This window comes from Ahaetulla prasina, chromosome 7, assembly GCF_028640845.1.
Source record: "Ahaetulla prasina isolate Xishuangbanna chromosome 7, ASM2864084v1, whole genome shotgun sequence".
Taxonomy (NCBI): domain Eukaryota; kingdom Metazoa; phylum Chordata; class Lepidosauria; order Squamata; family Colubridae; genus Ahaetulla; species Ahaetulla prasina.
In genome coordinates this window covers 27478920-27537864 of record NC_080545.1, presented here as the reverse complement: position 1 = coordinate 27537864, position 58945 = coordinate 27478920, and the positions used below count along the sequence as shown (strand labels likewise).

Sequence of the window (58945 nt, the reverse complement as noted above, 5' to 3'; positions counted from 1 at the left end):
TGGGGTCTCCCAGCGTGAGTGGTCAGTGGGCTCCAGAACCCCGTGGCTGATAAGTTGTCCAACTCAGCATCCAACTTGGGGCGGAGGGCAAAAGGAACCCTGTGGGGCTTCAGCCTAATAGGTACAACCTGAGGGTCCAGATTTAGAGATATAGGGGAGCCAACATATTTGCCCAGGGAGTCGCTGAATACATCAGCAAATTCCTGATACAGATATCCCATCCTCGTCGCCAGTGTTCTGTTCGTGACAGAAGGGGGTAATGACTGAGGCGACCAGAGGCTTCAGAACACTGACAATTTATTAAGGAACTTGTGTGCTAACTATAACAACTCACAGAACAATAATCAGCAACATAACACAGCTGACAGCTCTTTATACCGGCTGTCAGAACAGTCCAACCAATGGGAACTCTGGAAACTCCAGCTCTGTGAGCCAGCCAATCAGGAGCGCTGCAGTCCGTGTTGTCAGGGTTGCCAGCCGAACTCAACATTTATCATGGATCTTTTTATAAAACCAGAGCAGCTACACATTTCAGAGTGAAGTTCTCTTTTCTGTACAAGAACCAGCACAATGAGCTCCAACACCAGATGGATCCAGCAGCAGTCCCCGTAGACACTGTGTTAAAAGTCCTTTTCAGATAGTTCTAGGAAAACTGTCAAACCATATGTTGGCTTCCAAAGGAAGTAGGAGTTAAAGAAGATTATTCTAGAAAATCAAGACAGCTTTATACAGTATGTTATTACTGCATATTGCAAGCTACAGTCCAAGAAATTAGGGTAACTCAGTTTTTGTGTGTTTTACAGCTTTTTTGTGTGTTTTTGTTTGTTTTCTCAGTTTTTGTGTGTTTCACTGGAGAAGAGCCTAATGCTGGGAAAGATTGAGGGCAAAAGAAGAAGGGGACGACAGAGAACGAGGTGGCTGGATGGAGTCACTGAAGCAGTAGGCATGAGTTTAAATGGACTCCAGAGGATGGTAGAGGACAGGAAGGCCTGGAGGAATGTTGTCCATGGGGTCGTGATGGGTCGGACACGACCACAACTAACAACAGCAACAGCTACAGGAGTCATTCTATGTGGAATTAAAACAGCCCTAAATTGCATGCAAAGTGAAACATATTAATTAGAAAATGTCTTCAAGAATATTGGCCAGGAGCCAAGCCATCTTAAATGATGTTTTATGGTTTCCTTTTATTAGTTTTAAGTAACTTGCCACTTCTGTTATAGTAAACACTTGGTAGAAAATGGCACATTAAAGTCATATAATCACTTGCGTGGATGATTCACATCCAGCTGATGCATACAACTTAATTTGAAGGAGGTATTGTGATTATTAGGAATTTCTTTGTTTCTCTGGCCCATAAACTGCTCTAGAAATTTAATGTGTTCTTTAAAAAGTAATACTTCATGAAAGAATGTAGTGTATCTGGATTCAAGTTAGCTGAAAGGATAATGTTATCAATAGGTTGAGGTTTTATTTTACCATTGGACCTCTCTCCCCATTAGCTTTAGTGCCGGTTACTATTCAGGCCTGCTAATCAGCGTGTAGTAGACTAATTTTGTTATGGGAGAGCTTTAACTAATTTGACTTTTCTGATGCCTCTGGGTTGTATCCTAGGTTAACCTTAATTCCTACAGCCAAAAATTCAAAAAGTAAGCAGGCGTAGAAAGTATTTCTATCATCATACCCATAGATGCTATAGTATGTATATAATATTCCTACTCCTATAGACATATCTATTCACTAGGTGTTGAATAAGTAAAAGCACAATTCTAAGATTCTGTTACTATATATATAATAGTATAACTTTTTGGGAGTTACTTTCTTGGCCTGGTAGCCATAGCACGACTGACATAAATCTTCTAAATCTAATTGCCCCTCCCTCTATTTCTGTGAACCAAGAAGGTGCTTTCTGAGTCATTTCCTCCTCCACTCAAATTTTATTTATTTATTTATTTATTTATTTATTTATTTATTTATTTATTTATTTATTTATTTATTTATTTATTTATTTATTTATTTATTTTGTAAGACACAACAATATATATAAGTTTAAGCATGAAATAACCACACAAATTGAATACAACCAAAAGGAACATTAGGACAGGAATGGTAGGCACGCTGGTGCTCTTATGCACGCCCCTTATAGACCTCTTAGGAATGGGGTGAGGTCAACAGTAGACAGTCTTTGGTTAAAGTTTTGGGGATTTTGGGATGAGACCACTGAGTCAGGTAGTGCATTCCAGGCATTAACAACTTTGTTACTGAAGTCATATTTTCTAGAATCAAGATTGGAGCGGTTCACTTTAAGTTTAAATCTCTTGTCTGCTTGTGTATTGTTGTGGTTGAAGCTGAAGTAGTCTTCGACAGGAAGGACATTGTAGCAGATAATTTTATGGGTTATGCTTAGGTCATGCTGAGGGCCCTGGGCCAGTGGTGGGTTTTAATTTTTTTTAATACCGGTTCTGTGGGCGTGGCTTGGTGGGCGTGGCGGGGAAGGGTACTGTAAAATCTCCATTTCCTACCGATCAGCTGGGACTCGGAAAGCAGAGAATAGATGGGGGTGGGGCCAGTCAGAATTTTTACTACTGGTTTTCCGAACTACTCAAAATTTCCACTACCGGTTCTCCAGAACTGGTCAGAACCTTCTGAAGCCCACCTCTGCTTTGGGCCCAAGTCAAGCTTTTTAGCTCGTTGCTTTCATAGCCAATCTATCTGGCTTATCTCCATCAGTCATCTTATTGTATAGAGATGGCCAGAATTAATAGAGCTTTGAGGACCTTCTGCATATTGGACCAAGATGTTAGAGGACCCTGGTAAACTGTTAAAGGGAGTCTTTATTATATTCAGCCCCAGGTATATATTCAGAATAGAATAGAATAGAATAGAATTTTTTATTGGCCAAGTGTGATTGGACACACAATTTGACTTGGTGCATATGCTCTCAGTGTACATAAAAGAAAAGATATGTTCATCAAGAATCATAAGGTGCAACATTTGTTGATACTTATAGGGTGCAATAAGCAATCAGGAAATATCAATATAAATCGTAAGGATACAAGCAACAAAGTTACAGTCATACAGTCATAAGTGGAAGGAGATGGGTGATGGGAACGATGAGAAGATTAATAATAATGCAGACTTAGTAACTAGATTGACAGTGTTGAGGGAATTATTTGTTTAGCAGAGTGATGGCGTTTGGGAAAAAACTGTTCTTGTTTCTAGTTGTTCTTGTGTGGAGTGCTCTGTAGCATCGTTTTGAGGGTAGGAGTTAAAACAGTTTATGTTGCGGATGTGAGCTTATTCAGGATTAGTCCAGGATTCAGCTTATAAATGATTTGTTATATTTGTCAATTTTTCTTCAAGCTTTATTCTTTATTTGTAGAAAATTCCAAACTATAAATACAGCACAAAAATACAGAATAATAATAGAAAACAAAACAAGACATACCTTTCCCCAGCAAAAAGCAACCAATTTTAGCAATTTACAATACTAAAGGATTAGGGTTAAAACTAGAGATATAACAAAAAAGTTAAGCTTATAGATAGCTACTATTTATAAAAAATACCACACATATATTTGTACCTCAGTACTCATGTTAATTGGTTCCAGGATGCCAAAAACAATGAGTACTAAACACATTTTTCCAATAAGAAATAATGTAAATAAACTTAATGCAATATATAAAAAGATAGGGTTGTATATCATTACTTTACAATGTATTATTTAATACTTAGATTAAATAAAATAAAAACTTTGCCTATATTGATGAGAAAAAAGGCACAAAAAAACACAAAATGACCACAGAAGCTAAAGACAGCAAGGGAATGTGCACAGGGCAAGAGCTACCACATGACCAATGTGTGACACTTTGTTTCGGTTGGTAAAGATAGCAAAGTCATGAGGCAACTGACATTGACAAGTTCTAACTTGCACATCAAGTACTAAACAAACGATGAATACCAGGAGAGCATTTTTTTTGTCAAAATGCATTGACTATCACAGGGGTCTCCAAGCTTGGCAACTTTAAGTCTGGTGGACTTCAACTTCCAGAAGTCCACCAGACTTAAAGTTGCCAAGCTTGGAGACCCCTGGACTATCAAATTTAATGAGTTTCAGAGCAGATGAGTACTAAGATATGACTGTAATATTACACTGAGATCAAATAAAAAGAATATATATATTCTTTTCTCCCGCATAAAATTGGAAGTGTCTTGTCGACGAAGTCTCATTCGTCATCTTCAGGCTAGTGTTATCAGCTTCGTAGAAGCACAAAGCTGATAACACCATCCTGAAGATGACAAATGAGACTTCGTTGAAACATCGCCAAGACACTTCCAATTTTACGCGGGAGAAAACCCGAATAACCAAAGACCTACATACAAACACCCGCGAAAACCTCAGAAAACACACACACACACACACACACATATATATATGAAACATATGACACTTTTTTTTCAGAAATAAAAATATTCTGAGAACCAATTCTACTTCAGATTCATTTCACCATTGCCCTTTTACCTAGTAGAACTAGCAACCAACTCATTATTGGAGATCAAATCAGAGCTGAGTCCACATTACTTCTAGGTCAACCCACTTCCTGTAGAGCAAAACTAAAGAATAGGCTTGCATTCTACCACAAATACGTCCTTGATTTCATATGGTATATTTCTAATAGTCTATAATTTCCTTTATTTCTAATAGTCATATTCAATTGTTTCAAGGTAATCCAAGTGTTTCACTGATTTAGAATGAGTTTACTGTTGAGTTAAAGAGGGAGAGAGAAAATCCAAAGGAAATTGATCAAGTTGGAAATGTCTTGACTGTCTTCTGGCTCTGCTGACACTAGAAAGCCTCAGACAATTACAAACATACCTTACACATGTACAAACAAAAAGCCCTCCCTTTACAATTTACAGACGGGTTGATAATTTACTTTGCTTGATTATATAGTTCAGGCATTCTGTTTTTACAGTTAATGTATTTCAGTCACTCCACGGCAACCTTGTTACTTTACTGAAATGTGAGGTCATTGTAACACCGGGCCTGTCTTAATTTTGCAAATGTGGTGATTGGACTGTGTTTAAGTGGCATGTCATGACTGGGTTTCTTTCAAGGAATTTTACAGTAGATAAAATAATAAAACAGTAGGGCCTTCATGTTACAGAAGGAATCTCAAGAAAACTAAAAGTTGGGCTAATACTTGGAGAGAAATCTATATTCCATTGTAAGTAAAACTATATGACTTCAGTAAGGATCTTCGTTACTCAGTTTAAGTCTTCTTAATCACATTGGCTAAAGTGAAAAACCTGGATATAAATTTAATTTTCCCCCCACTTTGGGCAGTGTTAAGGAAGTATCCACATACCAATAGCCTCCTGCTTTTGCAAGCCATGTTTGGAGGAACTGGGCTCCCTCTAGATGCTTAATAACTAAAAATAGTGAAAGAAATTTTGATATGAGGCAGAATATTCCACAACTTCCTGTCCCTGAGACAAAACCTATAGTAATGTAACAAGTAATTGCTGGTCTTACTTGACGTATCAAATATGCTGTCTTGAGTGATGTCTTCAATCCGTTTAATGATAGAGCCAGCCCTAAGTGTAATGGTATTTCAACACAATATAAGGTATGGAATACAACTGCATGGTCTATATAAATTCATCTGTGTGAGTGCATGAATTTATTTATTTATTTATTTATTATTTATTTGTCAAATACAACAACATATGTAAGTATAAGCATGAAATAACCATACGAATTGGATACAATTAAAGGGAACATTAGGACAGGAACGGTAGGCATGCTGGTGCTCTTATGCACCCCTCTATCACATTGGTCCACATATTGGTCCACATATTGGTCCTCTATCACACATTTGCCTGCCTGTTTCTTATTGCAAATTTCAGCTACGGTTAGTTTTGTGTATTTTTATCTCCCTCAATCCAGATATATGGAGTGTTTTAACTTGGTACTTTTGGTTTCCACTTAATGGGACAGATCAGTTTGAAAACGGAGTGGAGAATGATATATATATAAAAAGGATTTAATCTGACCTTCTATAGAACACTTACTTCTAGTCCTGTGATACTAATCAACCAAGGGCATAAGTTATTACCACTCATTCTATAAGAGAAATGTCCTATAAGAAATTTTGCAGAGTGATTTAAAATGGATAAAAAGAAATGTGTTTTTGTAGATGAAAAAATAGACTTTTAAATGGATTTATATACTAATGATGAACTTCTTATTGCCAGGTATATAAAGTGTTATTAAAATGAATCAGGATGATGAATGTATTAAAGACTATACGATTAAATGGACAAAATGTAATATTATGCTTAATCAACAGGAAAATATATAAGGGAATAAAATATAAAGGAATATCAAATAAGTGTTGGAAAAGTAAGCAGTGTGAAGGTACTTTTTACTCTCTCTAATGGACATCTAAAAATGCCAACAATTATTGGGACCAGATTTGTTATTAGATTCAGAAGATACCATAAATGGATGTATAGATGAAACCAAAAGTTTTACTTTTAAGTATAATGTGTAAGCAGATTAAAAGAAAACAAGGGACTTCTTGCATGAGAAAAATAAAAATGAAAATTTGATTTTAGATCTGTTATGAAATATTGCCTGTTTATTTTAGTTTTAGTTTATGTTAGTTTTGTGTGTGTGTGTGTGTGTGTGTGTGTTTACATATATGGTATATATGTTTAGATTTAAATTTAGAGTGAGAGGTTATTTTATTATGTATTGATTACTTAGTTTGTATACTTTTTATATAATGCTTTTGTGTTTTTTTAACTTAGAGTAAAAGGTTATTTAAATATTTTATTATATATTTGCATTTCTATAGAAGAATGTTTGAAAATTCTTTTTCATTTTTTCTTGTAGCTTCTAAACTTTTTTCTCTTTTTGAGCCCTGTGCCTCATATTTTTTCCTTTTCTGTTATTTTTTATTTTATTATTTTAACTTAATAAAGCTGTTTTAAATAAACAAATAATGCAGAATGTTCTGTCTATATCTTTTGTTTCCTTGATTTTAATTCTTTTAATTTAGTATATTGTCTAAAATTTTCTATCATTTTTGTACATCCATATCAGATCCAGCAAAAATTAACCATCTAATAGTTCAGTAATGGGTTTCAGTGGTTGCCAGTACAAAAGAGAGATCTATTGAAGGCTGGAAGGCTGAAGGATGGAAAGGATCCGCTTCCATAGCACCACCAATAGATGGGAGACTAGGAACTTGGTCATTAACTTGGTCACATAAATGTTTTTGATTATGGTAAGACAAACTGAAAGCTGTTTATTGAATCTGATGAAGAAAAATGGTTATTACTATAGTCATAAAATTTAATCAGTTGGTAGGGAAGGTTCTCCAATCTTTAATTAATCTTGAAGGATCAGAATAGAAAAAAAGACCCAACTTCATGATTACTGACTGGCAAAAAGAGTCACTTGAGAGAGAGATGGGGCATATCAATTTAATACCTAACCTTCAGCTATGGAAGCTGAATAGATTTTTGCCTGTGTATATTGTCCTGATCTTTTGAAGGAAATACAGGATATATATGTATATAATAAATAAACATCCTGTGAATTAAAAAAATGTAATTAAATACTAAGCATAGAGGAAGTGATTATCCCTGCTGGGAATGTTAGCTTAACTCCTGTCCTCCAGTTACTGCACCTTTTACTGTATTTCAATTAACATTAGGGGGAAAAAAATACTGTATCTTTAGGGTTTGGGCGATTTTTGTCAATATCACAACTGACAAAGGCAGTAGCCTTTGAGGTGGCCTCAAAATAGGAAAGTCATCAGTCACGGCAGTACAATGTTCAAATCTTACCCCTTTTCTATATCTACTAGTGTAATCACAGGTGGGTTTCAGCAGGTTCTAACCAGTTCTGGAGAACCAGTAGTAGAAATTTTGAGTAGTTCAGAGAATTCTGACTGGCCCCGCCCCCGTCTATTCTTTGCCTCCCAAGTCCCAGCTGGAAATGGAAATTTTACAGTAACCTTCCCCTGGAGTGGGGATGTCGTGTCCCACTCCTCCGCTGACGGCCGGGTCAGGGAAATCCGAATCAGGCGTGCCTCTGCAGCTCTGCCAAAGTCCTAGCAAAGTCCTCAGGGCAGGCAGGAGACCAGAAAGTGACTTCAGCAAGATAAGGTAGACTTTGCCTGACTCAGAGAATGCCAGAAAGCAGGTCCTTTATATAGGCCATGGGGTGTGGCTCCATGACTCAGCACTTATCCAAGCCTGCCCCTCCCTTCCTTCTGTTGCCTCCATCTATCAAGTCTTCTGACGCGAGGGTCACTCCAGTCTGCAGCTGTTGGCAATTGACCTCCCTCAGGCTCACATGCTGTGGAGGAGGGGGAGGGGTCTAGTTGCTCCGTTTGCCTGGGCATGGAGCCAGAGCTGGGGGCTGGAGATACTTCCTCCTCTTCAGCCTGTCTGGGCATGGAGCCAGGGCTGGGGCCAGGAGGCATACTAGGACATTCCTCCGTGTTCGGAAGCAGATAAGAAGGCCCCGGATGTGGTGAGATCGGACGAGACACAACAGGGGAGAGAATGGGGATTTTGCAGTATCCTTCCCCTGCCACGCCCACCAAGCCACGCCCGCCAAACCATGCAATGCCCACCAAGCCACACCCACACAACTGGTAGTAAAAAAATTTGAAACCCACCACTGAGTGTAATTCATAAATTCATAGGCATGGGTATTTGGCTGTACTGTTGTGATCACTGATTTCTCTGTTTTGACGTTTTCCCCTCCTTGGATACCACTGAATTAAGGAAGACTTAAGTTTTGTCTTGCGCACCCCGGTTCATAATTTTTGAAAACCAGCAGTGTGAATATCCATTACATCATTATGGGTAGTCCTCGGCTTACAACAGTTTGTTTCGTGACCATTTGAACACAGTGACTTATGACCCTTTTTCACCCTTACAACCATGGTAACATTCTCATAGTCACATGACCGAAATTTGGATGCTTGGCAGCTGACTGATATTTATGACAGTTGCAGTGTCCCAGGGTCATGTGATCACCTTTTGAGACCTTCTGACAAACAAAGTCAATGGGGAAATCAGATACACTTAACAACCATGTTAGTAACTTAACAACTGCAATGATTCACTTAACAACCATGGTAAGAAAGGTTGTAAAATGGGGCAACATTTGCTTAACAACTGTCTCGCTTAGGGACAGAAATTTTGTGCTCAATTGTGGCTGTAAGTTGAGGACTACCTGTAATGTAACATGCAGTTTGAACTTCAGAGCCTGTGCTATTGCGCTGAGATTTTTTGCTGTGGAAGCTGCACTTGGCAAAGCTCCTGCTAATGCTTCATAATAAAAGGTTTGAAAGCAATTTCTCCTCCAGTGGAACTAAAGAGCAGTGGCATCCACAGGAGGGGGAAACATTGCAGGTGGATTAGTTTAGGTGTATATGTAAACTTTTTAAAGAGAACTTAAAAAACTAACATGGAATAAAGAAAACATAGAAATGGAGATAAAGAGGCAAAAAAAAAACAAAGTGCAGAAAAAAAGGATAAAAAGAAACAGAAACCTTTCTGATTCCCTTTGCAGAAAATACAAGTATTACTTTACTTTACCTCTTACTTTACTTTATAAGAAAACTTCACTTTTTCTATTATCCATTTTTTTCCTAATCATAAAGAAGTATCATATAATAAGCCATAAATGTACTTTTCCCAATTTCATGCTAAAACTCAGTAAGAGTTATCCAGGTATCCATTCTTCCTATTCTTTAAATATTAATATAATTTTATTTAAATGATCTGATTTTCCATCTACCACTCAAGAAAAAGGGAAATAAATAATAATTTGTTAATACTATTTCGGTTCACAAAAAGAAGAGTTCTAGTCTTAATTAATTGCCAACTACAGTTCCCGGCCCTTCATTTTAAACGAGGATAGAAGCTATACAGAATAAGTTCCACGGTTTGGCTCCCCCCCCTGTTGTGCCTCGTCCGCTTTCCCCACAGCCGGGCCCGTCTTATCTGCTTCCGAACGCTGAGGAATGTCCTAGCATGCCTCCCGGCCCCAGCCCTGGCTCCATGTCCAGTCAGGCCGAGGAAGAAGAAGTGCCTCCAGCCCCCAGCCCTGGCTCCATGCCCAGGCAAACGGAGCAACTAGACCTCTCCCCCTCCCCCACAGCATGTGAGCCTGAGGAAGGTCAATTACCAACAGCTGCAGACTGGAGTGACCCTCGCTTCAGGAGAATTGATAGGTGGCGTCAACAGAAGGAAGGGAGGGGCAGGCCTGGATAAGTGCTGAGTCATGGAGCCACACCCCATGGCCTACATAAAGGATCTGCTTTCTGGCTTTCTCTGAGTCAGGCAAAGTCTACCTTATCTTGCTGAAGTCACTTTCTGGTCTCCTGCCTGCCTTGAGAACTTTGCTAGGACTTTGGCAGAGCTGCAGAGGCACGCCTGATTCAGATTTCCCTGACCGGGCCGTCAGCGGAGGAGTGGGACACGACACCCCCTTGCTTTCTCTAGCCTACCTGTCATGGCTCAGTGGAGCTAGCAGTAGGCAGAGGTGCGGCTAGAGGTTGCTCAAAGAGGTGGAATCAGGCTGTTGTCCGGTGGAATCCCACACACACACTTCCTTCTTCCCTAACAGAAGGTCCTGTGCTCTGGCAAAACTCCCATGCTCTCCAGACTGTTGGTCTTTCTGAGGTTAGGAAATGCACAGAGGAAGCAAGATCCACCTGTGATTGGGAGAAGGGCCCTCTTACTCATACACATGCAGGCATACACATATTTCCCATGCTTTCCCATGCTTTAAAATTAAAATTTAGAGGTACTCACCTTCTTTCCAAGCAGCCTTTGGGCTCAACACTCAAAACCCCTTTAAAACCTAGTTCCAAATGGCCAAGGTCCAAGAAAACTTACCCACAGACTCAATGGGTCTGCTGCTAGCAAGGGAGGCTTACCTATTGGTTAGGTTAGCTTGGAGTCCCATTTGTGGGGACCAAATTGTTGGAAGAAATCTCCATCTGGGTTCAGTTCCAAGTGGGGAAAAAGACACTGGAAACATAGAGACTGCTTGGAAAGATGGTTTAATGGTGGTCAGGATCACATGGCTTGAATTCCTGAACAGAAAGGGGACGAGGTGCTGAGCGCGCCCTGGCTTTATGCTTTCTCTGAGCTTTGAACTTCCTGGGGCACAGGAAGAGTATCCTGATTGGTTTTCAGACTCCCAGGGAGTGGGGGTCTTAGCTAGCCTTGCTGGCTGATGTAATCTTTCCAGGTGCCATGTGGTGAGTTTCTGTTGCTAGATGGGTCCTATTGTGTTGCAGATGATGGTCCCATTGACAAAGGTGGGAAGAATGAGTTTCTGTCTCTGACCCATTGACAAAGGTGGCGGAGGCACAAAGCTGCAGGGAGCTGCTTTGTCCTTAAAACACGTTTCTCCATTTCTAATCCAGAGAAATATAATATTCTGCCTTTTTAATATTTTCTAAAATATTTCATTCTTCTAGGAGGGGGGTGGGGGCTAACTTCCTACAGTACACTAATTCTTTTTCTTTTCTTCTTTTAGGACAAGTTCAGGCAAGAGATGAGAAAGTTTTGTGGAGTTTCCTTGTATTTCCTATTTGTGGCTGAGCCAAAGTGCTTCAGCAGTAATCTTCTGTTTTGACTCTTCTTTGGCACTAGAACTTGTTTACCTGCTTGTAAGTTTGGATGAGGGGAGAAAGTATAAATAAGCATGGTTTAAAGCATCAAACTGGAACTAGATCCCAAAATATGAACAACTGTTAGCTGCAGTATTTGCTTTGCTACCTGAGTTAATTCGGGGCTGCAAAAAGAGAGGGAAAAAGAGACAGAAAGAAAAAGAAGAAAGCAAAAAATAGAAGTGGAAGCATAGTGAGTAGAAAAATATAAAATCAAATTAACTTGATACCTGGTGACATCAAGGAAATATCTATATTATTATTCTGATTCTATGGAGTAAAGAAATAACGATCAGTAGAAAATCATTATGCTTCACAATATGTATTCTATGCCACAGCACAGAAGAATGTACCATATTTTTTGGACTGTAAGACACACCGGAGTATAAGACACACCAAGATTTTCCAAGAGGAAAACAAGAAAAAAAATAGTTTTTCCCCTTCCCACCCCCAGGAGCACTCTGCAGGCTGCCCAAACCCTCTGCGCGTCCCATTTTGACTTCAGTAAGGATCTTTGTTACTCAATTTAAGTCTTTTTAATCATATTGGATAAAATAAAGAAAAACTGAATATAAATTTAATATTTTATTTTCATTTTCAAATGTTTGGGCAGTGTTAAGGAAATAGCCACATACTAATAACCTCCTGCTTTTGTGAGCCATGTTTTGGATGAACTGGGCTTCCTCCAGATGTGTGGGAGTCATCTGTCAGAATTCTCATTGATAGTCAAATCTGGTGGCATCTAAGTTTAAAAATGGACCATTGATTAGATTCACTATGGAGGTAACACATCCACAAGACTCAACTAACTAACCTTTAGCTATGGAAGCTGAATAGATTTTTGCCTGTACATATTGTCCTGATCTTTTGAAGGAAATACAGGATATATATTAAATAAACATCCTGTGAATTAAAAAAATGTAATTAAATACTAAGCATAGAGGAAGTGATTATCCCTGCAGGGAATGTTAGCTGAACTCCTGTCCTCCAGTTACCGCACCTTTTACTGTATTTCGATTAACATTAGGGGAAAAATTACTGTATCTTCAGGGTTTGGGTGATTTTTGTCAATATCACAACTGACAAAGGCAGTAGCATCTATGGGAGGTGGCCTCAAAATAGGAAAGTCAGCAGTTATAGCAGTACAATATTCAAATTCTACCCATTTTCTATATCTACTTGGGTGCCACTGAATTAAGGAAGACTTAAGTTTTCTCTTGTGCATCCCAGTTCATACTTTTTGAAAACCAGCAGTGTAAATATCCATTACATCATTACAGATAGTCCTCGACTTACAACAGTTTGTGTAATGATGTTTAGAAATTCAGGTTTAGGTTTCTACATTCAGCTTTTCAGAATACCCAGAACAAGCATGTCAGTGAAGACTCTACCACCACCATTCTTACAATAAAAGAAGAAATATTAATATAATTTTATTTACATGATTTGATTTTCCATCTACCACTCAGGAAAAAGGAAAATAAATAATAACTTGTTAAATACTATTTCTGTTCACAATAGGAAGAGTTCTAATCTTAATTAGTTGCCAACTACAGTTCCCAGCCCTTAATTTTTAACTGGGATAGAAGCTCTACAGGATAAAGTACACTAATTCTTTTTCTTTTATTTTTTTCACGGCAAGTTCAGGCAAGACATGAGAAAGTTTTGTGGAGTTTCCTTGTGCTTCCTATTTGTGGCTGAGCCAAAGTGCTTCAGCAGTAATCTTCTGTTTTGACTGTTCTTTGGCACTTGAAATTGTTTTATGTATGATGGTCCTGAAAGCTGCCAAGATTAACCTAAAGAGACTGAGGCTTCAACTCCTCTGTGTAAGCAAATGAAGTATACAAATATCAGATACAGTAAAATTAAAAACTGGTTGCAGCAGCATATTTTGATTTGATGTAACAGCAAATCACGTGTCGAATGAAGCACTTAGGGTGAATCAATTAGGTAATGGAAGCAGTACTACAAAGACAATGCTATATTTGAGAGAACGAAGAAGTGTCATGAGCATTATTCTATGGAGTTACTTTAGAATTTTATCTAATATTAGATAAAGTATTTAGATTCCCTGAAGAAATCCATCAAAATATAACCAGCCCTTTTCTCTGGCTTTTCCAACTACTCAAAGGTCAGCCAGATCTTCTGTCCTGTGTGCCTCTGTTTGATCAGGGTGTGGAATTCTATGTTCTGTTTATATTCATCCATGTTCTCTGGTAGGAAGGAGAGATTTAGAACAAGCATCCATTGAGTGATGCTTGCTGTCCTGGGTTTCAGGCAGTGAACATTTCCAGAACTTGATGGAAATACTTGAAAATGAATCAACAAGAATGTGCGCCCTGCCCCTAAACTACTTGCCTCATTAAATTCTGGGCCAGGGGATTTGAACAAATTGCACAAATTATGCAAATTAATCACATTTGCTTATACGGCATGTTTGCTTATTTGCTTAATTTTATGTTGGTTTCAGAAAGGCAGAAAAGCTATGATTATTAGAGAAATTTTAAACATGTTCATTTCTGTACCCAATAAAAGTTACCCTGAGGTAAGATGGGCAGTCTATACATTTATAATACTAAAATAAAATAAAATAAAATGTTTCTTCCTTTTTCTGTAATATTGCAGAGAATAATGCACATGAAGAGTAAACTCTTGCTCTATCATGAGAAACAGTATTATGTATTCAACAGGCCAGAAATACTTGTCAGAAATTCTGAATGGGTTATGAATTCAATCTTTAAAGTAGATTCAAGAAAATTTGACCAAATGTAAGAGGACACAGGGATGCGGTGGCTCAGGGGCTAAGATGCTGAGCTTGTTGATCGAAAGGTCGGCAGTTCAGCGGTTCGAATCCCTAGTGATGCCACGTAATGGAGTGAGCTCCTGTTACTTGTTCCAGCTTCTGCCAACCTAGCAGTTCGAAAGCATGTAAAAAATGCAAGTAGAAAAAATAGGGACCACCTGATGGCATGGGCAGTCTATACATTTATAATACTAAAATAAAATAAAATAAAATGTTTCTTCCTTTTTCTGTAATATTGCAGAGAGGGACTCCTCAGGGTGCCATCTATCATGAGAAACAGTATTATGTATTCAACAGGCCAGAAATACTTGTCAGAAATTCTGAATGGGTTATGAATTCAATCTTTAAAGTAGATTCAAGAAAATTTGACCAAATGTAAGAGGACACAGGGGGTAGTGTTTTAATGTGTTTTAATGGGTTTTAATGGGTTTTTAGTTCCAAATTTTAATTCTGGCCAATTTTAATAAGTTTTTTAATTGTATTTTTTAATCTGTATTTATAGTATTGTATTTTTATTTGGCTGTGAACCGCCCTGAGTCCTTCGGGAGAAGGGCGGTATACAAATGTAAATAATAAATAAATAAAATAAATAAATAAGGTAATAGCGTTCCGTGCACCTTTGGCATTGAGTCATGCTGGCCACATGCCCACAGAGACGTCTTTGGAAAGAACTAGCTCTTCGGTTTTGAAACGGAGATGAGTACCGCTCCCTAGACACAGGAACGACTAGCACGTATGTGCGAGGGGAACCTTTACCTTTAAGAGGACACACCAAGCTAAATATGAATATTTATAGATAAATTCTCAACTCCCTGTTTATAATACAATAATGACATACTATATCTCAACTCACTATGAAGACTAAAAAGCAATGGATAAAGTGCTACTGTCAGATTAGGGTTGACTTTCCAATTAGTACTGAAGAGGTTGTAGAAAAAATGCTTTTAAAGGGTTCTAACGAACCCTTTAAAGGGGGTGGTGAGGGGCAGGGATTTTTGCTACTGGTTCTCCGAACCACCCGCCACCATAGCTACAGGATCAGGTGATCTGGTCCGAACTGGGAGCATTTCACCTCTGGCTGGAATCCTCTATGAGACAAGCTAGTCCTTAACTACACAAAGCTTTCCCAAATAGCTCAAAATGTAGCCATCTTGACAATGCAATCTAGGAGTCAGAGATCAATGGTGGATGGAACGCCTACTACTGATGGGTGATGGTTGTGATAACATAGCAAGGGGTTCAGGTCCTTAGGAAGTACATAAGATTTAAGCTGAAATAGGTTTGAGCTCTTACATTTTCTATAATATTATAGCTCAAACCTAGCTCTTACATTTTCTATAATATTATTATATATTTTTTTAAAATATAGGAAGAACATTATACTTTTCCTATTTTTCATAGCAGACAAAAATCTTGAAGCACATTAATGAGCAAAGAAATGTACTGTTTATAACTTCTTTCAAAAATATAGATGCTACTTTTATTTTCATCATCTACTAAATGGTACTACTTTCTCAATTTAAAATACAGTGATTTGTCAGAAAAATATTTAATTTTTTTTTGAAATTTGGCTACTCTGGAAGTCTGTTGAAGAACAATAAACTATTATCATCCCATTTAACTCTCCAGAGACAGTAACAAATGGATATAAATGGGCTTTACTTCTGCAATAATGCAGTAAAATATATTACATCACCTGTTTGCTGGTATATTTTGTCTTTTTCCATTTTTATTATATTGTGGTGAGTCTTAATATATTCTATTATACTCTTTTTATTTGTTTCCTCAAGAGGAATAATTTCCACCAAATATATACTAATGCCTGGCAATTGTATTTTGAGCTTCTGTTGACTTACTTTGAAATGATTAAAAATTTAGAAATTTGTATAAATCTATATGTAAACTTTAAAAAAGTTCCAAGATAAAGCGGGATAGATTTGATGGCTGATGCAGTGATTCATGTGCAAAACCAAAATGAATTACTATATAGGGGTATGCATGGGGATGATTTAAATTGAAGTCTATGTACTTAAAATCAGCGTCAAATCCCTATAAAGTTTATTTTTATTGGTAAATGGCCAAAATAAAGTTTCTGTCCATCTGCTTATGATGTTTCAGTGTTGCAGTTCTCGGGTCGGCGATGTTCCTTTTATTTTGGATGTTATCATTCAAGGAAGACATAAAAGGTTCATTTGCAATACACTTGCACACAAATTGAAAACTGTAGTTTAGTGATTATGGCACCAAGTTAGAAATTGGGAGACCAAAGCCATCTGGGTGATTTTGGGCCAGTCTCTCTCAGGTCAACTCATCTCAAGAGTTGTGGGTAAAATAGGAGTAGGAGTAGGAAACAGCATTTAGACTTATATACCGTACACAGTGCTTTAGAGCCCACTTTAAAAGTTTTACAGAGTCAGCATATTGCTCCCAACAATCTGGGTCCTCATTTCACCAACCTTGGAAGAATGAAAGGCTGAGTGAACCTTGAACTGGTGAGATTCAAACTTCTAACGTATCCTTATGTACTACTGTAGAGGGATGCGGTGGCTCAGTGGCTAAGATGCTGAGCTTGTTGATCGAAAGGTCGGCAGTTCAGCAGTTCAAATCCCTAGTGCCATGTAACGGAGTGAGCTCCCGTTACTTGTCCCAGCTTCTGCCAACCTAGCAGTTTCAAAAGCACGTAAAAATGCACGTAGAAAAATAGGGACCACCTTTGGTGGGAAGGTAATAGCGTTCTGCGCACCTTTGGTGTTTAGTCATGTCGGCCACATGACCACAGAGACATCTTTGGACAGAACTGGCTCTTCGGCTTTGAAATGGAGATGAGCAACGCCCCCTAGAGTTGGGAATGACTAGCACATATGTGCAGGGGAACCTTTACCTTTTATGTACTACTGTATATATTGCATATAAATAAATCTCCTTTCTCTTAAACCTCTAAAATTTGCTTCATTCACGCTCAGATCTGATTCCTTTTCTCAAGGACATTCACATATGCAGCTGATTCTCGACTTATGACATGATTCTCACCATGGCTCATGTATCAGATATATTTTCCTCCTTCAGTTATTTATAAAAATAACAAGGCAGATCTTTTTTTTAAAAAAAATGGAAAACAAATATCTTCTTGAGTGTGCTTGAATGCAACAATTTTTTAATGATTATTTCTATTGATGTTCAATCTATTGGGACCTGTTTCAAATGTGGGAACATTTTTTGATATTGACCAAAAAGAATTATATTTGTTTCTATGTGGTAGAACAATGGGAACTGTATAGGTACATTGTCTGTAAACTAGGTTTTTTTTTTAAAAAAAACCAGCACTCTCAAGTTAGTGTTAACTTCTCACAATTTCCGGAATATATCCCTGCAATTTTTTGGACAAGATTTTAGAAGTTGTTTGTTGCTTTCTTTTTCCCAGGCTTAAGAAAGAGGGGACTGGTCCAAGGTCCCTCAGCTGGTTCCATGCCTAAGGAAAAACTCCTGGTTTCTCAGTTTCTTAAATTGGTTTCTTGACCACTATACTCAACTGGGTCTTTAACATTTTTTTTAAAATTTGCATTTATATCCCGCCCTTCAGACTCAGGGCGGCTTACACTATGTTAGCAATAGTCTTCATCCTATTTGTATATTTATATACAAAGTCAACTTATTGCCCCCAACAATCTGGGTCCTCATTTTACCTACCTTATAAAGGATGGAAGGCTGAGTCAACCTTGGGCCTGGTGGGACTGGAACCTGCAGTAATTGCAAGCAGCTGCTGTTAATAATAGACTGCATTAGCAGTCTGAGCCACAGAGGCCCCTGTCTCTGTGGCTCAGTCATTAATTACTTATATTCAATTATTTCACACCAATTAAAAAAAGGTTCCAATGGAGGTTTTCCATTCTGTTCTGCAATTTATGGATGATGGAAATAGATGTTGTTTCCTCTTTGAGACAATCATTTTATTTATCCACTTCAATCAATCAATCAATCAATCAATCAAGTTCTTCTGATTCTCAGAAATACAGATCATTCTGTTGACACCTTAGCATTTATACACTTAAAGAGTCAATAGATTCTAACAGGAATCTTACTAAGCAGCATTCCAGTCTTTGTGGAAAGGAAAACATTTCTGTTTGCTCTGGAAAATGTAATTGTACCTGCAATGGTAGCTTAAAATGAGTTAACAGGTGACAGCAAGCTTAATTCAGCATAGCTTCAAAACTACTTAAACAGTTACCTCTCAATAGAATAGTATTATCAGGAAGAAGTATCATCATATCCATTTTATGCTGGTTTCAGATTTGGCTGCAGATCAAAATAGAAAATTAGAATAGAATAGAATAGAATAGAATATAGAATAGAGCTGGAAGGGACCTTGGAGGTCTTCTAGTCCAACCCCCTGCTCAAGCAGGAGAACCTATACTATTTCAGATAAGTGGCTGACTAGTCTCTTCTTAAAAACTCCAGTGATGGAGCGCCCACGATTTCTGAAGGTAAGATATTCCATTTGTCATTTGTCCTCACTATTATTATCCTATGAAATATAACTTCATTCAGGTCAAGGGTGGCTCATGAGATATTTGTGAAGTGTTGATACATTACCTCCTTTACCCAGGTATTCTCTTAATGTGAATACCCTTGTTTTGCAGATTTCTTTTGAGCACTGAAAGCATTAAAAACAATCTTAGTAGCACCATATATTAACTTCAGGTGGATTCTTCCAATAGTTTCAGGGGGAAATAAGAAGGTAGTTCTAAGCACAAACTGGATCCAGACGCTTATCTGATTCAAAATGCCATTCTCTTTGCAAATACAACATATACATAAATACATAAAGCAAGGACTGCATGTTCAGAATTTCATTCTAGGGTTTGCATCACATACTATTGAGAGGTGGATCAGAAGGAAATGGTGGGAAACATCAGATTGAACATTAAGGGGAGATCATTTTTTCTTTCTCTCTGGCATCTTCTTTTCTCCACTTTCCACTCCTCCTCCCTTTTTTCTCTCTCCCTACCCTATAACAGGGTCTGCACTTCCAATTCCTGAAAAAACTGTTGAAGCTTCACTCTCGCCCCTTTGTCTAGCAAGGAACAAATATTACTTATTAGGCATTTGTAATTTTTACCAGGATGGATTGTGGTTTTGCAAAGTGGGTGAAACTTTATAGGCAATGTCATGGGTTTTTCTTTTTCTTTTTTTGTAATTTTTTTTTATTTTTTTGACATACATAAAAACATCTTTAATACAAATACAAACCGTGCGTCGGTTAGTTGGTTACAAATCTTTTGTGCTATTTCACCATATTCATAACATACAATTTATCTAATTTTACATTTTACCAATCTAATATATATCGAAGTATTTTGGTCAATTAATCATTTATTTAACTATAAGTGTTTCTTCCCTCATTTCCTATAAAATGTTCTAAATTTTATGTTAATTATATTGCATCATTCATTTCATCATCTTAAATCAGTATGTGTCTTGACAGTTCTTACTTTATAGAAACCTCTATCAAACTTCATTAACATATTTTTTCATCTAACCATTGATAAAATAAATCCCATATCTTATAATATTGTTTATCTTCCTGTTCTCTAATTTCAAATGTCAATTTACTCATTTCAGCACATTCCATTATTTTCTTAATGACTTCATCTTGCGTTGGTATTTTCTCATTTTTCCAATTTTTAGCAAACACAGTTCTAGCCACTGTTACTAGGGTTTTGCTTTTTGAATTTGTTCATTGAATTGCACCTCACTTACATGAAAATAATATTGCCAAGATGGAATGAAGTATGCCAAATTTTTAAAAAAGCAGTTCAATGATTTTAAAACCAAATTCCTTTGGTTGAGGAGGAAAGAGAAAAATAGAATGACGGGCAACAAGGTGGATGGGCACAGTTACAGTTGCAATGAATGCACCATTGGAGACTTGAAAGAACATGCTAGGGATAGAATGGAATGGAAGGGAAGGGAAGGGAAGGGAAGGAAAGGGAAGAGAAGAGAAGAGAAGAGAAGAGAAGAGAAGAGAAGAGAAGAGAAGAGAAGAGAAGAGAAGAGAAGCTGGAAGAGATCTTGGAGATCTTCTAATCCAGCCCCTTGCTCAAGCAGGAGAATTTATACTGTTTCAGATAAGTGGCTCTCTAGTTTCTTCTTAAAAACCTCCAGTGATGGAGCCCCCACGATTTCTGAAGGCAAGCTATTCAACTCGTTAATTGTCCTCACTATTAGGAAGTTTCTCCTTAATTCCAGGTTGCTTCTCTCTTTGGTTAGTTTCTAACCATTGTTTCTTGTCCTGCCCTCTGGTGCGTTGGAGAATCTTTTTTTGTGGCAGCCCCTTAAATATTGGAATACTGCTGTCATGTCTCCCCTAATTCTTCTTTACCAAAGCCAAACCCAAATCCTGCAACCATTCTTCATTTGTTTTAGTCTCCAGGCCTTTGATCATCTTAGTTGGTCTTCTCTGAACTTTTTCCAGGTTTTAACATCTTTTTTGTAGTATTGTGACCAAAATTGCTGCAGTATTCCAGGTGCGGTCTTACTAGGTTTTTCTAAATACTTCACATGATCTTGATTCAATGCCTCTGTTCATATGACCCAGGATTGTCTTAGCTTTTTTGGCTGCTGCTTAACACTGCTGGCTCATATTCAAGTGATCATCCACTAGGACTCCAAGGTCCAACTCACAGTTACTGTTTTTGAGCCAAGTATCACCTAATCTGTACTTATACCTTTGATTTTTCCTGCCTAAATGTAAAACTTTGCATTTCTCCACATTAACATTCATTTTGCTGGATAGGGCCTATTGTTCAAGTTTGTCAATACCTTTTTGGATCCTGACTTTGTCTTCTGGGGTATTGGCTATTCCTACCAGTTTAGTGTCATCTGCAAATTTGATGAGTTCTCCTTCTATTCCCTCATTTAAGTCATTTATGAAGATATTGGGTCTAAGGCGGAGTATTGGGCCTAAGATGGAGTCTTGTCAGTGGTGGCATTCAAGTAATTTAACAACCGGTTCTCTGCCATAGTGATTTTCTTCCAACAACCAGTTTGTTAAACTGCTCAGAAAGTTAACAACCGGATCTCCCGAAGTGGTGCAAACTGGCTGAATCCCACCACTGAGCCTTGTGGTACCCCATTACTTATTTCTCTCCATGTGGATGTAATACCATTAAGGAGTACTTGTTGAGTACTCCATGCTCAATAGTAGTAACTGTGAGAGGGATCTTGGAGTCCTAGTGGACAACCATTTAGCTATGAGCCAGCAGTGTGCAGCAGCTGCCAAAAAAGCCAACACAGTTTTGGGCTGCATAAACAGAGGGATAGAATCAAGATCATGTGAAGTGTTAATACCACTTTATAATGCCTTGGTGAGGCCACACTTGGAATATTGCGTTCCATTTTGGTTGCCACGATATAAAAAAGATGTTGAGACTTTAGAAAGAGTGCAGAGAAGAGCAACAAAGATGATTAGGGGACTGGAGGCTAAAACATATGAAGAACGGTTGCAGGAACTGGGTATGTCTAGTTTAATGAAAAGAAGGACTAGGGGAAACATGATAGCAGTGTTCCAATATCTCAGGGGCTGCCACAAAGAAGAGGGAATCAAACTATTCTCCAGAGCACCTGAGGGTAGAACAAGAAGCAATGGGTGGAAATTAATCAAGGAGAGAAGCAACTTAGAACTAAGGAGAAATTTCCTGACAGTTAGACCAATCAATAAGTGGAACAACTTGCCTGCAGAAGTTGTGAATGCTCCAACACTGGAAATTTTTAAGAAAATGTTGGATAGCCATTTGTCTGAAATGGGGTAGGGTTTCCTGCCTGGGCAGGGGGTTGAACTAGAAGACCTCCAAGGTCCCTTCCAACTCTGTTATTATGTTATGTTATGTTATGAGTATGGTTTGCCAGCCAGGTACAAATCCATTTGGCAGTGGTGTTGTCTATTCCACATTTTTCTAGCTTATCAAGAAGTAGGTTGTGGTTTACTTTGTCGAATGCCTTTCTGAAATCTAAGTATACTATGTCCACAGCATTTTGCTGGTCTATTAATTTAGTCACTTTATCAAAGAATTAAATAAGATTGGTTTGGCATGATCCGTTTTTAACAAACCCATGCTGGATACTAGTTATACCTTTATTTGCTTCCAGTTGTTCACAGATCTGTTTCTTGATCATCTTTTCCAGGATCTTCCCAAGTATTGATACTAGACTGATTGGGTGGTAGTTTCCTAGGTCTATTTTTTCCCTTCTTGAAGATGGGAACCCATATTAGCCCCTTTCCAATCCTCAGATACCTCCCTAGTGCTCCAGGATTTTTAAGATATGGTACAATGGTTCTGAGATAAAATCTGCCAGCTTGTTTAGAATTCTGGGATGTAATCTGTCAGGTCTCAGTGATTTATATTCGTCAAAGTCAGATAGGTGTTTTCTTACCATTTTCTTGTTTATTTTAATTTTTATTTCTAGTTTGTCTTTTACAGTATTTTTTTGGTATGTTCAGCTATAATTTCTTTTTGTGCTGAGACTGATGCAAAGAACGAGTTAAGCAGCTCTGCTTTCTCCCTTCTGCCTGTTACTTCCTTTCCATCTTGTCTCTTTAGTGGACCTACTGTTTCCTTCAATTTTTTTTCTTGTTATTAATATGTTGAAAAAAACTTTTTTCAGGTATAATTTTTATAGAATAGAATATAAGTAATAATTAGATGAAAAGATTAGAGATGGTATTACTATGTACGCTCAATAATATCATTGGCATTAAAATGGAACATTGAAATATTGAATAACTACTCTAAAACAAACATGTATATCAATAATAGGATTATATAAATTTGATTAATGTAACTATTATTATTATTATTATTATTATCTTTTATTCAATACACATGAAACTCAGTCAACTGATCATTTAAAAATGTGTCACAAATACCATTGACTGGTGCTAATGGTTGATACGGGTTGCTGCCAGTGTCCTAGGTATCAATCAAATTGTTGATGATGATGTTAATTGCTGTTTGTATCAAAATGAATTATACCCAGAGGCCACACTATTCATGTATTGATATTGATGTATATTTAAAAATAAAAATCCAATAAAATCTTTTTAAAAAAGCCCACTTTTTAAATTATCTTTGACTTTTATTGCAACTTTTTCTTCATTCTGAGTCTTTGCTTTCCTGAATTCATCTTTGCATGCTCTGGCTATCTGCTGATAATGAGCCTTAGTTATGTGTTTGTACCTGAGAATACATGAGGCTCATCTGAATATCACACCAAAAACCATTATGGAAAGTAAACTAACTTTAAAACCTGTTGCAAATTAGTGCTTACACACTGCACAAGGCCAACAATGTCCTGCTGACAGCTATCACCAGCCCAGATTTGATCTTAAATAGCAATGAAAAAAATTTCACAAGAAGTCTAAATAAGGCCGTTATAGCTGCTTTTTTTTTTTTTTTGACAGAGCATGCAAAATAAAATCTTATTTTACAATTTTTGGCTTGGCAGAAATTTGAACATGCTTATTCTCCCCTCTTAAATGTAAGGTTTTTGATACTAAAATTTGCAAGCTTTTCATAACCCACACATACAGGAAAAAAAGATGTCACAACTGAACGGAATTTGGGATGTCATTTCCTTGGTAAAATTTTACTTGGGTGGCCAGAGTTCTGTAGAGCAGAGAAAACTTCACGAAGGATATAATTCTTATACTATAATACTTATGGTAAAACAGGAAGAACCTGTCAACATTTCCATTTTGAGCTAAATAAATAAATCAGAATAAAAGCCGAAGTTTTATGGCTGAAAGTTTCCTTCTTATAAAAAATATGTGATCATTTAAAAAAAAGTCTATATTTTAGAAGGCTGAATTAAGTCCTATTTCTTTCTGCTAGATTTATATATAAGTAGATGTTAATTAATTTAAAATAGAATTTTTAGAATAGAATAGAATTTTTTATTGGCCAAGTGTGATTGGATACACAAAGAATTTGTCTTGGTGCATATGCTCTCAGTGTACATAAAAGAAAAGATACCGTCATCAAGGTATAACACTTACAACACTTAATGATAGTCATAGGCTACAATTAAGCAATCGGGAAACAATCAATTACAGTATAAATCATAGGATACAAACAACAAAGTTACAGTCATAAGTGGAAGGAGATGGATGATGGGAACGATGAAAAGATTAATAGTAGTGCAGATTTAGTAAATAGTTTGACAGTGTTGAGGGAATTATTTGTTCAGCAGAGTGATGGCATTCGGGGAAAAAACACCCTTAATTATTAATCTCTATTGAAAGAATGAAATAGTATTTCAATATTTGATGGTCTAGATTGGCTTTTCTTGTTAAAGAACCTTTTGTTAAACTTTCCTATAGTGCTTATTACTCTAAGTGAAGGCTTTTAAAACAAACCATTACCTTCTTGTTCTTTTTCAGAGCTTGTTTTGCTAGAAGCTTGCTAGAAAATTCAGAATATGGAATTATAAAAAGACAAACTGGATGTCAAGAAATAGGATAATTTTGGAATGTTCAAAAAGTTTAATAATATTCAGTTCCTCCAGTTTATAAGCAGTCATAATCTAGCATGCTAGTAACTTATTTTTAGGAAGTTTTACAGCTGTATAATTTTCCACTTCCAGTGGCAGAAAATTTAAATAAATTAACGGACAGCTCTTACTTGTTTTTTTTTAATGTATTATTTAAATTGGAGTTAGGAGAAGACTGCTCCCATAGTAGCAAATGCTGTTTTAATTACATGTAATTACTTATGTCATACTTTATTGCATCTATCCCTGAAGGCTTGAGAGACTGAACATGTGCTAGGAAGGAAGAGTGGAAATAAAGAAATGTTGAATGATCTATGTCCTTATGTCTCATCCTGACTTACTGGCAAGTATGCTGGCAGAGTCACTGTCTTGTCTGTATATTGGTGGTGGAGGAGGAGGAAGAGAAGAAAATCTCTCTCTCTCTCCCTCCCTCCCTCTTTCTCCCCACGTTTGTAACCAACAAAGTGGATATATTATGGTGCAGATGAGCATAAATGACAACAATATACATTTATACAATTACTATTAAAGGGAAAAGTACTAGTCTTTCAGCACCACCTTCTGGAATAGCATGAAAATGTAAAAACAATACTTATCGCAAACTATAGAAGCATTTAGGATACTCTGCTCTCACCATTTAGCCACTGGTTTATCTCCTATGCATAATTTAAGACACAAGAACAATGACCACAAGGATCATCCTAACTGGAATAGAGCAACTTTGGTTGATTTAAAGTTTTATGTACTTTGAGAGATGAAATTTCCATTCCTTGTGATCAAATCAGGATTTTACTTGTTTAAGGTAAAGGTAAAGGTTCCCCCACACATGCGTGCTAGTCGTTCCCAACTCTGGGGGCGGTGCTCATCTCCGTTTCAAAGCCAAAGAGCCAGCGCTGTCCGAAGACATTTCTGTGGTCATGTGGCCAGCATGACCGTTTACTATGTATAAAAGGACAGAGTTTCATATAAATGTAGTAGCTCTTCTTAATTGTTCTGCCAAGGATTTCTTCTTACTACTGATCAATAGATAAGTGAAATAGTCTCAAGCTTCTGTGGGCTTAGAGACCTACAGTTGAAAACTTAACCAAGTTTTGTAATAGAACATCATTACAGGCTTTCAGTCGTCCTATGACACCATCAGTTATTGATCTATACCGTAATTAATCTCTTAATATGGGCCATAAAAGCTGTGGCAGAGAACTGGACACAGACTTCACAAAGAAAAAAATGGCTGTGGTTGATAATTTAATTGTAATAGCCTATTAAAGCACATACCATGGTGCCCTGAACAAAATATCTAGTTATCAAGCTTTTAGTAACATTTCTGTGATTTGAAAAGGAGATATTTCTCCCAGTTTTTAAAGACTTATTCCACAACAAACATTAACAACTAAGCTTTCAAAGTGCTGTAAAATTTTGTCACGACTTTTGAGTACCTCTAATGTTTGAAAAATGAAAGTTGAAAAGTTCTCTAAAAGCTTTCTTTGTCTTGGTATTCATGAAGATTGCATGAAGCACTTATAGGAACACAGATAATTCTTAAAATGTAATAAATGGACTAAATTATCTGCATGTCCCATTGAAATAAATGGGAAGTTCTGGTGCTGCAGTGGTTAGAATGCAGTACTGCAGGCTACTTCTGCTGGCTGCCTGCAAATTAGCAGTTCGAATCTTACCAGGCTCAAGGTTGACTCAGCCTTCCATCCTTCCAAGGTCAATAAAATGAGGACCCAGATTGTTGGGAGCGATATGCTGACTCTCTAAATTGCTTACTACTCTGTGAAGTAGTATATATTACTAAGTGCTATTACTATTGCTATCTTTGTTCCATTCTCTCAAATTCATTTCAGGGTGGTGTGGTCAAAACATGCTCCCAAAGCATCAATCTTAAACCATTAAAAGCAAATGGCTTTTATTTTTTTTACTCAAAATGGATATACATTAAAGCACCCTACACGTAGGTCCTTGCTGTGCTATTAGTGGGTGCCAGCCCACTTATACTGTGAAAAGGAATTATTCATTTTTTGCAGAGGAGAAAAGCAAATATCAAAGTGCACAGTAGTAGCTTCCTACTACTACTACTATGACTACTACTATGACTACTACTACTACTACAATTACTACTACTACTGTTTGCTAATGGCAGTTTCAATTGTGCCAGAAAAGCTGGAAGCAAGAACTTCAGGATACGTGTGATTTCTCTAATATGGTAAAAGGTTCAGTTCTAGGCAATTCAATTGTAGCACTATTATTATTTATTAGAATTATGTTGTGTCTTGCCCGCCCTCAGAGCAGCCGGGGCCTTCTTACCTGCTCCCGAACACTGAGGAATGTATGCCTCCCGGCCCAAGTCCTGGCTCCATGCCCACACAAACTGCAGAAGAAGGAGCATCTCCCGGCCCCAGCCCTGACTCCATGCCCAGGCAAACGGAGCAGCTAGACCCCTCCCCCTCCTCCACAGCATGTGAGCCTGAGGAGGGTTTATTCCCAACAGCTGCTGATTGGTGTGACCCTCTCATCAGAAGGCTGGATAGGCGGAGGCAACAGAAGGAAGGGAGGGGCAGGCCTTAATGAGTGCTGAGTCATGGAGCCACACCCCATGGCCTATATAAAGGATCTGCTTTCTGGCAGTCTCTGAGTCAGGCAAAAGTCAAACTTATCTTGCTGAAGTCACTTACTGGTCTCCTGCCTGCTCTGAGGACTTTGCTAGGACTTTGGGCAGAGCTGCAGAGGCAAGCCTGATTCGGATTTCCCTGACCCGGCCGTCAGCGGAGGAGTGGGACACGACAGAATTATGTGCCAAACAGTGGCTATTTACCAATTATTTAAAGATGAAAAATAAGGAAGGAAAAAAAGAAAGAAAGATAGAAATGGAAAGATAACAAATGAGGCAGAGACAAAAAAAAATCTAGGATAAAAGGAAGCTTCAAACATCCCCAACAAAGGCTTGGGTCTTCCAACCCCTTTAAAACACCAGCAAGGTTGTGGATGGTGACTATTCAGATCTCAGTAGGAATTTCATTCCATGAAAATCACTATGTTGGTTTTCATGAAAATCCCTTGATTGACACATGCTCTTGTGTAAAGTTCAATCCTGCTCAGTTTCAAGGGCATAGGGAATTTTATAGGTGGATGGACAAAGTAAAAGAAATTCCTTCTCATAGTTTGAGAAGGAAAACCGACAAAAAATACTAACACTGTAGATCAGGGCTATGCAACCTTGGCAGCTTTCAGTCCTGGCTGGGGAATTCTGGCAGTTGAAGTCCATAAATCTTAAAGTTGGATGCCTGTGCTTGTAGGTGTATGCTTTGTTAAATACACACAAAATATCATTAAAATAGGTAGAATAGCTTAGAAACTGAATACCTGTAAACACTTAAGAAAGAATATTGTTGTTCTTAATATTATTTGCAGACATGACTTCTCTTACTGTGAGATCCTTCCCAGCAGAGTTCAGACACATAGGTGCATGGGTTTCACTGAGCGTTATGCAAAACTGTCAGTTCGGGCAGGGTTGACAATTAATCTAGAGTTAGTGCAGACCCTTATATAACTTGACTGGTATACATAGATTGTGAAGAATTAAGAACTAATAGAATGCCAAATGGAATGGAACAGCATTTCCTTTATCTCCAATATGCAAGATACAAATTCAATGTCAACATACAAAGAAGACAGTAGGTTGTGGCTGCATGGATTGTAATGATATTTGCTTATAAATGTGATTATGGTACCTTTGACATTATGTATTAGGTTAGATGCTAATATGAAGACAAAGATTTCCATATTCTTTGATGTGTTTTGGCTTTGCTCTGCTGTGTATTTTATTACTCCTGGATAGTTTATTTGTTTTACTGGGTTTGTACTATGTGACTCCTGATTGTGTCAGACCTCCCAAAGCAGCAATAAAAAGGCAGGATTCAGAGGGGCCTTCTCTTCCAGATAAGCAGATTTTAATTATTTCATTCAAAAATGTTTTCTAGTTGTAGAACTGAAAAATCTACAGTATACTTTGCTTTACCGTTTAGTTTCTTCCCTCCATTTGCATCTTTTTCTATTACCAGTATGCATATGGATATTAATAAAATGCTATTGATCATCTCTCGGCATTTTAACATTAGCCTAAGCTTTCATCAATGCTTACAGCATTTTACAGTTGTGCACATGGGTTTATTTTAATCACTAAAGCCCTACACAAACAATCTAGAAACTTTGTATCTTCACACTAATTGTCTTTAAACAAAAATCTGCTCACACACACTGGGGACATGTTGATACAGGCATCTCATGCATTGGTTGCAATTATATAGATGAGCTCTAGATGGCAGTAAAATCCCAGAGTTTCCTGTATATTTCTGTGGAACCTGCAGAAGTTTAGATTTTTTTTTGTTAACCAACCTATGGTGTATCTAAAATAAATATTATTAATTAATTTCATAATCATTTTTACAGTGGAAATGTGTTTATGAATAGCATGATATTGGAGAAAATAAAAGTTCTGGCAAATTGCACATAGACAATTTTTGCACAGTCAGCTCAAGAATAATAATATAATAAGAATTCCAATATTTTACTGTGCTTGGAAACAAGGCTTAGTTAATCAAGAACATGCACTCTTAGAAGAAATTCAATATATTTCTACAAGTGAAGGATAATCAGGATTCAAGTATAATGCAAGCATGATTTGTAGCTGCATTTCTTCTTGGCATATTTTCAGACAAAGAACAATATTCAAAAGAAGAATATTTCAACACATCAAATATAAAACAATGAAAAAAAACCCCTAAAACATATATTAAAAAGCTGGAAGCAATAATAGCGTAAGGGAGACCCCAGGAGTTTCCTGGAAGCCTTGGCTTTTGTTAACAATTTGATTGCTCAGTAGAAAGATAATAATCTCCTGCCCAGACAAACATGATGACCTCCTGCCCAGAGATTAAGATTAAGATTTAACGATTGGTGCTATGTGTCCTAGCTTCTATTTATTATATGGACACCATTGTAACAATACATATAAAACAGATTTAATTTCCACTGTATGTGGAAATATAGTATGATATTCCTAGAGATACCAGTTGTTGCCTTTAAGGGTAATTTGCTTATTTGGTTGAAGGTGAAGAATTATCTATGTTAAATGTAATAAAAGTTATTGGGAATGGAGCAGGGAGGTTATCATTAAACTGTAATGGATCATTGAGCTGCTTGTGGATCTAAGTCTTGGATACTCCACTGAAGAGTAAGGACGGCTTCAGCTAATGCTGGGAAAGTAGAATCTCAGTAAAGTAGATCAAGACATTTTAGGGAAGATTCAATCTAGAAGATTCTATCTAGAAAGGTAAGGTGGACCCTCCAAAATTTCTTCAATCAGTATCAGATGACCCTGAAGGAGATGCTACCTGATACCAGCTGAATATAGGAGTTAAGCATGGAATAAAGAACCTGTGTTTTAGACTTTAAGAACTTCTGGTTTAACATTTTTATTGGGTTATAAGATAAAATAAGATACAAAATACAAGAGTAAATAGGAAAATGGTGGGGAGAAAGAGGGATAAGAGAAGTGAAGAAAGATAAGAAAAAAAAGAAAAGAAAAAGAAACATTGACTTCCGATGCCCTCTGTTGCAGTAAAATAAGGCACTAGCATCAAACTTTTTGTTTTTTCATAATAATATGAACAAGCCATTTCTATAAAGATAGCCTTTAAGAACTTCTAACTTAGAAACTTTTTTATAAATATATAACATGATGCCATATAGCATTGATGCAAATACTTTGTTGTGGTGGCAGTGTTGTAGCTAATAAGATTAATCTGTGACATGATGATTACTAACTGAAAACTTTTCCCAGCACTCTACTATGATCATTTTCAAATATAATTGCCAATGGTAATTTTTGACAGTCCCTCTGGCTATGTCCCAGTGGCTAAGTCCCAGTGTCCAGTTTGCTGTTTAGAAAGGTATGTAGAGCAGCAACAGCAGAAATGAGAATATTTCCCAAGTCTTTTGCATCTTTCACATTCTGTTAACCCTCTGAAGTAGTCCAGATTGCAACCAGGACTATTAAATCCTGTATTATTGTATTGTTACATTAACAAAAAAAAGTTGCAATGCTGAAATTCCCTCCTCCCCTTTTATTATCCAGAAAACCAGAGAGGGTGCTTTCTGAAATGCTTCCCACACTCTCCTTTGTTCTGTGGGTTGAGATATTTTTTTACATGCTTATTCTAAAAACTCTGATGCTCCCTAGGTCATTTCTGGATAGCATTACACACTTATCATTACATAGATTAAGCCTGGAAGAATAAGTGAGTGGGCAGAAATGTCAGTGATAAGGAGATATGTCTTTTCCAAGATCATCAACTGCATCATCTCCAGCCCTTGAACCCAGAGCTGTCACATCACTGAGATGAGAGACTTATTGGTTGGTCAATAATACGTTGCATGCATTATCAAATGATTTCAATGATATTTGTACAAATTTTGTACTATTTATAACCATTCTTGTCATTTCTTAATTTAAAGCTTTAGTGTGTGTGTGTGTGTGTGTGTGTGTGTATTGCTAATATATATCTTGCCTTCAGAAAGTTGATCTTATATTTGTTATGTCATAGCAAATTAAATTGTTATACAAAAGCCCTTGTTTTGTTTTGTGAATCAGTGAATGAATGATTTGAACTCATTGACCCAGATTTCTCTTCTCATACGCTCAAGAGGAAAACCTAGTAAATCCATTTCAAGAATATTTATGGAAATACAATTATTTTTTCTTCATTTCCCCTAATTTGGGAAAGCTTACATCTGCACCTATGCATATAGGATCGGATCGGATCGAATTGAATTGAATTGAATCGAATCAAATTGATTTTTTTATTGGCCAAGTGCGATTGGAGACACAAGGAATTTGTCTTGGTGCATATGTTCTCAGTGTACATAAAAGAAAAGATACGTTCATCAAGAATCATAAAGTACAAAATTAATGGTAGTTATAGGGTACAAATAAGCAATCAGGAAACAATCAATATCAATATAAATCATAAGGATACAAGCAACAAAGTTACAGTCATATCAAATTCATGTTTACTTTGGATTCTTTTGAGGTTTCTTTGTTTCTCAGACAATGTGCTCAGAAGTCTCTTATAATTTGGTAATTGTGCCTGAAGCTTTACCACTGTATCCTCATGCTAGTACTAAGGTTTGTGGAACATTGAATCAAAACATTCTCAATTGTCCTCTGTAAACTGCAAATTGCTGGGGCATGCAAATAGAAACAATTGTCACACTATTCCTATCTGGTTCTCACTAGGCAAAGTAAAACTCAGGCACTTATGGGAATATTAACCTATTACTGGTGTTGGGGTCTAGGTAAATGCTTAAACTCATAGAATCCTCTGGTTGGTATTGATTTGAATTGCAAAGACCCATTACACATAATGGAAGCTTGGGTCCACTCTGGAGCATTGAGAGTTAAAAAAGAAAAGATGAAGAGATCCACTCCAATTACATGACACACTGATCTGCACTACAAAATAATGTATTATCTTTCCTATTTCTACACCTTTTCCCAGGAATTCAAATGTTCCTGATAGGTTTTCATTGCTTTCTTGGTTGGGATACCATCTAAACTAGAAGGTGTAATGTGTAAAATCATAGACATTCTTGTGGATCATCAATAATAATAAATACTGTGTGTGTTTCAAGTAAATTGTTAGGAATTAGCTTATATTATAAATGTATTGGGAAATGTAAATGGAAGTAAGTTTTTTCTCTCTTCTAATAAACTAGCATCATTTATTAAAGTGGAATTTAGGAAAATTCATGCCTCATCAAAATAATTCACATAACACATAGATGTGGAATTGACTGACATCAGATATGTATAATAGACTTGTTAACTGCTTGCCAATTTTCCAAATCATGGGCAATATATCTTAATACCACTTAGAACTTCTAGCCCAAATTTGCAAGCTTCTTGAGTGCCTATGTTTGGTCACTTTATGCTTTCAGATGCTCATTTAGATGGGCAAATATAACATTCTTTATATGTTCTTAACAAAGCTCCTGCTTTTAACAGACTTATTTTAAATATTGCAAACCTGATTAAAAATACATACAATAAAGGCTTTCAGCACTTTAAAAAACAATCCAGGCATAACAAGTTGAGTTATTCCTCAGTTTTTCTTCATTCACTCCACTATAATAAAATACACAGATTAATAAACTGATCGGTCATACTTATTTGTGGGGTTATACAAATCAATTTTACAAATTGAAAATCTCCTGGAAATACTTTTACTTCTTTTAGGAGGCTTCAGCACAAGCTTCACCTCATTAATTTCTGAAGCCCTCTTTTTGTGCTCCAGCTATGGAGCCAAAATATTTCTGCATGATTTCTTTTTAGGTCACTCATATAAGTGGGAAAATGATGTGTCACCTTTGAAAGTTTAACTGAGCATGACCATGAGATATTGACTGAGCAGTTTTTACCAATTTAATGATAATATATAATGGAATCATTCGGGTTTAAAGTAGTGCAACAGATTTGCAATTTTCAGTTTAAAAAGAACAAGAAAAATGTACCTGTTATGATGTACAATAATTATTTATATTGCTCACCTAACTTTAACATGAACCCCAAATATAGCACATTAAAAAAATAGTTTCAATAGATATACATATAAAAAAGACAAGAGTAAACATGCTCTTAAGAATACATGTTTAAAATTTGCGATGCCTGGATGTTCTTGCACAAAAATGCCTGTTTTGGACTATAGTCTTGATACATTAAAGTAAATATAAGGATTATTAATATATAGTTCAATGTATATTTTTCAAAAATAAATGTTTAGTATTGCATCCTGTCATCTGATTCTATCACATAATAACTGTATGGTTGTTTAAACTGGTTTCTACTTGCAATGATGTCTACAATTTATCTATGGAGAGAAGGCTAAACACAATGGTGGGATTCACATAATTTAACAACCGGTTCTCTGTCCTGATTTCTTCCAACAACCAGTTTGCCAAACTGCTCAGAAAGTTAACAACCGGTTCTCCCAAAGTGCGAACTGGCTGAATTCCACCACTGGCTAAACACCACATAGTATAACACTACCACACTATACAGCAAATACCTCACACTAAACAGCACAATCCCTATTTGGATGCAGTAGTGCCTAAACCATAAGAATTGTCATTCCAAGAAGGGCTACGGGAGAGTCAGCATAAGTGCACAAATTCCAGCAGGGTTGTGTACAGATAGAGCATTTTAACAGTGGAAGAAAGCAAGAAAATTGAAAATGTCCCTCACACAGGGAATAAAATTGAATCTCTTTCATGGTTCAGCTTGGAAAATATTTGTACAGGTTATTATCATTAAAATTAAAAATAAAAACACGAGGGGAAAAAATCTCAAACCATGCTTAATTTCAGATTTTAACAGATGACTTTCAAAGGCTCCATATTTCTTAAGTGAATTTGAGCTGAATCTTTGAGGGTTATAAAACCATGTATTAAACAAATAAGTGAGGGTTCTTTGAAGAACATCACTAAGTAGGTGATCAGCCCTTCCTTTGACTTGCTGATAAATCATAAAATACAGATGCTTCAGAATTCCTACTGAGGCAATAAATCATGGATCGTTTCACTATAGTAGCAACATCATTATATGGAAGGCATCCAAATTCCCACTCGATTTTTTTGATTTGTGTGATTATTTCTCTTACAGTGGTTCCTGAAATTTGACACCAGAAAGGATGCACAGGTCACAAAGCTCAGCTTCATAATTAAGACAGAGTTGAACAGCAAAAGTATTAAAAATACATACAATAAAGGCTTCAGCACTTTAAAAAACAATCCAGGCATAACAAGTTGAGTTATTCCTCAGTTTTTCTTCATTCACTCCACTATAATAAAATACACAGATTAATAAACTGATCGGTCATACTTATTTGTGGGGTTATACAAATCAATTTTACAAATTGAAAATCTCCTGGAAATACTTTTACTTCTTTTAGGAGGCTTCAGCACAAGCTTCACCTCATTAATTTCTGAAGCCCTCTTTTTGTGCTCCAGCTATGGAGCCAAAATATTTCTGCATGATTTCTTTTTAGGTCACTCATATAAGTGGGAAAATGATGTGTCACCTTTGAAAGTTTAACTGAGCATGACCATGAGATATTGACTGAGCAGTTTTTACCAATTTAATGATAATATATAATGGAATCATTCGGGTTTAAAGTAGTGCAACAGATTTGCAATTTTCAGTTTAAAAAGAACAAGAAAAATGTACCTGTTATGATGTACAATAATTATTTATATTGCTCACCTAACTTTAACATGAACCCCAAATATAGCACATTAAAAAAAATAGTTTCAATAGATATACATATAAAAAAGACAAGAGTAAACATGCTCTTAAGAATACATGTTTAAAATTTGCGATGCCTGGATGTTCTTGCACAAAAATGCCTGTTTTGGACTATAGTCTTGATACATTAAAGTAAATATAAGGATTATTAATATATAGTTCAATGTATATTTTTCAAAAATAAGTGTTTAGTATTGCATCCTGTCATCTGATTCTATCACATAATAACTGTACGGTTGTTTAAACTGGTTTCTACTTGCAATGATGTCTACAATTTATCTATGGAGAGAAGGCTAAACACAATGGTGGGATTCACATAATTTAACAACCGGTTCTCTGTCCTGATTTCTTCCAACAACCAGTTTGCCAAACTGCTCAGAAAGTTAACAACCGGTTCTCCCAAAGTGCGAACTGGCTGAATTCCACCACTGGCTAAACACCACATAGTATAACACTACCACACTAAACAGCAAATACCTCACACTAAACAGTACAATCCCTATTTGGATGCAGTAGTGCCTAAACCATAAGAATTGTCATTCCAAGAAGGGCTACGGGAGAGTCAGCATAAGTGCACAAATTCCAGCAGGGTTGTGTACAGATAGAGCATTTTAACAGTGGAAGAAAGCAAGAAAATTGAAAATGTCCCTCACACAGGGAATAAAATTGAATCTCTTTCATGGTTCAGCTTGGAAAATATTTGTACAGGTTATTATCATTAAAATTAAAAATAAAAACACGAGGGGAAAAAATCTCAAACCATGCTTAATTTCAGATTTTAACAGATGACTTTCAAAGGCTCCATATTTCTTAAGTGAATTTGAGCTGAATCTTTGAGGGTTATAAAACCATGTATTAAACAAATAAGTGAGGGTTCTTTGAAGAACATCACTAAGTAGGTGATCAGCCCTTCCTTTGACTTGCTGATAAATCATAAAATACAGATGCTTCAGAATTCCTACTGAGGCAATAAATCATGGATCGTTTCACTATAGTAGCAACATCATTATATGGAAGGCATCCAAATTCCCACTCGATTTTTTTGATTTGTGTGATTATTTCTCTTACAGTGGTTCCTGAAATTTGACACCAGAAAGGATGCACAGGTCACAAAGCTCAGCTTCATAATTAAGACAGAGTTGAACAGCAAAAGTATTAAAAATACATAAAATGTGTGCATTAGGGAAATGCTTGCACAGGAAAGAAAAAAAATGAAAGAAAAATGTTTTTTCTAAGCACGCATGCTACAAAAACTGCATACAAAGTAAACATATATGGGTAAATACTCATAAAAAGTACGCGTTTTTGTGAAGAGTTCCCTGTCCAAATTCAAATGCTTTGCAACTGACTCATATTTATGACAGTTGTAGTGTTCTGGGGTCATGTGATCACCTTTTGCCACCTTCTGACAAGATTCAGAAGGGAATCTTGGGAAGCCAGATTCACTTAACAACTGTGCTAACTTAACAACTACAGTGATTCTCTTAACAACGGTGGCAAAAAAGGTTGTAAAACGGGACAAAATACACTTAACTAGCAACAGAAATACACTTAGCAACATAAATGTTGGGCTCAATGTCATTGTAAGTCGAGAATTACCCTATTTTTTGGAGTATAAGATGCTCTGGAGTATAAGACGGACATTAGTTTTTGTGGAGGAAAACAAGAAAAAAAATTCTGCCTCTGCCTACCAGCATCCATGTATTCATCTGACTAGCATCCTTGCAGCAAACAGCCAACAGCCTGGTTAGCTTCAGCACATTATAGCAGCCTGATTCAGCATGAACAGCTGATTGGCGGTTGAATCGGCCTCCCAGTTACTGTCAATCAGCTGTTCCAGTTACTGTCAATCAGCTGTTCTCTACACGTCACATTTTTGTCCAGTTCCAGGCACCACTGATCCCTGTTGCCTGTAACCGGCCGACAATGTGACATATGGAGGCCAAAAACATGATGTGTGGAGGCCATAAATGCAATGTGCGGAGTGGCGATGTACTGTGGAGATCCCTGCAGCCTGGAATGGGTCTAAAATGGAATGTGTGGAGGCTGAAAATGTGATGTGTGGAGGCCAAAAACAGCTGAAGGGTGGGGGCCGGCAGGTGGACGGGGCTTCGGCAACATTTGGTGTATAAGACACACAGACATTTCCACCCACTTTTATTGGGGGAGGGGAAAGTGTGTCTTATACTCTGAAAATATGGTAGCTATAATGCATATTTGTTTATTTATTTGTTTGTTTACTTCACTTTTTATTTTTCTCAATTCAAAGTAGTGTACATACCTAATGTTCTGTCACTGGATCACATCTGAATTCCCACATCTGTATATGCTACATCACACCAGTTGCATTGGCCTTTGGATTCTTACAAAAGTCCCTTGGACCTAATATCATAACATATGTTCATCTGACTATTAGCCACCACTAAGTGTAGACAGGATACACTTTGGGTAAACTAGTCTTAGGTTGCATCAACTGAGGGATAGAATCACGATCACATGAAGTGTTAATACCACTTTATAATGCCTTGATAAGACCACACTTGGAATATTGCATCCAATTTTGGCCATCATGATATAAAAATGTTGAGACTCTAGAAAGAGTGCAGAGAAGAGCAACCAAGATGATTAGGGTACTGGAGGCTAAATCATATGAAAAACAGTTGTAGGAATTAGGTATGTCTTGTTTAATGAAACGAAGGACTAGAGGTGACACGAGAGCAATGTTCCACTATCTAAGGGTTGCCACAAAGAAGAGAGGGTTTCTTTTATTCTCCTAAGCGTCTGAAGGCAGAACAAGAAGCAATGGATGGAAACTAACCAATGGAGAGAACCAACCTAGAACTAAGGAGAAATTGTTCCTGAAAGTTAGAACATTTAATTGGTGGAATGACTTGTCTCCAGAAGCTGCTAATTCTCCAACACTAGAGATTTTTAAGAAGAGATTGGACAACCATTGGTATAGGACAGTGATGGCACTCAGTGCCGAAAAGGGAGACCACACATGTGTGTGAGGCACCAAGTGCCAAAAAGGGAGCACTTCACATGCACACTTCACGCGTATGTTCATCTGGGCTGAGACCAGGAATAGAAGTTGCCCAGCAGTGTGCATGCACTGGAGAAGGTACTTGTGGTTTCTTCAGGTTACTGCTGGCAAGTCTTCAGGTTATTGCTGCGCATGCACACACACTGATCAGCTTGCAAGCACGCGCTGGAAAATGTACTTCCAGTTTCCGATGCATGCATGCGCATGTCAGCCAGCCAGTCTTCAAGTTACTGCCACGCATGCGCACGCACCAAACAGCTGGTCTCACCGCACATGCTCACATCAGAAAATGGAAGACCAGTTTCCGGCACTGACGCAAGCACAAAGGCCAGCTGATCATCGTACGCACATGTGCATGAGAAACCCAGAATAGGAACGGGCGATGCCGCGCGTGCCAGGCAACATGGCGCCGTGTGCCACTTTGGGCATGCGTGGTTTGCCATCACGGGTATAGGATTTGCTGCTCGAGCAGGGGGTTGAATTAGAAGACCTCTCAGGTCCCTTCCAAATCTGTTATTCTTTTATTCTGGGTTGAGTGTATATAGAAACACTTCTTATTTTTCCAGTGATGCTGCAAGAAAGAAAAATTGAAATAAAATATTTTATAGATGTTCTGGACCTATAATTGTCTGTCTTGAAAGGTATATTATCCATTCACTTTCTCATTTGATAGCATTTGATAACTACATTTTGCATTATGAATTATTGCCGTATAATAGTAAAGGGATTGGGCCATATGAAATTCTTCTAGTGATAAGCAGTAATCCTTCCTCCCAGTTGACTGTAACCATTCTACAGCATTCAGTTTTACCACCACCAATTTTGCTATAAGATATCAGCAAGGAGTCTGCAGCTATTGAATGTTTAGTTTCCCAGTCTATCCTGAATGTAAATCACTGTTTCTCAACCTTAGCAACTTTAAGATACATGGACTTCAATTTCCAGAATTCCCCAGGGAAGTCATAGCAAAGTCTAATGGGAGTCTGAAGCCCCCATATCTTAAAATTGCTGAGAACTACTACTGTAGATCAAGGAAGGATATAGATGGAATATTCAAAAATTGTTTTGAGACAGACCACCAACTATTTTTTTTCTAGGTATTCCCTATATATAAATATTCAAACATACACAATCCTATAAAGGGTCTGCCACCCATCCTAATCTAAGGATGGGAAATACCTGGGGGAAATGTCCAGGTATTCAAAGACTTTTTAAATAATCTCTAATAAAGTGGAACTTTGAGGAACTTCAAGCCTCAGAGTCTTCTTTCGTTGGGGGTGTTACTTGGAACCCTGACATTTGCACTGGGAACCATATGGATCTCTGGAGGTTGCTTCTTTTAGAGAGCAGATGCTGTAACTGAGAAGGCCTGCTTCCTGGATTGTACTTGATTACTTGATTGATAGGAGCCTGAAGAAGGCTACTTTTTCTCATCATACAAAGTCTGATTGGAAATAGATGGTCTTCATTAACCAAGCCCTATGCTTTGCCATTGAAAACACTACCAACTAGATCAGCAGTATCAAACTTGATTTCATTGAGGGCTACATCAGGGTTGTGTTTGACCTTGGGGGGCTGGAGTGGGTGTGGCCAGGGTGGGCATGACCAGTTTGACATCACTCGTGTTGGGGGCACCTGTGGTGGCTTAAGCACTCTGCCGGTGAAAATGGGCTACCGAGCTCCGTTTTCAGCTGCAACGGCATCCTGCAATCGTCTGCCAGTAAAAACAGAGCTTGGGAGGGATGCACGTGGCCCTCCCGAGCTCTGTTTTCATTGGCAGAGGCACCATGGGCCAGTCCTTTGCTGTTTCCAGAGTGGCCCAGTGGGCCGGATTTAAGCATCCTGCGGGCCTGATTTAAGCATCCTGAACTAGATAGTAACTAACTATCATCCAGAAGCCAAGTGGCTATCACTGCAACTCAAGAGTAGAAAGGTACATTATTATCTGCACCACTGCACTGTGGATCAGCTATAGCCATTGCTATAGGCCCATACTGACTACCTGAAAAGCCTCCTGGTTCAGGGACAAATACAGTTGGTACAACAGATAGATTGTGCAAGAATCTTCCTGCCCCTTGCTACCACCTATCCTGAACAGGAACTTTGAGTCTAAGAAAAAAAAATCTAGATTGTATACCAGTGCTGAATTGGGAATATCCGCAGTCAATAATTTTGCCAGAATTAAATCTGAACCCATTTCTCCCTATACAGAGCCTTGTAGCCTCCTGAAGGCAGAAAGAAACATGACTTTGCCAGAGACACACAAGGACTGTTACCTAAAGTGGCTGAAGCATAATTTCTTGGTCTGGGCTATCTAGTGGGGTTGACATCTCCAGACACTAGGACATTGGCAGTGTATTTTGGTCAGCCAGTAAATACATGTAAAGTCAAGTATCATCTGTAATCATGGTTGATCTTGTCCAGTTTCCTCAGATAGATATTAGAATGAGAAGGTTGAGCTGCAGGCATCTCACAAATGAGGCCTTGGATCTGATTGTCAAACCAACTGGAACTGGCCACAAAGAAAGAAGAATCTTTACAAAGTAGTTCCCTCCCCACCTCCCACATCCTTGGAGGCAGTCCAGAAGAACATAATGATAAATATCAAAAGATCCTGACAAATCAAGGAGAACCTGGACAATACTATCATTCCTATCTCATGATTAATGCTGTCTCCATGCTATGCTCTGATGTGAAACTTGAGTGTCAGGGTCTGAAAGGACATCAAATTGATGACCTAAATTAAGGGCGCTGAGAAGATAAATGGTTGCAGTATGCTACTTGTATTGCTATTTTTCTAAGCTGCTTGTACTGCATGCCCTTTTCTGCCAATGTTCTTTCCCTATTGTTTTCATCACCAAGATTCTATCTATGTTTCACCAAAGTTCTCTAAAGATGAGGTTAAACTGAAGTGACTTCATACAAGATGTTTAAGAAAGTTGTGTCTTCTTCTCACACTGTGACTAACATAGTGTTATACATGAGCATATAATGATAAATTGCAGAATTAATCTAATCTGATGTTTCAGCATATCTTTGTAAGTAAAATGGAGTACCAGTTTCGGTTGCTCATCTACTTCAAGGGGAATGTTTTGAGTGATAACATCAGAGTAATTTATTTTAGTTAATTTATGGAATAAGATGCCAACGTTCATGTTTACCTATTTTTCAATACACTTTGAAAATATAGAACAGTTAAAAATTTGGATGGGGTGGGGAAAAGCTACAGGTTCCATGTAAATGTTGACACAAGCAAACCATTAATAAGGATTTGATAATTAAGAGCTAATTTATTATAGTTCTGTTATGTTTAGCAATTATTATATATTTTATAGGAAGCGAGAAAATTCACACATCTAGGGATTAAAGTGTACAGTATCCTGAAGTATTTTGTATGATCAGAACATTCTAATCTGAGAAATACATAAATTGGGAAATAGTACATACTCAGCTGAGAAATTGGTAGGAGAACAAAGATAATAGCAACCTTCCAGGGGTGAAATTCAGCAGGTTCTGACATGCTCTGGAGAATCGGTAGCGGAAATTTTGAGTAGTTTGGAGAAACAGCAAATACCACCTCTGGCTGGCCCCAGAGAGGGGTGGTAATGGAGATTTTGCAATATCCTTCCCCTGGAGTGGGGTGGTAATAGAGATTTTGCAGTATCCTTCCCCTGCCATGCCCACCAAGCCATGCCCACCAAGCCACACCATGCCCACCAAGCCATGCCAACAGAACCGGTATTTTTAAAAAAATTGAATTTCACCACTGAATCCTCCTCACCATGAACCCTACTCAGCAGCTAGTCTTATGATCTTTAGAGCAGGGCTTGGTGTAAATCTCCAGCTCTACACTTCACATGGCTTAATTCAACTGCTTGGCTCAAACTGACTTTATTCAGAAGCTCAATATGGTCTCCTTAAATAAAAAATCCTTATTGCAGATAGAATGAGACCACATTAAATAGTATTCCCTTTTAAACAAGAGTCTTATTTTTCTCATACAATTAAGATCGGGGAAGTAGTCAAGTGAAGGGCCCTATGGAAGACAGGTGGTAGCAGAACTAATTACAAACCAGCAGCATCAGAGTAGAAATAGGTTAAAGCCAATGGGCTTCTTGGAGAAGAGACATGCCTTTCATCCTCTGGGCACAGTTGGACCACTGAACTCTAATTTTATTAAAGATCTGATCTGGTTTAGCTAGATAAAACTCTTTATTACAATTAGACTCGCCCCTTCTGTTCAACATCTATATGAAGCCGCTGGGTGAGATCATCAGTGGCTTCGGTGTGAGGTACCAGCTGTACGCGGATGACACCCAGCTGTACTTTTCCACACCGGGCCACCCCAACGAAGCTATCGAAGTGCTGTCCCGATGTCTGGAAGCCATACGGGTCTGGATGGGGAGAAACAGGCTCAAGCTCAATCCCTCCAAGACAGAGTGGCTGTGGATGCCGGCATCCCGGTACAGTCAGCTGAGTCCACGGCTGACTGTTGGGAGCGAGTCATTGGCCCCGATGGAGAGGGTGCGCAACTTAGGCGTCCTCCTGGATGAACGGCTGTCTCTGGAAGATCATTTGACGGCCGTCTCCAGGAGAGCGTTCTACCAGGTTCGCCTGGTGCGCCAGTTGCGCCCCTTTCTAGACCGGGATGCCCTATGCACGGTCACTCACGCCCTCGTGACGTCTCGCCTGGATTACTGCAATGCTCTCTACATGGGGCTCCCCTTGAAGGGCATCCGGAGGCTGCAGTTAGTCCAGAATGCGGCTGCGCGGGTGATAGAGGGAGCCCCTCGTGGCTCCCGTATGACACCTATCCTGCGCAGACTGCACTGGCTATCTGTGGCCTTCCGGGTGCGCTTCAAGGTCTTGGTAACCACCTTTAAAGCGCTCCATGGCATAGGGCCGGGTTATTTACGGGACCGCCTACTGCTACCGAATACCTCTCACCGACCCGTGCGCTCTCACAGAGAGGGACTCCTCAGGGTGCCGTCAGCGAGGCAGTGTCGTCTGGCGACGCCCTGGGGAAGGGCCTTCTCTGTGGGGGCTCCCACCCTCTGGAACGTACTACCCCCAGGACTTCGTCAACTTCCGGACCTCTGAACCTTCCGTCGCGAGCTTAAAACACACTTATTCATCTGCGCAGGACTGGATTAGATTTTAAATTTATTGGTTTTAAATGGGTTTTAAATGGGTTTTATTTTTTATATTGTTTTTAAACATTCGGCCTTTTAGAATAAGTTTTTTAATCGTTATTTTAATCTGTATTTATGTGTTTTTATTTGCCTGTGAACCGCCCTGAGTCCTTCGGGAGATAGGGCGGTATATAAATACGATTAATAAAAATAATAATAATAAAAGACTGAAACCACATTTCATTGAATAATGGTCTAAACCAGGGGTCTCCAACCTTGGTCCCTTTAAGACTTGTGGACTTCAACTCCCAGAGTTCCTCAGCCAGCTTTGCTGGCAGGCCAGTTATTCTAAGTTTGTCTAAGTTATTCTAAGATGGGTTTTTTTGTAATAAAGCAGTTGAAAACACCTTTTTAAAATCCTCAGATAAATGGTTAAGTTTTCAAAACATTTTCAACATTGAGTATTTATTAATTTGGCTTCCCAAAGTAAATAGACAGTCAGCTCTTTATTTTTAAATGAGGCATTAGATCATAGAAATTCAACAATCCTAGCTTTGGAGAATATCTGACTCATAATTTGTAGTCATTCTAATATCTCTTATAACATTGGGCCAGAAGAGCACAATCTGTGTACAGTCTGATCCCTTCTGTGTACAGCTCACCAATGTCTTCAAGAGTGATTGTGTGGGATTTATTCATCAATGTTAATTGCCTTTTTCAATTGTAACTCTTGGTTAGAGGCAGAAAGAAAATCTTGATTTCCATAATGACTGCTGTTTTGCTTCAGCTATTACATTGCCCAAATCAGTATCTCAAATCCCTTCAAGCCATATGAGGCAGGGTTCTCCAACCTTGGTCCCTTTAAGGCTTGTGGACTTCAACTCCCAGAGTTCCTCAGCCAGCTTTGCCAGCTTTGTTTAAAAGCCAGCTTTGCTTAAAAGGTTGGAGACCCCTGATATGAGGGGTTCATCATTTCAGTTTAAAAATGTCATATAGATTTTTGACATTATTCCTTTTAGTTGTGCCAAATAATTTCATACTAAATTCTTGAAGATTTATTTATTACATTGATTTGTTGACCATCAATTATCAAATGACTCTGCAAAGATAATGCAGGGATAAGTTCCAACTCCGAACTACTACTTTATCCAGTCATTGAAGCAGTAGGCGTGAACTTAAATGGACTCCAGAGGATGGTAGAGGATAGGAAGGCCTGGAGGAACGTTGTCCATGGGGTCGTGATGTGTCAGACACGACTTCATAACTATCAACAACAACTTTATCCAGTTCTGCATTAATTTAGTGCTCAATCGTGTTCTTACCATGTTGCCTGGTATTGGTATAACAATCATTTATCCCATAAAAGTTGTAATTTCTCGGACTTCCGGTTTGGCTCCGCTTCGTGAAGAAGCAGCTATGATTTAGCTGCTAACTCCCTAGTCTGTAAAGCTGTCAGGACATCGTAAATCTGGGTCCGACAGCTTGGAATTCTTTCCTTCGGGCAAAGAAGGAAAGATGAGCAATTAGGTTGAGGTTGAGATGCCCTAATAAGCTTTTAAAGCTTGCGGGAAGTTCTCCTTCTATAACCTGATAAGCTCCTGGCTGGGTGAGGCATTTGCCTTTATGGCAAACAAACGAAGCGTCCAATTTCCACGGCAGGAATTGATTTATGATGGATTGTAACGTGGACGGAGCAGAAACTGGAGTTCTAGCATTTGTTTGTAAGAAGACTGTAAGCCCCTGAGGATTTATTTGCTGCGAAGATAGGAGAGAAGAAAGCAAATGGCGGTTTTGTGGAATGTGTGTACTGAAAACGAAAGTAGAAATGCTTACTAACGGCTAGTGTCGAAATAGAAAAAAGAAGATACATAGAAATATACTGAGTAAATGGAAGACATGAGAATTTTATGATTTATATCTTTTCTTTTTCTTTGGGATTATAGTGATTTAGAAGAAAAGTTTTTTGAATTTTTTTTTTCTAAATATTTTTTTTTCTCTTGGTCTGTTATTAAGTTATATTTTTTTTAAAAAAAATGGCTTTTAAGCAAATAGTGCCAAAAGTGTGTTGAAATAGAAGATACATAGGAAGATACTGACTAAATGGAAGAAATGAGAATCTTATGATTTATATTTTTTCTTCTTCTTTGGGATTATAGTGATTTAGAAGATAAGTTTTTTTGAAACTTTCTTTTCTAATTTTTTTTCTTTCTTTTTCTTGGACTATTATTAAGTTATCCTTTTTTTAAAAAAAAATGGCTTTTAAGCAAATAGTGCCAAAAGTCATTAAAAACTTTGAAATTTCTTCAGCTCAGATTCAAAAATTAAAAGAAGAAATCAAAAAGGAAGTAAGAAACTCTTTACAGGAGTTTTTGGAGAGTTACTTTTTAGAAATAGATCAAAAATTTGACGAAATAGAGAAAGAGATGTTGGATTTCAAGGAAGTGGTGGAAGAGCAGAAGAGGGAAATGAAAATGGTAAAGGATGTAATTGCGCAAATATTAAGCTCTTGTATTCAGATGCAGGATGATCTTGCAGAAATTAATAAAGCTAATTTAGAGTTGCAAAGGAAAATAGAAGAAATTCAAAAAAATCAAAACAATTGGAACTTAGATAATAAGATGGAAGATATAAAGGCAAAGGTAGATAGGGCAGATGAAGAAAGAGTAATATTACAATATAGATTAATGGAATATGCTATAAGGGTGAGGGGGTTGAAACAAAATAGGAAGGAAAATTTAAAGGAGATTTTTACGCAAGCCTTTGCTCTGATAAAAGGTGTGGAGCCAGAAGATTTTGAGACTAATATTGAAAGAATTTATCGTGTTAATTCTTGGTGGGCAAGACAAAATAGAGTACCTAGGGATGTGGTTATTTATTTTACAACTAAAAAGGTTAGGTATGAAATTTTGCAAGCCTTTTATAAAAATAAATTTCAGATATTGGGACAAGATATAAAAATGATGAAGGAAATTCCTCCTAAAATGTTAAGAAACAGAAGAGAATTTGCTTTTTTGGTGGATGAGTTTAAGAAATATCAGATATATTTTAGATGGGAAGTCCCAATGGGTTTGTCAGTGAATTTTAGAGGTAGAAAGTATTTTCTTAATTCAGTTATGAAAGCGAGACATTTTTATATTAATGTTTTAAAGAGTGGGAATCCTTTGTTGTTAGATGCTAAGTTAACTGGTTTGGAAATGATGGAAAATAGAATGGGAGAGGGGAGGAATGTTTAAGATGTGAATAGGATGATTATGGTTAATTTTTGGAATTGATTTGTTTAGGATATAAATTATAGGATTTTTGTTATTTGCTATTTGTATGGTATAAATCTATGGGATGATATTACTCAATTGTGAAGGATGGAAAGTGAAATTTATGAATTTAGATAATGTGGATGTAATGATTTTAACTGTTTACTGTTATATTGTGGATGTAGTCTAAATGATTATTTGCTTGATATTTGATTGATGGAGTAGTATTGGAAGACTGAATATTAAATCTTATGACAATTGAAGAAATATATAAGTGATGAAAATTTGAACTTGAGAAGCTGGATTGTAATTTAAGAAATGGACTTATGAAATTTGAAGGAATATACAAGTGGAAAAAATTTGAATTTTAGAAGATGGACTAATTTTTAAAATGGACTGTAAGAAGAATGGACATTAAATGTTATGGCAATTGAAGAAATATATAAGTGATAAAAATTTGAGTTCGAGAAGATGGACTGTAATTTGAGAAATGGACTTATGAAATTTGAAGGAATATACAAGTGGAAAAAAAAATTGAATTTGAGAAGATGGATTAATTTTAAAAATGGACTGTAAGAAGAAGTAATATGTGAAGTTGGTATTGTTTCTTTTCTTTTCTTTTCTTTTCGTTTTTTATTATTCTTTCCTATCTTTTTATTTTTATTGTGAGGGGATTTATAGTTTTAAATTTTTTAAGGTGGGAGGTTATGTATATTTTGTATACTTTAGCTTGTGATTGTTGGTCATAATACCCGGTATTTGCTCTGGGAAGACTGGGGGGGGAAGGGGAGGAGGGGGGAAGGGGGGGGGAAATGAATCAACAAGTGATACATGGATTGATTATTAATGTACAGTAATTTTTGAAGATATGAAATTAAAAAATTTAAAATGATATTGGGGATGCTCGACTGCCATTTCAGGAAGAAAAGGAGAGAGGAGTAGAAGGAGGGAAGAAAGTAGGTAGGAAAGTGTAGAGAAGGAGGAGGGGAATAAGAGGGTTAGATAGGGTGGAAGAAGGGAGGAGTGGAGAAGGAGGAGAGGAAGTAGTAAAGTGAAGGAGATGAAGGATGGGAAAGTAGTAGAGGGTAGAGAGGGAGGTTGTGTAGTAAGGAAGTGGCAGTCGGGCAGGCCTGAATCAGTAATAAATAAAAATTAATGATTAATGATGGATAATAGTTTGTACATAAATATGATATTGAAAAATGGAAATAAAAAATTATTTAAAAGACAAAAGTTGTAATTTCTCAATAATTTTAATTATGTTAATTCATTTCGATTCTCCCACTTGGAAAAAAAAAACGTTAGCTGTGCTAAAAGGGAGACTAAAACCACATTAAATTGTCCTCTGTCAATACAAAGGTCTAATCCCATTTTTTATTCAAGGCAGTTTAAGCCCATAGCTTTTTCTTGCCTTTCTTATGTTTAAAGGAGTCTTTACATTATATTTTATGGTTTTGGTTGGCATCTCTTCTCTGAAAACTTTGGCTCTTGCTGCTTACAGTAATAGCTAATGAGGGTGGGGCTCTATTTGTGTTGATATAGAAATTATATTGCAATTATTTTACTTGAATTAATATATTAATTTCACCTGTCTAACTAATTAGATGAGCATTACATTAAACACCCTTTAAATATGGTAATAAATAATTGATTAATTCAACTTTGGTTACCTTTTAAGAAATAGTATGAAAATCTAGCTGACCACCATATCTATGAGTTGCTGTCTTTTCTTATCATCACTGTACTTTTCCTGTTCTTCTTTCCCTCCCTCAAGGAACTAAAAGTATCAGAAAAACTGCATATTATGTGTCATCTATGGATTAAATGCCTGGCAACTTGGATATTACTGAAGAGATTTAATGGAGTTCATGTTATGCAGACCAAAGCTCCGATGTATCCTAACGAACCTTTCCTTGTGTTCTGGAATGCACCTACTACCCAATGTCAACTGCGCTATAAGGTGGATTTAGATCTCAAGACTTTTCACATTGTACCAAACGCCAATGAGTCTTTAAGTGGGTCTTCTGTGACAATATTTTATCCCACCCAGCTGGGGGTCTATCCCCATATTGATGACCATGGGCATTTCCTCCATGGGATTATACCGCAAAATGAAAGCCTCACCAAACATCTCAATAAAACAAAATCGGATATCACCCGTATGATCCCACTGAAGACATTTCATGGACTTGGAGTCATTGACTGGGAAAACTGGAGACCCCAGTGGGATAGAAACTGGGGTAGTAAAAATGTTTACAGAACCAGATCTATTCAATTTTCTAGAGAGTTGCATCCAGACTTGTCTGAAGCTGCAATAAAGAGATTAGCTAAGCAAGAATATGAAAAAGCTGGGAAGAGTTTCATGAGAGATACACTTTTACTAGCTGAAGATATGCGACCAGGTGGATACTGGGGCTACTATCTATATCCAGATTGCTATAATTATGATTATAAGAAAAAACCTGAACAATACACAGGCAAATGTCCAAATATTGAAATTTCACGGAATGATCAACTACTTTGGCTATGGAGAGAAAGTACTGCCCTTTTCCCTTCTATATATCTTGAAATCATATTGAAATCAAGTGCAAATGCTTTGAAATTTGTGCACCATCGCCTTGAGGAATCAATGCGCATTGCTTCCATGGCTAGGAAAGATTATGCCTTGCCTGTTTTTGTATATGCCAGACCATTTTATGCATATACCTTTGAACCTTTAACAGAGGTAAGGTATTGGGGTGTATGAATCTCAGAATCAATCTGTTGACAGCTACACATTTATTAGAGTTCTATCTGGTTCATACCCATTAGCATGTTTTATTTTCTCCTTTTGAACACTGGCATAGGAGAAGTCCAACATGGGTAAATTTGTTGCATGTCAGATTCTTCATGTAATCAGGAATCCTGACTGGTTAGAATCCTTAATGTTAAAGGATCCTAAGTAAATAGGGTAGGACTATTTTACATCATTATCAGCCACATGATCATGGGAAAGGAATAGTCAGCAGGTGAAATCCCACATCCCTCAGGTGTTCCTTCAACTGCGTGTATGTATAAATTGACAACTGGAATGTTACTCTATGACACAAATATGAGTATGCATAACGTTCAACCCTATTTTCCTAAGTCAATGTACTATTTTAGGCTTGAATTACATAGTGGCAAGGCTGATCTTAAATAGTTTATGTCTGTTACATAGCAGCTGAGCCCTGCATAGACTATAGTGGCATTTCCCCCCTTCTTTTCCTTCTAATGTATAACATTTTATTTTGTTAGCAACAGCCTCCGTAACAATCATTTTAAGAATCCCAATACCACATTTCAAAATCACTAGTGCACTTATTGTTTCAGGAATCAGATTTTTTTGGGAGATATACTCTCAGCAGAGAATTATAGTCAATTTTCTGAACACAGCATTTGAATTTAAAGGAATCTCTACCATACTGTAGTATAAAGTCGACATATTTAGCATACTGTCACTCAGGAGTTTCCTAATTTGGCAACTTTCTGGGTGGGGAATTCTGGAAGTTGAAGTGCGTAAGTCTTAAAGTTGCCAAGTTAGGAGAAAGCTGCTCTGACTTGATAATCTGAAAAAGTCTCATACCTGAGAAACCACATAATATTTTTTTTACTGAGAGTATCCGAGGTGGATTTCAGTAGGTTCTGATCAGTTCTGGAGAACCGGTAGTGGACATTTTGAGTAGTTCGGAGAACTGGTAGTAAACATTCTGACTGGCCCTGCCCCCATCTATTCTCTGCCTCCCAAGGCCCAGCTGATCAGGACGAAATGGGGATTTTGCTGTAACCTTCCTCCCTGCCACACCCACTAAGCCATGCCCACCAAGTCATGTCACACCCACCAAGCCACACCCACAGAACCAGTAGTTGGCATCATTGTTGACTTTTAGCCAGGCATTTGATAGCACTATGAAAGAGTATTCTTTCCCAGGGTGCTAAATTTGCTTGCAGTTGGGCCAAATAGGTCTTCTGCTTAAATGGTTTTTAATCACAAATACACCCCTCCAAATAAGAGGTAGAGGAAATGACTGTTTATTATCAGTGTATGGTGCTCTATTAAAATATCCCTATTCATTGCCTTACTTTTCAGGAAGACTTGGTGGCTACAATTGGTGAAACAGCAGCCATGGGGGCAGCAGGAATGGTCTTTTGGGGAAGCATGCAATATGCCAGTACTATTGTAAGTTAGTGTGGGTGAACAAAATGCCCATAAGCCATATTCATTAGAATTCTTGAGACCCTTCCCTTCCTTTTATGTCAACATTTATAGCTTGTAATAAGTGGTCCAGGAATGGATATAGAGTTAGGATTTCTTAGGGGATTATCAGCCATGTCCAATCACAGGGTGAAAACATCTTATTAAGTACAATAACTACCCTCAATTTCTGCAATAATATTCAGAAAGCAATTAATGGAATGAAGAGATTTGTAGCATCATTATTCTAATGTCTTCACTGGCACAGAAAAATAAATATGGAAATTACTCAAGTGTACTTTACCTAAGAAATCACATTATTTTTCTGCCCTTTGTTAGTAATGAATAGACAACTGGATCACATGTTACTGGTGACACCAGTCCTAAAACCTGATCATTCCTCTTTTATTAACTGAACCAATTGATAAAAAGGATAAACTTTCTGCCACCCATCCAAAAATGTATTCTCAGATAAGAGTAATAAAAAGGAGCAGAAGGAAAAAGAAGACACGGTGCTTAAGATCACTCTTTTAACTTATTCAAGAGCATTGGTTTCCCTGTGCTAGTAGCAGTGAAAGAGCAATGGTCTACAGTAGAAAAGGCATCAGTTATTGCCTGCACAATTATTTTTATGATGAGAATGTCCCTATGGCTATTCACACACCAGTATGTGTATTGGTAAGACTGTAGTGTGAAGTTATGTGCATTTGTAATAATATGTGCTTAATTAATAATAGATTCAAGGTGTTGATTATGACCTTTAAAACCCTACATGCCATGGGGCCAGGCTACCTACAGAACCGTCTTCTTCCCGTTACATCAGCCTGTCCCGCCCAGTCAGGCAGGGAAGGTATGTTGCAGACCCCGTCAGTTAAAGAATTCAGACTGGTGGGGTTTAGGAAGAGAGCTTCCTCTGCTATGGCCTCCACCTTGTGGACTATTCTACTCCCAGAGGTGAGGCAGGCCCCCTCTCCTGACCTTCCGAATAGTAGTTAAAACATGACTCTGTCTGTGACCTCATGGGGGAGCCCAGAGGAACATGCAGCTGTGGGGCTGGTTGGTGCAGTGAGACCCTTCCCTTCACTTTTTACACAGGGTTTAATCATCCTTGTTTCCTTTTAAGTTTTCCTCTCTGAGTTCCTCTCGGAAGGAGATGAGTGATTCAAAAATGTGATAAATAAATAAATAAATAAATAAATAAATAAATGTGTGTGTGTGTGTGCGTATGTTTGTATATATGCATGTATATGAATTTAATGACATGTTTTTTTGAATAGCTACTTCTGCACACATCTGTAGCCTGATGGTAGTTTTCTACAATCTTTAGCCCAGAGAAATAGATGTGGCTTTCTGGATACAAAAGCTATTTAAATGGCATTAATGATAAAAGAAAGTTGTAATGAATCTAATTTCAAATAAAGATATAATTGAATAGACATGGAATTCTTGGTAGCTATATCACATATATATATATATTTGTTTTCTGAGGTTTTCACGGGTGTTTGTATATAAGTCTTTGGTTGTTCGGGTTTTCTCCCGTGTAAAATTGGAAGTGTCTTGGCGACGTTTCGACGAAGTCTCATTCGTCATCTTCAGGCTTCAGCTTCGTGCTTCTGGGAGCAAGAAGCACGAAGCTGAAGCCTGAAGATGACAAATGAGACTTCGTCGAAACGTCACCAAGACACTTCCAATTTTACGTGGGAGAAACCTGAATAACACACACACACACACACACACACACACACACACACACACACACACACACAAAGTCATTGTCTTATAGGTGGCTTCCTATAGTTTAGAGGCTATAGGAACAAATATAAATCCTAGGCTGTAAAATGTTTACCGTTCTACATGCCATCATTTTCTGCATATGTATTTCTGCTTATAAATTTATATCCCAACAGTTATCAACCTTTGCCATTGCCTCTTTTTTTGTCAGACTTTGAATGCAAGGAGAAAGGAGCTGGTTCCTTTGGAAAGAAATGGGGTGGGTGGAAATAGATCTTGACTGGCACTACCAAAATCCAGCCACAGATGTTTTCTGTTTTTCAAGCTTTGCTTTTCCAATACTTAGTTCCAAGTGGGTTAGAATTTAATAATAGTAAAGTAAGATGAACTTTTCAGGATTGTTTTAAATATGACAGAATGCTTTTTTGGATCTTCTGAACAATTATCAATGAAGGTCTTAAATCATGAAGTATGCCCAATTCTCTGGATATAAGCTCCAGTGAATTCAATTGGACTAATTCCCGAGTAGGAATTTTATATTCTATAGTAATACAAAAATCAATTATCATTCTTTGTTTTATTTTAGGAAGCCTGTCAAAGAGTGAAAGACTACATGAATAGTGCATTTGGACGTTATATCATTAATGTGACTTCTGCAGCCAAGATTTGCAGCCATGTTCTTTGCAATAAAAAGGGAAGATGTGTTCGTAAACATAGTGATTCAAATGCCTATTTACACTTGTTTCCTGAAAGTTTTAGGATCATGGTGCATGCCAATGCAACAGAGAGGAAAGTGATTGTGAAAGGAAAACTGGAGTTGGAGAATTTTAGGTACTTAAGAGATAAGTTTAAGTGTCAGTGTTACCAAGGCTGGAAAGGACTGTACTGTGAAGAGCATTCTATAAGAGAAGGAGATTAAATATAAGGAAATTAAATGCATTGATGTGTCTTTTATTTATTCCCAAACAAAGCAAAATTGTCACACAGTTCACAAGACAAAGATATCCAACTGAGAGCAGCAATTCTATTAGATCTTCTGAAGACTTACAAATAGGTACAACTTTTAAGTTTCTAAAAAAATTAAGATGCTGTAATTAAAAATTAAGGAAAAAAAGGACGCAGGTGGTTGTGTAATGTGCTTTGGAAAAAAGGATAGACATGACTGGTTTTCAAATCTTGGGTCTACCTAATTAAGACATTTGCTTCCTTTTTTCCTGCATTCCACTTGGAGTGGTCTTTGCTTACATCTAATATTTCTTATTCAGAATCTCCAAAACTGTACTTAGGAATGAATTCTTGTTACAATTGCAGCCACATTTTTTTACTTCTAAACTCCTCTCACTCCCCACTCCCCATGTTAAAGTATTGTGGTGGATGAAAACTTCCTGGGAATTTGAAAGCTTGGACTAATTTTTTAATCTTTAGTATTTCAATCCACTTCAGCACTGGTTCTGAATACCTTATCAGAATTTATGGGCTAATTTATTCACTAGCAGCCAGATTTCAACTTTTGTAGCAACTTCCTCCAGAGAGGGCAGAGGGTACAGGCAAAAATATGGGGCTTATTTCTGAGGGAAGAGAAGAATGAGTGGGTTGTGGGGGAGAGAATCAAAATGGTTGTCTTATGCCAGAAAATAAGGTTCCATTTCTTCAATGCCTTTAAGTGGTGATTTCCTTCATAATAGGGATTAAAAAAGAAATCAGTACTTTAAGGTTATGCAAGACTTAAAGCACTATGTTGTTCCCTTGACCAATAGCTCAGAATCAATCTTTCCCAAAGGCCACATACTCTAACTTTGTCCTCTTCAGAGATGCAATGACATCACCAGCCTTGCTACTTCAGTTCTTGGAGATCAAAGTTTTATTTATAGGTGATTTCCTGAATACAAAGCAAAGGAAGTTTCTTGTTCAACAGTTAAGTAGTTGACTGTCTCATATACATTTCAGAATGGCAAAATACCTCTCTAATTAATTGTACTAACTTATAATATTTTTTTAAAAAAATATAATAATGATTTAAATATATACACATAGTCAGGCTGCTTGTCAATATCTTTTACAGGTATTTGGTATTCTGTGGTCTATCTTGAACAATATACACATTCCCTTCCTAATTTTGTCATGATGTAAATATATTTCTGGTTGCTGTGATTATTAATTTTTGAAGGAGATGGATTGATTCATTGATTAATTCATTCATTCATAAACTGATTAAGCATTTGACTTCAAATAATGTACACAAGACATAGGACAGAGGTGTCATACTGGCAGTCTGCGGGTTGGATGCATCATGCACAGGCCATGCCAACCCCCAGCTCTGTGAAGGGAAAAAAAATGTCATGATACGTCACGTGATGGCAATGTGATGTAGCAAGTTTGACACCCATGACATAGGACAATATAGCAATAAAATATACAATCATATGAATCCAGTAAAACTACATTGTTAACAAGTAAGCTACTTTGTTATCAATGAAGAGACCTGCCAACTTGTCATTTGACAGAAAGAGAAGAAGAAGAAAAGAAGAGAGAGAAGGAGAAGAAGAAGATCTCTGCCCTTATTTACTTTGGAACTATATTGTTTATAGATGAGTAATAGTTTAGCTGTTAGAATTCTTGCAATTCCATTGCTTCTCAAGGATCTTGTTAAAGACACCATGCAAGAATTATGCATGGAAAAGAAATCAGAAATTACTACCAAGCCTGGCCTACAAACAGACTCAGTTCCATGCAAATGGGGACCAGTCTTCTTATGTTGTTAAATTTGTTTTTTGATTTATACATTTGAAGAATTATTTAGATATGTACTTGCATGCTGCCTCGGTCACCAAAATAATTTTTAGCAACTTTCCTAAGAGGATTCAAAACAAGGAAATGATAAAAGCCAAAACTATATGCCACTGTTCATTATGACTACTTTCCAGGATGTTAGGTGTTATATTTAATGTTTTTTTTAAAAATTTACATTTATATCCCGCCCTTCTCCGAAGACTCAGGGCGGCTTACAGTGTGTAAGGCAATAGTCTCATTCTATTTGTATATTTACAAAGTCAACTTATTGCCCCCCCAACAATCTGGGTCCTCATTTTACCTACCTTAAAAAGGATGGAAGGCTGAGTCAACCTTGGACCTGGTGGGACTAGAACCTGCAGTAATTGCAGGCAGCTGTGTTTTAATAACAGGCTTCTTACAGCCTGAGCCACACCACGGCCCTTTTTTTTGTTATAACATTCCCTGTTAGACATTTAAAATGACCATTTATTAGAAGAGTGAATTTTGCTCTTGATATGCATCTATCTTCAGCTTATATCTAATCAATAGGATATGTTTTACTAAAACAACTTTTGCTAATTCAAATAATAATAAAAATGCTGGAAGAATTTATGAACAGTACACCTTTTGTTAATTCTTTTTTGTTATCTGATTTTTTAAATTTGCGGATGTTCTAAACAAGTATGGGCATACATTTTAATTCATAGCCAACATTTGCAAAGGAATATATTCTTTGTGTTTTTTGTACCTCCAAGAATAAAATCAGGGTATCTAAAAATCTCTATGTGCTAAAGTAATTAAATAAATAAGCATCATCCACACAACCTTATATATGAACAATTGAGAAATTTCATGATTTTGGAGAGTTAATGTAAAACTTATTACCCGTCCTGTTATGCTCTCTTACTCTCTCTTTTTTGTATGCATTTCATAAGCTTTTATATAATAGATTTGCCAAAAATCTTCTGTGGTATTATTGCATTCAATACCTGCTTTTTTCTTTAGATGTTTTCATGAGCATCCATACTTGCTGTTTTCCCTTATGAACAAACTTTTATATGCTTAGCATTTATGTATTTTATTCATAACAATGTCTGATATTTTTTCTTGTTTCTTACCAAATGTACTAAGAGATCTATAATGTCTTTGTTTTAAATCAGGGGTGCACCATATATAGCTCTCCAAATATTGTAAATTGAAATGTAGGAAAGGAAAGCCAAGAACAGTTTCCCACAATTATAGTCTCACAGGTTACCATGAATTGAGATCAGGACTACATGACATACCCATGTTCTGCATGAAATTTAAAATAAGGCCAGAATCAATTTGAAGATGAAATCTGTACCAATATCACACACACACACACACACACACACACGTATACACACACACAGAGAGAGAGAGAGAGAGAGAGAGAGAGAGAGAAGAATTATTATAATACAAATGATGCTTACAGTTCCTCATTGTGTTAAGTTCATGATTATTAGGAAGCAAATACTGGATTCAATAGAAAATGAATCAAGGGTAAAGAGATGGATGGATGGGTGGATGGATGGATGGATGGATGAATGGATGGAACTTCTTTGTGTCCAAATTCCCAAAGCATTGCTCTTCAGTAATTGCAGGACATTGATGACCTTTCCCCCCCCCCTTTTTTTAAATTTGCATTTATATTCCGCCCTTCTCCGAAGACTCAGGGCGGCTTACACTATGTTAGCAATAGTCTTCATCCTATTTGTATATTTATATACAAAATCAACTTATTGCCCCCAACAATCTGGGTCCTCATTTTACCTACCTTATAAAGGATGGAAGGCTGAGTCAACCTTGGGCCTGGTGGGACTAGAACCTGCAGTAATTGTAAGCAGCTGTGTTAATAACAGACTGTCTTAGCAGTCTGAGCCACAGAGGCCCACTTTTTCTTAAAACTGCTGGTGGGATCTCTCTTCAGAGTCTCATACGTAGTAATGTTCTTCAGAAAACTGTTCACCTAGGCATTGTAGTCATCTGTGTTCAGGATAACTGTGCATTTTTCTTTATCAGCTGCAGCTGGCAAGATGGTGATATTCAGGTCACTTCCTAGTGATATCACTTCTTTACTTGAGCAGTGAATTCTTGAACTGTGAGGCTGGAAGGGGATGTTTTGGCACTGTTAAGGGTTGCAGATACCTTCATCCCAGTGGTGAAATCCAGCCGGATCTATCCGGCTCACACAAACCGGTAGTACCCGTGGTGGCAGGCTCTGCCTGCCCGCTGGGATGTCATTACATCCCATTTTTGACCCTCTGCGCATGCACAGAAGGCTCCCATGTGCTCCTGTTCTTGAACCAGTAGCGAAGGTAAGTGGATTTCACTGCTGCTTAATTGTTCTGCCTCTGGTTCTGCCAGTTTGTTGTTCCTGATGGCTGACTCTGTAACTATTGGTAACTATTCTGGTGTTACTGCAAAATCCAGTCCTTTGGATAAAACATTCTTTTCTGTTTGAGTAAACTCTCTGTCAGACTGATTTCTCACCCAAGAAATCTCAATTAGTTCTCTGAGATATGTCACTGTCCTTTCTCATCTCGGTTGGGTCTTCTTTTTTTTGTGTTTTTCATGTCTAAACTGCAAGGTACAAAACTTGCCTTTCTGTTGTTCTTTGCTCTTGTGTTGTGCTAGTTCTGCATTCTTTGTAAATTCTATGACCTCCTCCAATACATCTGTTGCTAGAAGTGATTTAAATTCTTGGAGTCTGTGTTTCACGCTCTCTTCCAAAAACTAAATGGTAAAAATCTATCTTACTCTTTCATTGAGAAGCTGGAGCTATGCTTTCTGCAGGATGTTTTCTGCACTGTGTCTTTTCATTGGCTAATACAAGATTTTGGGGATGACTTTGTGTTGTCTGAATCTCAAATTGAAGTACAAACGGTTTCTGTAGTCTGCAAGTTTTCTGGAAATCCGTTTGCCCTCCTGCACAATTCAAAGGATGTTCATCCAGTTCATGGTTGTCCCAAAGGTGCTTTTCAAAAGGCAACTGAACTTCCTTGTTTTTTTTCCTTGAAAATTTTTTGCTTCTCATCCAAGAAGCTTCTTCAGTTTTGACTGAATGGTAGGAAATAGAAGGATTTATATTCTTTGAAGTCATCTGGTCATTAGCATTCTGAAAGTCAGTTTTTAGCTCTCTGAGAGTCCTTGAGGCCACCTGGGGATTTATCTGTGCCCTCAGGGTCACCTGAATCAGTGCAAATGGGTGTGGAACCTTCTTGGGACTGCTGAAAGGACTTTGTTGTAGACAGGAGACAGGTGGTGCTGTTCAATTTTAACACAGATGGCTTCTTTGATCCCTCTTTCAAACTAATGGTCTTCTCTGTCCAAAATGTGGATTTTGCAGTCTCAAAA

The 58945-nt window shown here is 37.4% G+C and overlaps 1 protein-coding gene across 2 annotated transcripts; it reads left to right on the top strand.

Moving 5' to 3' along the window:
* Nucleotides 1-18698: 18698 nt before the first annotated feature.
* Nucleotides 18699-54440, top strand: LOC131202372 (hyaluronidase). 2 transcript variants are annotated; one of them, XM_058191298.1, is made up of 4 exons: nt 18699-18998; nt 48626-49576; nt 50960-51049; nt 53382-54440. In XM_058191298.1, the coding sequence occupies exons 1-4, from the start codon at nt 18975-18977 to the stop codon at nt 53712-53714; spliced, it is 1398 nt and encodes a 465-aa protein (XP_058047281.1). In that variant the 5' UTR covers nt 18699-18974; the 3' UTR covers nt 53715-54440. The 2 variants fall into 2 exon arrangements, with proteins under 2 accessions (XP_058047281.1, XP_058047282.1); XM_058191299.1 differs by lacking the exon at nt 18699-18998 and adding an exon at nt 20696-20705.
* Nucleotides 54441-58945: the final 4505 nt, after the last annotated feature.

Coding starts and splice junctions, on each gene's coding strand:
- LOC131202372 (XM_058191298.1), top strand. CDS start 18,975: ATGGAGCGCCCACGATTTCTGAAG. Junction 18,999..48,625: donor AGCGCCCACGATTTCTGAAG/GTAAGATATTCC, acceptor CCCTCCCTCAAG/GAACTAAAAGTATCAGAAAA. Junction 51,050..53,381: donor TGCAATATGCCAGTACTATT/GTAAGTTAGTGT, acceptor GTTTTATTTTAG/GAAGCCTGTCAAAGAGTGAA.